This window comes from Schistocerca serialis, chromosome 6 (genome assembly GCF_023864345.2).
Source record: "Schistocerca serialis cubense isolate TAMUIC-IGC-003099 chromosome 6, iqSchSeri2.2, whole genome shotgun sequence".
NCBI lineage: Eukaryota > Metazoa > Arthropoda > Insecta > Orthoptera > Acrididae > Schistocerca > Schistocerca serialis.
The window spans coordinates 278,464,483-278,536,571 of record NC_064643.1 but is presented as its reverse complement, the minus strand read 5'-3'; positions in this window follow the sequence as shown (position 1 = coordinate 278,536,571).

The following is a 72,089-nucleotide window of genomic DNA, read 5'->3' as shown; positions in this document are numbered from 1 at the left end:
TCGGTACACAACTCGGCAGACGAGGCCGGGCCATAACTAAACTTTACTAGAGTTATTAGGAATAATACAAGGCATATAACAGTCGTTCACGTGCAGCCATTCGGATCAATCACCTGTTCGCTGCCCCAGAGAATAAATCCCTTAAAACAGCTTCTCAAAAAAATTCTGTCGTGACATAATTTTGTGCCCTTAACAGCAAAAGAAAAGGAGACAGAATTTCATTCTGCAACATCCCGTACTTACAGTGAGGTGAGAAAAATAATGGGATAACAATACGCACATATACAGATAGTGATAGTATCGCGTACACAAGGTGTGAAAGGCCTGTGTATTGGCGGAGCTGTCATTTGTAGTCAGGTGATTCGTGTGAAAAAGTTTTCGACTCAGTTATGGCCGTTCGATGGGAATTAACAAAATTTGAACGAGCGGTGGTAGTTCCAGCTTGACGCATGGGACATTCCATTTGGGAAGTCGTTAAGGAATTTAAAATTCTGCGATTCACAGTGTGAAGGTATACAGAGATTACGACATTTCAGGCATAACCTCTCACCACGGACAATTCAGTGGCCGACGGCCTTCACATAACGATCGAGAGCAAATGCGTCTGCGTAGAGCTGCCAGTGCTAACAGCAAGTACCGCTGCGTGAAATGACCGCAAGAATCAATGAGCGACATACGACGAACGTATCCACTAGGACAGAGCGACGAAATATGGCGTTAATGGGCTATGGCAACAGACGACCGACGCGAGTGCCTTTGCTAACACTACGACATTGCCTGCAGCGCTTCGCCTGGGCTCAATACCATATCGGTTGGACCCTAGGCGACTGGAAAACCGTGGCCTTGTCAGATGAACCCCGGTTTCAGCTGGTAAGAGCTGATGGTAGTGTTAGAGTTTGGCGCAAACCCCACGAAGCAATGGACTCAAGTTGTCTACAAGATATTGTGCAAACAGGTGATGGCTCCGTAATGGTGAGGGCTGTGTTTGGCTACTTAGAGATCCCTTGAAGGCCGCTCAGGGACTTCACGTTCCCAAACAACGATGAAATTTTTGTGAATGACAATGTGTAATATCACTGAGCCACAACTGTTCGCGATTGATTTGAAGAACATTCTGAACAATTCGAGCGAATTATTTGGCTGTCCAGCTCGCACGACATGAATCCCATCGACAATCTATGGGACATAATCGAGAAATCGTGAACAAAAACCTGTAACACTTCCGGAATTATGGCTGGCTGTAGAGGTAACATAACTCAACATTTCTGCTGGGGACTTAACAACTATTTGTAGAATCCATGCTACCTCGAGTTGCTCCACTATGCCGGGCAAAAGGTGGTCAGACACGATAATAGGAAGTATCCCATGACATTTGTCGCCTCATTGTTCTCGGAAATGAAGCATGGAAAATGTTGAGATCTCGCAGTTTCCTTGATTACTTGATTCCTTTGCATACAGATAAACTTTTTTTTTTGTTAAAAAGATCCTGAAGATACCGTTATCACGATCAAAGAATGCGATGTTGTAAGTAATGTTATAGTGGGCATAGTGCGCAATTCACGTCCGATGTTGGTAGAATCGGGGGCAAGGAAAAGCAGTTTCAGAGCGGGCGCGTCCTCACTTGCTGGGGAGATACGAGGAGCTCGGCGAGCACTCTTGTGACCCAGTGGGCCTCCTTTGTGTTTGCTCCGCGCCGGCTGCTGAAAGCCCCCGTTCGAACCACTTGTATCTTCTTGCGAAGGAAACAATCGGACGCCGTGAAAACACCGGCCACCGCGGGAAGCTCCAAGACACAGACGGGGTGTAGTCAGAGTTAATTCTAGGATAGAAACTTAGGTCCGCACTTTCTAGACCTAGTTTTTCATTAGTTTGTACACTCCGTCTACGTTTGTGAAGTCTCTAACAAACTGTTTTGCCTGTACCTGTTGTTACATTCGTTCTCTCTTAGTACACACTTCGACTAACGTTGATATGGATAATTTGTTTGTGGATATGAACTGAACAAGGATCGGAAGAGACAATATCGTATACTTATCACCAAGACCACCATAGCTGTCATCCATTGTAAATCCACTGTCGGTTAAACGCCTCTTTTAGATTTCCATTCACTACACTCTTCATGTGGCACCTGCAGCTGCCAACCTTCCTTTAGGTCTTCTCGGTCTTTATCGTCTCTTGGAACGATGGAAAGAAATTTCTTGGTTCATCCCACACCCAATTTCCTGATTACGTGTCCCGCTCACCTCCATTTCATTTCGTTGTACACACGATGTCTTAGCTCCATTCTGTTTCCTAATTCCCTGATCCATTGTTCCCAACAAGCAGCTTTCAACTACTCACTGAGCAACAGTCAGTTATGGAAGGCTTTTCTGTATTAGAAGTCCATTTGTGACCGCCGTAGCTCATGACTGGTAAAAGATACCGTAATTTTTCCTTGTCAGAGTTCAAGTACCCCGGCCCGGTGACTTTGAAAGTCGTCAGGTGGCATGGAAACTGGAGCTCGCTAGCTAGGCGTAGCTATTATATCAGCGAGCGCTAGCGTAGTCGGCTGAGGAGCCGGAACCATGCACCCGTCTGCTGGCCATTCCGAGCTGGCGGCCTTCTTCCAAATCCGCGCTCACATTGTCAGAGAACTCCGTGGTGCATTCGCTTTACTGTGGTCTCGTCCTTGCAACACGCCACTGATTCTTGGTCTCAGCTATCGCTACATCTCAGGTTCCCTTTGTATAGATGTAGTGCAGACGAAACAAGGATGGCATTAAAAATAGACCGGAACAGGCAAAGACAAGTCCACTTGATCAAACATGATTCTCAATCTGAGGATAAGAAGTGAAGAGGTTCTCTGCAAAACTGGTGAGGAGAGGAATGTATGGAAAACATCGAAGGTGGAAAGTGACAAGAACATGTACTGTCTCCGAACATGTACTGTAGCATCAAGGAAAACCTTAAATCGTACTTGAGGGATCTGTAGAGGGAAGAGAGAACTGGAAATATATCCAATGAAGAATTTCACATAGGAGAGGAATTCGTCGCAGGAAGCATCAAACTGATAAACAATATATAACTGATTGTGGTTTCTATGAACAGAAACGTAACAGGAGAAGGCGACTTTTGTAGCCGTTAACAATGTTGTATCTGACAAAATACGTACTCGAGATGGCGAGGTTAACATCCACGTTCGTGTATTCGGATCCACGTTTTCCTCTATTTCCTTGTTTGAGATGTTAATTTGCGCGTCACATTGGCTTGAATGTCGGTTATGTCGTCGAAGCGTTGACCTTTCCTGTGAATTTCTGCACTTTATCATTCTTTGGTAGGTTATTGCTGATAAGTCTCATCACCGGTGACGATTTTTTCCAGAAAAGGATTGTCCGTCTTTTGTGTTTCAATCAAGTCGCGACGTTCACGCGTCGTTGTTTCTGTTCCAAGGTCAAGTTTCCATACCATTTACTCTTCAAAATAGTCTCGAAAATGTCTTGAACTCTTGAAATGGAGATGTAGCTCCAGTGCGATTTGTGACACAAGTACGTTGTCACCTGCTGTTACAGGTCCATTACTCAATGCTGCCTGCACACAACAGACTGGTCGAATGCACATCTCTTGTTTATAGATATTAGTTAAAACTGTCACAGTGATTACTGCGCTGATGTCACTTTTATGCCAAGAATAATATCACTCTCTTAATTTTTGATGGAGGGTGTACAATGATTTTAAGTGTACTTCCGATGTCATATAGGTCAAGATGTTTTCCAGCAAGGACGTAACCAGATACCATAGGGATCATATTCTTGGCTACAGACTAACCGCATTGGAATGTGAAATGACATTCCAACATAGCCAAGCTCGAGAAATAAGCTGGGCAAAATTCCATCCCTATACGCGCTTCTTTTCAGGACATAAAAATGAAGATCCCAGTTTCTTTCCCTTATAAATTTTCGAACAGTTGATAAGGAGGGGAAGTGGGTTACCGTAAAAAAAAAGACAAAGGGAGCTGTTTAAGAAAAATACTGGATTTCATATTTTCGTAACGAACGAAGTTACGGACCATACGGATGTAAGGTCCGCATGTTATTTAAAATACTGTTTTTCCTTATGATTCCAACAAGTTTCAGCACCTCTGTACCATCATCAGTGGATTTTCATTATTTAAATTTGTGAAATGTGAACATATTTTTAGTCACAAGTAGCTTGCGAAAATTATATCTAGGGATATCTTTGTTTGTTTTTGTAAACTTAATACAACATTACACGGTTATGCAATAATTTTCGTGTACTACCAAGTACTTGTAGCTTGTCATCCGCAACAAATGATGTTAATGTGAATGTGGTTGACGAGTTAACACAACACTTTATGTTTTTGAACGTAATTTTTTTGTGTCAAGATATTTGGGGCATACCGTATTTACGCGAATCTACTGCGCACTTTTTTTTAACATACGAAGTACTAAATATTGGGGTGCGCATAATATTCGATAACGCATTAGATTTGAGTATAGACTTGTATCATTCACCGGTATTTTTTACCCTATGTGATCTGAAGTAGCAAAACATTTATTAAACTCTAGCAGGAAAATATAGTTACGATACCTGTGAACTAAAGAAAGGAAGACGTAAATCGGTAAGAGGTTATCGAGGTGAAAGAGCTGGTATATATTTTCAGTTCTGAATTCTGTTCGCAAGCGTCAGAAGAAATGCATTACAGCCACTAGAGAAAATTTTCTTTAGTTGTCGGTTAAAATAGAACGTGTCTTTTTTGTTTGTTTTCTTATTTCCTCGTTGAAATTTATGTGCTGTCCCGTACATTACAACGCACTGTTGTACTTCTTAACCTCGTTTCAGTATTGTTGGCCTACTACAGTACTTTGCACTGTGTTTTCATTAGGTAGTCACGAAATGGAAGACAAGCAGAGAGGAATATCGTATGAAGCTACTTTCAAGCGTAAAGTAATTCTTTATGCTGAAACATATGGTAACAGCAGGGCAGGAAGAGAGTTCATTGTAGCTGAGAGTAACGTTCGCTTATGGAAGAAACAGAAATTAGGGTTATTTGCAACTACCGCTACCAGAAAGAAATTCACTGGACCTCGCAAAGGAAGACATCCTGCCGTTGAACTAAATGGTTCTGAATTCGTCCGAGAAAAGATGAAGAATAGGCCACCTGTGACCAGTGACACCATAATAAAAAAAAAGTAGGTGGCTGCCGGCCTTACTATACCAAAGCAAGCGTTTAAGGCTTACAAGCATTGCGGGAGAGGGAGCATTGTCGTGATGAAATATCCACAAGTGGTTTTCCACAATTCTGGTCGTTTTCTTTGGATTGCTTCAAGCAAATGAGGAGTGACTTGTAGGTGGTTTTCGTTATTGGCCGTACGGCCACAAGACAGGAATTCTTAATGTACTATTCCCACTGTAATCGAAGGAGAGGAACACATGGGATCGAAGTTGTCGAATTTTCTTAGTTATTGGGTTTTCAGGCAATTTGCCAACGGCCTTGCCGCAGTGATAACGCGGGTACCTGTCTCATCACGTAAGTCAAGTGCTGTCGGACTGGGCTAGCGCTTGGAAAGGATGGCCACCCGGTCTGCCGATTGCTGTTGGCAAGAGGGGTGCACTCAGCCCTTGTGAGGAAAACTGAGGAGCTACTTGACTGAGACGTAGCGGGTCCGGTCTCGGAAACTGAAACACGGCTGGAAGAGCGGTGTGCTGATCACATGTCCCTCCATATCCGCATCTGGTGACGCCTGTAGTCTGAGGATGACACGGGGGTCGGTCGGTGCCGCTGGAACCGACAGGGTCTGTGGACAGAGTTTACGTTTTTCAAGCAATCTTCATACCCGTTTATACACTTTGCGTCACCTGTTATAACCTTTCGAAGTTCTGGATCGTTGTCGACTTCGACTGTCAACAATGAACTAAATATTCAAAACAGTCGAAAATATAAAACATACGTCAGGAACATGTGTACCAACAAGATAAAAAATAATTTGAAAATCGGATGTATAAGACAGTTTCGAAACAAACTTTGCTGCTACACGTTTCATTCCCAAAACATTCGATAAAACTGCTTAGCATGAGCCAAAGGAAATACCAACACCATCAGCAACCTCTCTGATGGTGATTCGGCGATTTTCCAGAACAATTTTCTATACCTCTACACATCGTCGTCCAGGGCGGTCGTCTTCTTCAGCGACCCTCTTTGAAACGTTTGGTCCACTTGTAAACTCATGTCCTTTAGTAGGTTGCCCAAAAGCTACAGTCAGCCTTTCGAATTCGGTGCTGCATTTTATTCCATTTTCAAGCAAATTTTTAGTGCTAATTCTTTATCCATCTTTTTCGAAAGTAAAAATTCGCCTAGCATTCGAAACACGTACAACCTTTTCGACTGTCGACAATAAAGTAAATATTCAAAACAGTCGAAAATGCAAACATACATGAGGAACATGTGTACCAACAAGATAAAACAAAATTGGATCTCGAATGTATAAGGCCTACGAAATTTAAAAAAAAATGTTCCAGTTACTTTTTTAGCTCACACAGTAAGAGTTATTTGGGGTAGACAAGATAAATGGAGCACCCCGTACAGCGGCGTGGACAGGAGCGTGCAGCAGTGCACGTGTAGAGGCCGGGCTGTACGCGGAGCGGGCAGAGTCTGGGCCTGGCATAGACAGACGGCCGGCCGGATGAGGCGGTGTTGCGGCGGCGCTGCGGTCGCGCCTTCCGCCCCCGCTTTGAAACTGCGCCGCCCCTGGACACCGCCGCCCTCGGGGTGCGCCTCACGTCTCGCTGGCTTCTGCTGCCTGCTGCGCTGCTCCCAGCACCCGCAGGATAGCAGAGGCGAGGCCGCGGACAGACGTACCAATTGCTAATTTGTAGCGCTCTGCTCTGGTGCGAATTCGTAACAACCCCGAGGCTCTGTTATTACTTGGCCGGCACGGAAGAGGCGCCTCGAAAGAGGGAATTAATCATGGCCAACACCTCTGCGCCGAATGACGTCAGCTGCGTTCGTGTTCGCTCCACATCTCAGTAAAACATGCAGTGCTCCAAAGTAACGGCCAACTTTCGCATAATGTATTCGGTACTATCGAGGCACATAACTACTGAAAACTATAAATACTTTTTTTGCTAAGCTATGAAGTTCTTTTTTTTTTTTTTTTATTGTCATCTGTGCCGGACTCATGCAGCCATCCTCATACATTTTCTTTCTTTCTTTAGCTCGTGCCTTTTTTCCCGCGGATACGCAGGGTCGGCAGGGTTAATCGGATGTGGCAATGTTAATTTAAGGGGTGGCCATATGCCTTTCCTGCCGCAACCCCGTACTCCCCGGGAAGGAATTAGCGTACCCCAACTGTCTGCTACTAGTGTAACCCGTGGAATAGTGCGAAAATGTTCAGATGTCTGCGAGCCGTGTAACTTAGGCGGGACGTGGGGACCAGCCGGGTATTCCCTAGGGGGATGTGGAAAACCGCCTAAAAACCACATCCAGGCTGGCTGGCACACCGGCCCTCGTCGTTAATCCGCCGGGCGGATTCGAACCGGGGCCGGCGCGCCTACCCGAGACCAGGAAGCAGCGCGTTATCGCTATCGGCTAACCTGGCGGGTAGCCATCGTCATACGTATAAGATTTAATACAGTGTAAGGCAATGTACATATTGGATTTTACCCTATAAATGCTAGTAATGCTTCTATGATCGTGGGTCCACTGAACCTACCTATTATTCAAATAATAACAAAAAAAAGTTTTCTATTTTGAATTTCTTAGTTAAACTTTGACTTAAACATTAAAAACGTAGTTTTTGGCAAAGTTGACGACAGGTACTGTCATTTATTTTACTCTAATTTGCACTTACATAAATCAGTCTAAACTAGGAACATGCTATCGAAAGAAATGTATAGAAACTACTGAACGAGGATAAAAAGCTACACTTTTTCTTAAATCTTAACACGTACTTCTTATAAGCATCGAAATGAAACATAGAATCTCCTTCTATAAACGTTTGAACGGTGACCAAAGTGAGCCAAGTTTACGAGGCTATGCAGAACAGTAGTGCCTCCGAATTTTTATGTGAAAATTATTAAGGCTTTTTAAATAAAAATATTCTACATCATTATTTTTCATAACTGCACATTTGCGACCCTCTGACACTACAGGGCTCCGAATTGTAGCGTGTAACATGGCAGTGTATAAGGTAACTATGTAGGAGGGTGAGAAACATCGTGCTATAATCGCGTTTTGGATTCAAAGACCTTGTCCACGGTTGAAGCACCCTATGCTCCAACATGACAGTGCCAGACGAGGACTGCACTTCGCCACGCGGGATTAGCCGAGCGGTCTTGGGCGCTGCAGTCATGGGCTGTGCGGCTGGTCCCGGCGGAGGTTCGAGTCCTCCCTCGGGCATGGGTGTGTGTGTTTGTCCCTAGGATAATATAGGTTAAGTAGTGTGTAAGCTTAGGGATTGATGACGTTAGCAGTTAAGTCCCATAAAACTTCACACACATTTGAACACAGGACTGCACTTCGACAGTGGTGAGCGGTGCAAGCAGAGTTTAGCTTGTGGTTCCGTCAACGAAGTCAGATGTTCTTCAGTGACGGTATAAACCAACAGGCCTCTCGTTGGGAGAAAAGTGTTCGTTGTGAGGGTGCCTATGTTGAGAAATACATATGTAGACATGAAGAACAAAGATGTAGAATGTTAATGATGTTTATTTTATTTAAAAAGCTTTAAAAGTTTTCGCGTAAAAAGCTCGGAGGCATTACTTTTCAGCATGGGCTCGTAAATGCAGTATTTGCACAGTGGTTTAGAACAAGTCACGCAAATAGACAGCTTGCACGTAGCGCACAAGTGTACAGTGTTTCTCTTTTATTAGGCGGACAGCATGAGCAACTGTATCTCCAGTTTCTCTTCAGTTTAAGGGTTCTTGTACTTGAACTCTGCTAGTTTTTTATTTGCCCGAAATAGTATTTTGTTCTTGATAACGCCATCGACTGCTTTAATAGGATCAAATGGCTCTCTACACGTCTTGATCGAGAAGTGGGTGAGATAGTCTGATAATAGTATGGCTCCTGATACGAGCGTATCTTCCAGGCGGTTTATAGGCCTATGAACCTGTTGGCATACAGCAAGCGATGGTGAATAGACATAGTAATGTATCTTTTAGAGAACCTAAAGAAATTTGGTTGTTACTCTCTTCTTTTCCAACCAGATCAATACGATAAGCCGGCCGCGGTGGCCGAGCGGTTCAAGGCGCTTCAGTCCGGAACCGCGCGACTGCTACGGTCGCAGGTTCGAATCCTGCCTCGGGCATAGATGTGTGTTATGTCCTTAGGTTAGTTCAAGTTCTAATTCTAGTTCTGTAGTTCTAATTTGAAGGGGACTGATGACCTCAAGTCCCATAGCGCTCAGAGCCATTTGAACCAATACGATAAATTCCTGTTAGAGCCGTGGCTGAGGGTACCGTGTTCTTGAGTCTTCTGGAGCCAGAAGCTGTTAATCAGCACCAGTTTCACTTCCACATAACCCTTGCTTTTGTATCTGGACGTATCTTGCCATTCCGAGTTCCTCTTCTCTCCGCTTATTGATTTGATAGTGTTTAATAAGTCTGTAGCTAGAATTAAATTTTCACTCTACAGCGGAGTGTGGGCTGATATGAAACTTCCTGGTAGATTAAGACTGTGTGCCGTACCGAGACCCGAACTCGAGACCTTTGCCTTTCGCGGGCAAGTGCTCTAACAACAGAGCTACCCCTAGCGCGACTCTCGCCCCCTCCAGCCAGTACCTTGCCTCCTACCTTCCAGATTTCACAGAAGTTCTCCTGCGAACCTTGCAGAACTCCACTGTACAGTGAAAATTTCATTCTAGAAACATCCTCCAGGCTGCGGCTAAGCCATGTCTCCGCAATATCCTTTCTTCCAGGAGTGCTATTTCTGAAAGGTTCGCAGGAGAGCTTCTGTAAAGATTGGAAGGTAGGAGACGAGGTACTGGCGGAATTAAAGCTTAGGTAGCTCAGTTGGTAGAGCACTTGCCCGCGATAGGCAAAGGTCCCGAGTTCGAGTCTCGGTCCGACACACAGTTTTAATCAGCCGGGAAGTTTCAAGTCTGTAGCTAGTAAACCCCCGTGTCCCCTCTCACTGTCAGAGACGGCCGTTTTGACTAGCATGTCCGCTGTTTCATTTCCAGGAATGCCACAGTAAACATACCGTACTCTTAATTTCGCTCGTCATTGTACTATTTAAATGGGATATCTTTCCTGAATAGATTTTTCTCCTCAACTTAGTACAGACAGTAATCATATCGGCCGAACTTTTCAAACGCTGTAATCGTTATCTCATCAAAAAAATTCCAGAGTGAGTCTTCACGCAGTTGCCTCACCATGTCCACCACAAGCAGACAGGGCTGTGCTGCGGTACTGCCTCCGGCGTCTGCAGTGGCGAGGCATGGCGTCATACGTTTGCCGGTCGGCAGTGAGTTGTGTACCGGCCACTTGTGTAGTGTGTGAAAACCCTCTGTTAAAGCTGCGAGGGCCACTGATTTGCTGTGCGGTGCAAACCGTTGCGTGTGAAAAGAAACTGGAGGATTACGAATAGTGCCGGGTTTGTCAGAGCTGAACACGAATTGCACGAGGGGAACGACGACTCGTCGAGTGACAAAATTTATGCGGTACTCCCTGTCACTAGCAGACCGCTCCTCTGAGAATTGAAGGAACGCGGAAACTACCGAGTCGGCGCGAACGTGTGGGAAACAGGACAGGCGAGTGATGTAACGCGTCTGCTACTCGTAGCGGGTAATAAGGAACTACTGACTTGGCCCTAGGCGTACCCAAACAGTCGCTGGGTGGTTGTTGGTGCATGCCGACATGCAGCAACACGTCTCTCCAATGCATCCCGAACGTGCTCGATGGGATTTATATCGGGGAACCGGTAGGCAAGTCCATTCGGCGTGTATCCTCTCTTTCCAAAAGCTGCAAAAACTACACAGTTCAATGCGGTACCGCATTGTCACCCGTAAAAAAAAAAGTGTGTGAAATCCTATGGGACTTAACTGCTACGGTTATCAGTCCCTAAGCTTACACACTACTTAACTTAAATTGTCCTAAAGACAAACACACACACCCATGCCCGAGGGAGGACTCGAACCTCCGCCGGGACCCATCCACAAAAATAAATTCAGGGCCGAATGTATCTCTGAAAATACGCGCTTGGGGAAGGAGTATAGTATAATATCGTTGATCGGACGAGTGTACTATGTTCAAAGATTTGGAGATCAGTAAGCCCAAGCAAGAAAATTTTGCTTGCGCCATAACACCTAGAGCACCATAACGAACATGTTCGAGAATGTTCCAGGTTGCATTTCGTACTTCCAATTCTTGCCACATCAGGGCTGGACCATGATGAATCGCGATGATTTCAGTTATTGTTTTTGAAAAAAGTGTTATTTCTATATATGTTTTTGGAGAGGGTCCGCCTTGAGCAAAACACAATTTCTATCTTTTATTTTATTTTCCAGACATGTTTCAATGAAGTTTCTGCATCATCAATGGGCTTTTTATTATCTGTTTGCTAAACAGGAAGAATATTTTTTACTACCCGTAAGTTGGAGCTCTTAAGACGGTGTTTACAAATGTTTTCCTGCCTCGGGTAGGGATGTGTGTGATGTCCTTAGGTTAGCTAGGTTTAAGTAACTCTAAGTTCTAGGGGACTGATGACCTCAGAAGTTAAGTCCTATAGTGCTCAGAGCCATTTAAACCATTTGAACAAATCTTTTTTACTACATTTGCTATTTACAAATGTTCTGTACTGCTTGTAAATTTGAGTTTTTAAGACAGTATTTACAAATTTTCCTGTTTAATAGTCACATGATAGAAAGCCCACTGATGACGCTAGAACTTCAGCGAAACATCTCTGGGAAATAAAAGAAAAGATAAAAATTGTTCTTTGGTTACGGTGGACCTCTCAAAAAACAAATTTGTTTGTAAACAAACACGGACAGAAGAGCTTCAACTTTTCAACCTAAAGGTGGTAGTGTCATTTCTGTTCGTCTCATGGCATATTCTTTTTCAGTTACCTTCTGTACTATACTGTAGCAGTTCTTTCTAAGTACAGTACGAGTATCGTGAATAGTTTTACTTGGCAGTGACATACCACACGGAAAATTACTTTCGTCCTGAAAGTTTCGGACACCAGCCAACATTACGAGGCTAATGATAACGCATACGTTTTTATGTACGGGAATGTTGTACGGAGGGCAGAAAGCATGCTGTGTAAAACACTTTCGACGTGGTTGCGGGCTTACTATTTGGCTCGGCGAGCAGGCAGGTGGATTCCGGCCGGCACCCTTGTGCGAGCCTTTCAGCGCGGGCGACAGCAGCGTCAGGGGCGGCGCCCCGCCACTGGAAGCTCAGCTCCTGTTCTGTTCCGCTGTGTCGACGCCCACGCTGGTGGCAGCCCGACGACGGCGACGCAACCGCCGCGATGCCGCGGGCGCCGCGGCGCCCGCTGGATAATGGAGCATGAATATTTAAACCTTCCTGGCGCGGAAGACGGCGCGCAAGAAAGGCGTGATGCACAGGCGGCGGGATGAGTCACGGCACTGCCGCCAGGGGCGCTGCTGTTGCCGCTCCTGTCTTATTTACGAGCCGAGTTTCCCGGCAACTCACGATTTTGGTGTTTACGTTCTTTTTTCCCCTTTACGTTCCTCTTTCGGCATACCAAAAGAGACTCGATAAATTTTAGGACGTGCCCTGAATGATATTCACGTTTATTTTCGTCTTACAAACAATCTCATGGCGTTGTTGTTTACATCGTACAAGAAGATCTGCGTTCTGTTTGTCATGTCGCTGTCAACAGCCGGAGAAAAAGCCTTTCACTGCAGAAAAAAAAGGCTGCTGCATTTTTTTGCGTTGTTAAGCTGGAAAAATGGTGAGACGGAGTGCAGGACTACAAATCGACACCAACAATGGCTAAAGAGCTATCACCGTGCGTGACTGAGTTTTGGTTATGCCAGTTGAGTCATAGTCGTTGCTGCGATCAAAACTCAGTTAAGACCTCGCGGATTTCGGTCTCCTGTGGCGTTCAGGACCACTAAAGGTACAGTGAGAGTAGAAAATAATTCCATCCCTAACGTTGAGTGGGCTCATGAACCATCTGGTCTGTAGGTCGTTGAGACATTCAGCTCTAATCACCTTTCCCTTGTAAGTAAATATCTGCGAAATAATTTCCGCATGAGGTTCCAGTATTCTTTACGTAATAGATTTTTGTCTAGTTGTACAGAGTGTACTTACAGGGAAAAAACTTTCCTAGGAGTATATTTGATGCGTAAATTAATGGAATGGAAAAAATCTTAATGTTTTACATTTCTTTAACCTGAGTTGATCAGGGCCATCAGGCCATCTCCTGTATCGGACCAGAGTTTCACACATATAGGAGGGCTGTCCAGAAAGTAAGTTACGATCGGTCACGAAACGGAAACCACTGGGAAAATCCGGTAAAGCTTCGCACAGATGTGTTGGTCAGTGTCTCTAGTATGCCCGTCAATAGTGTCGCGACGCTCTTTTCAGTTTTGAGTGAACAGTGAGCACGTAAAGATGCGTAGGGAATAGCGTCTCCCGCCAAGCATGAGGGCCCGGTTAGAGATTTCGCCTGTGTCATGCAGCCCACATAACACAACTGTCGAGCCAATCCTCGGCCGCACACTGCAGGGGCAATGAAGACGCTCCTTCAGCGTTTCCGATGAGAAGTGTTTGATCACCCACAATTCAGTCCACAATTGGCCCCCTGAGTCTCATTTCTGCTCACAAAAACCGCTGGCCATGAAGACAAAATTTTTCGACAGACAACGAGCTGCAGACCCGGCCGAAAGCACAGGCGGCTGCTTTCTATGAGGAGGATATTGGAAAGTTGATACAACACAACAACAAAACTCGAAGTTGGGGCGGCGACTATGTAGAGAAGTAGGTGGAAGGTGTACCTAACTGTTGCAAATAAAATGTTTCTGCTTTTCACTGTGGTTTCCGTTTCGCAACCGATCGTAACTTAAATTCTGGACAGCACTCATTTATCTTTTTTATCTCGTAGTTATCTAACAAGGGGAATTCCCCATCGAACCCCCTTCAGGTTTAGTGGTAAGATGGCACAGGGGATAGTACGTCAAAAACTAAACAAAGATCAAGCAAGGAAATAGGGAGAAGGTGAAAGAAAAAGCAAAATAAAAACAGTGAACGGTCCAAGCTTAACAACATCGAGAGAACTTCAAGAGCCGTGGGGTCGTTGTTAAATGTTCACGGTGTTGGACTTCAACACGGACGAGCCGTGTTCAAAACTCACTGGTGCCGTTTATATTGTTACTCTTTTACGAAATTATGAGCTGTCCGTCTAGAGTCAAAACTTCAAGAGTCAAAACTTCCAAAACAGAAGGGAACTTCAAATATGTTTAAAACATATGTTTTGACAGGGCACAGAGAAACTGTGTGATTGTGAAACTGTTGCGTTCATTTCTTGCTGCTTATGTGTCAAATCACTATGTTTTCATAATTTCCTTGAGAGTGATCACAATCACATTCTACGAACTCCTAAATCCGGCGAGGAGGCATATCTCATTCACTTATCAGGCGTACAAAGTAGGTGCGTTGTTAAGTGATTCTTGTCGTACGACATACGTATTGTCACAATTGCCATATATGACACACCAGACGTGTTTTCCGGTGGAGGATCCGGTGTGTTCTAAATACATTGACAACCAGCCACAATGCGTTTCCGGAGTTCGTCGATACTGTCATCAGCCATTAACAGCGTTTCAACATTGACATGACTGCACTTGTGCATATGTCGTAATGGGGAAACCATTGGTTTTCAGATCTGTTCTTTACAACAGATATCGTTGTCTCTTTGTAATCTATGTTCCCTATCTGTTCTATCCTCTGTACACCCGGTGTACACGGCAGTTTCAGGTAAACATAGAGCCTTTAGGTAAATTACTCAATGGCTATTTCGTATCGGAGCTAGTCAAATTTCATGAAGATAACGATTATAAGTTTTCAGATAGTGAGGAGATCGTATGGGTGACATACATGCACGAGGCATTAGCAGCGTAGAAACTTAGAGCTTATACAATACAAGGCTTTCATACTTCATTGAGGCTTGACCCTATTGGATGCGTTTGACATTTTCACTCTAAACCATTCTTAATACAACATATATATGCAAACTGAACCGAGGAATGAAAATTTGTGCCAAGGCTGGGATTAGAACCCGGGTCTCCTGCTTACTAGGCAGACACACTAACCACCATTTCACCTGCCACAGCGGCTTAACACATCCACACGAACTACCCTATCGCCTACCTCCTTAATTCAAATTCGAATTTACGCGTATTCCTCTTAAACTCGAACAGCGTTGCAAAGGCTATCCAACTGCACACTGATGTACCAAAACATTGTGATTACATGCTTAATAGTTTGTTTGTCCGTCTTTGGAACGAAATACATCACTGATTCTGCATATGAGGAATCCGACAGCTTGTTGGAAGGTTTGTGGATGTATGTGGCATTAGATGTCTACGCACAGGTCTTGTTGGTTGGTTGATTTTGGGTAGGAGACCAAAGAGCAAATTCATCAATCCCATCGGATTAGGGAACGATGGGGAAGGAAGTCGGCCGTGCCCTTTCAAAGGAACCATCCCGGTATTTGCCTGAAGCGATTTAGGGAAATTACGTAAAATCTAAATCCGGATGGCAGGACGTAGGTTTGAACCATCGTTCTCTCGAATGCGAGTCCAGTATGCTAACCACTGCGCCACCTCGCTCCGTAAAGTTCTTGTAATTCGCATAAAGAATGGGCCGCTGGTTTGTGATGGCGTCGGATAACGAACCAGACGGGTTCCTTGGAATTTACGTCAATCAATTTGGTCACCGAGATATAAACGTGAGTTCACTATAATGCTCCTCAAACCACAGTAGCACGGTTGTGGCTCCGAGGCACGGACTATTATACTGCTGATAGATGACATCGCCAAGTGGGAAGAAATCAAGCATGAAGGGATGCAGGAGGTTCGCAGCTCTCAGCATGTCTTTGATTACTACCACAGGTCCCACGCAAGCGCAGGAGAATGTCACCCGTAGCGTAATACTGGTTCTACCAGCCTACGTCCGTGGCGCGCTGCATGTTTCGAGCTGCTGTTCACCTCGACAAAGGCGTTTGTGGAGATGACCAGCGACCTAGTGTAGCAAAAAGAGCCGACACGTTTCCATTGATCGACGTCGAATCCTGATGGTCCCGTACCCGCAACAATCGTCTTTGGGTCAACATCTGGACACGTAGCGGTAGTCTGCTACGAACCTCCATATTCAACAATGTACGATGTACAATGTGCCCCGAAACGGTGTACTCTTTCGGTACAGGTCCCACAGTTCTGTCCTACTTTACAGAGCAGACAAGTCTCTGAACTCCACGTTCCGTGAAAAGTCGTGGACGTCCAACCACTTAGTGGCAGTTTCACTATCCTTCTGTCTCTTTCCGTAGAGGCTCATGACAGTAGCCCGTGAACATTCGACCAGCTTCGCTCTTTTCGAGGTACCCGTTCACAGGCTCTGCTTTATGATAATCTGCCCCGTCCGCGTCTGCCCCGCTTACAGACTTTTGTTACCGCGTCACGTGCGCGCAACGCCACCTGCTGACGTCTAACTTCATGGTGGGCAGTGGCCACAATGTTTTGGATCTTCATTGGAATGGGAGCTTAGCATCAAACAACACAGGGATCCTGCCTGAAACCAAGGCAGCTGAAATCATATGGTATCAGAGACCTTTTCAAGTGTCGAACATCTATGACATACATGCAGACTGAAGCCACGGTTGCATATTTGTACCGACCGCGGTGGCCGAGCGGTTCTAGGCACTACAGTCTGGAACCGCGCGACCGCTACGGTCGCAGGTTCGAATTCTGTCTCGGGCATGGATGTGTGTGATGTCCTTAGGTTAGTTAGGTTTAAGTAGTTCTAAGTTCTAGGGGACTGATGACCTCAGAAGTTAAGTCCCGTAGTGCTCAGATCCATTTGAACCATTTATTGAATATTTGTATAAAGGCCTGGATTCGAACCAGGGTCTCCTGATCACTAGGCAGATGCGCTAACCGTTACCCTACTCTGGCATAATGGCTCTGCACGACTGCACGGACTACCCTGGCACGCCTTCCTCCTCAGTCCAAATTCTCATTCACACTTCAGCCCATCTGGTTCAAATGGCCCTAAGCACTATGAGACTTAACATCTGAGGTCATCAGTCCCCTAGACTTAGAACTACTTTAACCTAACTACCCTAAGGACGACACACACATCCATGCCCGAGGCAGGATTCGAACCCGCGACCGTAGCAGCAGCGCGGTTCCGGACTGAAGCTCCTAGAACCGCTCGGCCACAGCTGCCGGCAGCCCACCCGTTATTCACCCGAAACTCGAACAGCATTGCAGAGTCTCTCCGATCTAATCTCACTCTATCAATTCCGTTCAACTGCTCTTCCAAGTCCCTTCCCCATTTATGACAGAATTGGGGCAAACAACGCTTTTATTTCTTCTCCCTGAATTTTAATTCTCTTTCCAAGTTTCTCCTTGATTTGCCTTTACTGCGTGCTGAGAGTACAGACTGATTAACAATCCTGTATCACTGCCTCCTCACCTATTGCTTTACTTTTACACCCTTCATCCCTAAGGTTCCTTTATTCCATTTGGAGATTGTCCCTTCGACTATTCAATCAACAACACTCATAAGCAATAGCTGCACCAATGAGAGTGCATTTTCTGATAGTGGACGTGATATAATGTTCCTCCTCAAAATAGAAACTATGTGGTTCATTTCTTATTACTAAGTGGGAAGAGTTTCACCCTGATAAATTCAATGACGGCCCTTTTCTGTTGAATCGATGGAGTCCTCCAGCCCTTCCGGGAGTCCTTACACTCCCGATCGAATTTTAGCGCAGCCCCTTAAATTGCATTTAAGCGGCGTCCGCCTTGACTCCACGAGGGCAGATTGAAAATGTTTTGTATAGCTGCCGGGGGCTGATTGAGCGAGTAATTGAACCATTATCGGTGTTTACTCTGGCAAGAGGACGACGCACATTGGCTTCGCAACAAGGGGCAGCCCTTTCCTGCAGGGCAACCCTTTCTCTGTCCATTTCTGCTGAGGCTCGGCAGTCACTTGTCTGCGTCACTTGCTACGAGATAAAGAGCAAACTCCACCTCTTTAGCCAGAGTATCCTGTAATTTTCTCCATGTTGTCGTTTCTTAATAGAGGTGGAATATTTGGAAGACCGTGTCTCATTGTAACTCGAATCTGCTATATGAGCAGTGCGCGAGCACACCCACAGTCGTGGGATTGATTGTTGTTACATCATCAGCTGTATAAATAAAAAAACGTTCATCTCCGAGATGATAGCTGCCAACACCATGATCTGAATTTACTTATTATAGACACAAACAGTCTCGCAATAGACTTCAGATAGTGAATCAAGTGAACGAATGTTTCCTAGACATGCTGGTCGTGGGCACGCTTGTAACAAGCTTTTCGGAGTACTCTCCGTCAGGTTCGTCAGTGAGGACGCTGTAGCAATTTTTCACAATAATCAGCAGACCGTGCCACGGTGGAAGCTTTGTATAAACACTTGCACCTATTACCTTTTCTTTTAATCGCTATAATTTTTAGGACGTAAAACCATTTCGGTTGCTTAAAGATTCCAAATAAGTGTTTGTTTATTTCATCTGCCATTTGTGATAGCATTGGAGTAGTAATGGTAGATGAAAGCACCACAGATTCCGCTACTCTGCCGGCCGCTGTGGCCGTGCGGTTCTAGGCGCTTCAGTCGGGAACCCTGCGACTGCTACGGTCGCAGGTTCGAATCCTGTCTCGGGCATGGCTGTGTATGATGTCCTTAGGTTAGTTAGGTTTAAGTAGTTCTCAGTTATAAGGGACATCTAAGTCCCATAGTGCTCAGAGCCATCTGAACCATCCACTACTCTGCCTGGCAAAGAAAACAAACAAAAAAAAAACACCTATCATTTCTCGCAGCTATGATAACGTTACTTGTAGTTGTGTTGGATATTTTATGAGAAAACTGATAATGGCCACTTGTGGAAGTCAGCAGATAATGTGCAAGTGAATGATGAATGAAGAAACAATCATTTTAAAAGTTACAAATAGCCGAAAAAGTCAAGTCTGAGTTGTTTTAAACCTTAAAATGCTTATTTGGGCTGCAGAATAATAAAGAGGGGAAGAAATAGGATCACTTTTCCTTCGTTGTATTTCGTTGTATTCGTAACGATCAAATGAGTTTCCCTCCTAAAGTACGCACTAGTATAGTAATACGAATAGAGCAAGACTCATAATTGGCTTTCTTTGGTGCACAATGAGTTCTCTGGGAAAATATGAAGCACTCTGGGTCACTTGCTGTGTTCGAAATAGATTATCGTTTTCTATCCATGCTACAAGTTAGTTTCATATCCAAGAAACTGATAGAAGAAATTCTACCACTCTAAAGATAGCTTGTATTATAGATCCAACCGGTGATCCGAATAAAAGATAGAAAGTGATGTAGACGGTACCCTTTTTCATTGTTCTTACAGTGGTCGTTGTTCACAGAGACATCATGTTTTCACTAATGGACGAGAGGTTTGGTAAGATGCATACTACAAGACGCATACAGTATTGTGCAATGCAACAACAACAAAAAAGTGTTCGTAAAATTTAATTCAGGTCATTAGCAGCTGGACACATGGCTAAGCAAATGCAGATGCAAATACAAACATACACGCCACCATATGTTAAACATGCATGGATACCAGAAAGTCGTTAGCCTAATTTTCCCCAAATGGTGTCAAGGTTAGTTCGACGATCATTCGCTGTGTATCGTTTCATTAACATTAAAATGTAATGTGGCTTGAATCATTTGGTTGCACGAGCAATGGTTGCCCGTAGCAGTAACATGTGCGTTTGTGCTCTGTTTCTCTCTCCCTCCCTCCCTCTCGCCCTCTCTCTCTTCCTCTGTGTGTTTGTGTGTGTGTGTGTGTGTGTGTGTGTGTGTTCTGGAACTAGCAGTCGACGAAGCCCCAAAGCAACAATTTGTAGCGGCTCTGTCTGGCGTCTGTTTAGCTTTATGCAGCTACAATTATAGTCAGTAGATTTGTACTTCGTACTGGGTTGATCGGGTAAAATAACGAATGCAGAACTGGCTACCGAACTTTGTAAACTAAAACAGACACAGATTTTACACGCGAACAAGTCTCTGTGGAAGCAAGATGTACTAGATGCACGTTACAGCATAATATCTAGAATGAAAGCCACTAAATAAAGAGAGCACGCTGGAATCCGACGTAGCGGTGTTGAATCAGAGGGCATAAACAATTTCGATTATGCTACCAATCTCAGTCACAACTTTTGTTCTCCGTCATTGACGTTCGTCCCCCATGCTCGAAAGGAAAGATTCTCCACACGATATTCATAGAATTTAGCATACTGACAGGCCTTGCACATCAGTTTTTGGGCTTCTTACTGTTCCAATCTTTGTCATAGTTTTCCTACATTCACTACTGATATGAAACCTGTTCTAGAGGGGTGTGTGGCCAGCAAACCAAAAGAAAGAAAAGTTCTCAGGTAATTTTCTGCACCTTACGGAACGGATAGAATAATTTTCGTGTGACAAACAGCTGAGAAGGTTCAGTCTCTCAATATGATATTTGTTGTTTCAAGTACAGCAAAAACCATGAATTTCTTCATGCCGACGACAAACGGGATATGTATTTTCCTCAACATATTCTTAGAAGTTTTGAATCAACCCGGTTCCCAGAACTCCTAAAGATAGACATTGACGGTGGATATTGTATCAAAGACACAGTCCCTTTGACTGTTCAGAGATGCCACTAAACTCGCCCAATTATTTAAACAACAATGTATGAACAGCGCCTATTAGACGGTGGGGGTTCGACAGCCCATCAGTTCCAGCCATTCCACCAGGAAGGAGGTACACGGCTCGTGTTGTCTGTAGTTCAACCATGCCTAGGCTGTCAATACCGCGGTTCGATCGCGTCTACATTGTTACTTTGTGCCAGGAAGGGCTCTCAACAAGGGAAGTGTTTAGGCGTCTCTGGGTGAACCAAAGCGTAGTGGTTCCGACATGGAGCAGATACAGAGAGACAAGAACTGTCGATGACATTCATTGATCAGGTCACCCAAGGGCTACTACTGCAGTGGATGACCTCTACCTATGGATTATGGCTCGCAGGAACCCTGACAGCAACGCCACCATGTTGAATAATGCTTTTCGTGCAGCCACAGGGCGTCGTGTTACGACTGACACTGTGCGCAATAGGCTGCATGATGCGAAACTTTACTCCCGACGTCCATGGCGAGGTCCATCTTTTCATCCAGGACACAATCCAGCGCGGTATAGATGGGCCCAACAACATACCGAATAGACCGCTCAGGGTTGGCGTTACGTTCTCTTCACCGATGAGTGATACTTATGCCATCAACCTGACAATCGTCGGAGACGTGTTTGGAGGCAACCTGGTCAGGGTGAACGCCTTAGACACACTGTCCAGCGGGTGTAGCACGGTGGAGGTCCCCTGCTGTTTAGGGGTGGCATTATGTGGTGCCGATGTACGCCGCTGGTGGATATCGAAGGCGCCGTAACGGCTGTACGATACGTGAACGCCATCCTCCGACCAATAGTGGAACCGTGTTGGCAGCATATTGGCGAGGCATTCGTCTTCATGGACGACAATTCGTGGACCCATCGTGCACATCTTGTGAATGACGTCCTTCAGGATAACGACATCGCTCGACTAGAATGGCCGTCATATTCGCCAGACGTGAGCCCTATCGAACATGCCTGGGATAGACTGAAAAGGGCTACTTATGGACAACGTGACCCACCAACAACTCTGTGACATCTACGGCGAATGATGTAGGACAATCTGGACCAACCGTAGCTTGATGAACTTGTGGATGATATGCCACGACGAATACGACCTGCTACTAGGTATGAGAGGTACCGGTGTGTTCAGCAATTTGGACCACCACCTCTGAAAGTCTCGCTGTATGATGGTAACATGCAATGTGTGATTTTAATGAGCAATAAAAAGGGCGGAAATGATGTTTATTTTGATCTCAAAAAAATGGTTCACATGGCTCTGAGCACTATGGGACTCAACTGCTGAGGTCATTAGTCCCCTAGAACTTAGAACTAGTTAAGCCTAACTAACCTAAGGACATCACACACATCCATGCCCGAGGCAGGATTCGAACCTGCGACCGTAGCGATCTCGCGGTTCCAGATTGCAGCGCCAGAACCGCGCGGCCACTTCGGCCGGCCTTTTGATCTCAATTCCAATTTTCTGTACAGGTTCCGGGACTCTCAGAGCAGAGGTGATGCAAGACTTTTTTTTATGTGTGGATAACGTGTTTTTTATATATATGTAGTTAACACATAAAAGACAAAGAGGAAAGGTCGATGTTGTGCGACCTGTCAATGGTACTACTGGCAGAGGACATATTCACATTGAACAAATATGGTGAAGGGAATCGACTGTGTACTAAGTTTGGCAAACATGGTGACAGTCACCTAAAGTAAGTTACGAAAATCTCATGGAAAGTAATGTTGTGGCTTCTGGGCCCTGGTTCACTCGAATATCAGTCCAGTGTCTTAACCACTAAGCAAACTTCCAGGAACTGACACTAAAATGTAAGAAGATAGGATATTTTCATTATAACAATAAAATCTTCTCGGTGTGATTGTGTTGTATGCAGAGAAGTTGCAACTCTAGGAAAGTAGCGAAATGCAGGAAGACCAGCGGAAGATCGACGCCTGGTGTAGGGATTTGCAGTTGTTTCTCAACCTAAAGAAACGTTAGCTGCTGTGCATAAATCAGCAGAGCAAGGCAAATTATTTTATGTTTTCACTATTACAGAACAGGCACTGAAAGCGGCCGTATCGAGTAGATATTTAAAGTGGAATGACCATTTAAAATTAATCGCAAGTAAGGCAGAGACCAGTCCGATATTCATTAGAAGAAACCTCAGGAAATGTAATCTGCCAACAAAGGAGACAGCTTGCAAAACACTCTGACCAATAATTGAATATTGTTTGCCGATCTGGTATCCATATCAGACTGCACTGATAGCAGAAATACGGAAAATTCAAAGAAGGCAGTCTGTTAAGAGTTTGTTTAGAAAGCACGAGAGCTGTAGCAACACACGTTACAAGAGAGGTGTTCTAGATCACCGTGTGATTTGGTTGAAATTTCGAGAACGTGTCTCTCAAGAAGAATCGACCAGTATACTGTTCCTATATCGCGCTAGTAGGCCATGAAGGTAAGAATTAGAGAGATTCAGTGTCACGCGGAGGCCCAACACATCTTCCCACGCACTATTCGCGACTGTTATCGGAAAGTGGGGATGTGATAAGTACCCTCCACCACACAACTACACCTAGCTTGGGAGTACATACCAAAGTCTTGACGTTCAGCATCAAATAAGCCGCCGCCCCTTTCCCCCAGAAAACACGTAACTAGAAGTTCGGATAGCACGTTCAGGATAATTATCAGTTTATGGAACCTACAATAAGCCCGAATCTGTACGGCCGGATGGGTTTCTTTCTTCCCGAGTGAGAGTCTGTGACGTCTCGTTTCGTCTCGGCTCGTTGGTGATTACTGCCCCAGTCGAGATGACGTGGAACGGCGTCCGTCGATCTCGACAACGCCAATCTGTAACCATTATAAAAACAAACTCCTCGCGGGGGTTGGTTATTTCTCAATACTGTCTTTCAAAACTGATCACATCTCGATGAAGCAGCACGCCGGAGTGTGTGCGCCGCCCTTGCTTGTAATTAAAGCAATGGTGTTCGATGCCTGTCGATCTTCTCCACGTATAAATATAGCTACTGTACCACTCGATAACGCGATGACTCCCTTGATCTGAAATGATAAACAAAAGTCCTTTCAGTGTTCGCGACAAACTTTACAGTTTATGCAAACTTGTAGACTGTAGTTATTGCACCCGGTTTGAGAATGGGTATTCCAACGTTGAAAATATGTCCTGAATCATCACCCAAGCCGATGCCACATTATGATTTTGGAATGATATTGAGTTGGTAATTATTATGCCGTCGTCAAGGCGTCGCTACGTCGCGTATTCAACAACTACACGAAGTAATTCCAAAGATAACAAACCCTTGGGCAATGTTCAGAATGCGTCGGATTTCGGTGTAACCTATTGTTGTTCACAGTTAAATTGTCACTAAATCGCTTTTCAAATGATTCAAATGGCTCTGAGCACTATGGGACTTAACTTCTGTGGTCATCAGTCCCCTAGAACTTAGAACTACTTAAACCTAACTAACCTAAGGACATCACACACATCCATACCCGAGGCAGGATTCGAACCTGCGACCGTAGCAGTCGCGCGGTTCCGGACTGAGCGCCTTAAGCGCGAGACCACCGCGGCCGGCTAAATCACTTTTCACTTTTATGTTATCCGAATAATCAGTTAATTCCACAAACACACATTAAATGCCCATTAAATGATGTAGGCGACACTAAGAATTAGAGCTGAAGTAAAGTTTATTGTTCTTCGTAATTATTTGTCCCTACACTGAGCACACACACCGATATATCATTCGGGGGATTGCGTCTGTTAACATCAGAAATTCGAACTTGACAATAGCTTCTGACAATACGGTGCAGTTGCAATTTCTTCGTGCTTGCGTTTATCTGTTGCCTAATCAAGTTCAAATGCTCAAATGGCTCTGAGCACTATGGGACTTAACATCTGAGGTCATCAGTCCCCTAGAACTTAGAACTACTTAAACCTAACTAACCTAAGGACATCACACACATCCATGCCCGAGGCAGGATTCGAACCTACGACCGTAGCCGTCGCGCGGTTCCGGACTGAAGCGCCTACAACCACAAGGCCACCGCTGCCGGCCCCTATCGAATATAACACAGCTCTACAAAATAAATTTTATTTTTTCGTTGCCAGGGAAGTTTGAACGAAAATGGGATATTGTTATGATACTCATTCCGAGTATATTTGTACTTTTTCCAAATTGGCTCTGGTTTTTGAGATATAGGTTATTTGTGGAAATGAGAGTTTCATGTGGATAATATCGACTGCAGGGTCCATATATGGTGTAATGTATTTGCTACCTGTTTTTTAATTAGTGATATTGTACTATCTTTATTAAACAATTGTGCTCAGGGAGTGCATCTGTGTGGTGGAGGATTACATCATGCAATCATCACACTGTCAGCATGTGTTCAGTCCTGTTGTGCGGTGCGTGTGTTGAAGATATTGAGGGTTGTGCAGATTTGAATTCGGCGGTACTCGACATTCATTTGTTGGCCGAGGTAATCCCCGCAACAGCCGATAGGTAGCGTTCAGTGTAAACAAGAAAAATGGCGATGGTCGAAAGTCACACACATGTGCAGTGCAGCTTCAAGGAGATAGAACCTTTTCATCGTGACGTAGCAAATAAGAGGTGAGTATTCATTTCACACAAAACAATTAATGATGTTTGTTGGATGTGATTGACATGCAAATACAAGAAAGTTCTGCATAATATGTAGTATTTGTGCAATTTTGTTTTAGGAAAACATGAGTTCTTCACGCCGTCTTTGCGTGAACCATCCAGATGAGTTCTGCTACATTTGTGGTGAATACGTTCTTCAAAAGAACAGGAAGAATATCACTCCTTTTGTGAAGGAAGCGTATCTGGCATATTTCGGAATTAAACTTGGAGATCAAGACAAGGCGTGGGCACCCTATAAAGTTTGTAAATGCTGTGGGGAGTGCTTACGGCAGTGGACAAAACGAAAAAGGAAAAGCTTAAACTTCGGAGTGCCTATGGTATGGCGAGAGCAGAAGAACCATACAGATGATTGCTATTTTTGCATTGTTAATGTGAAAGGTTTTAATAGGTTCAAAAAACGAAAGTGGGAATATCCCGATTTGGAGTCAGCAAGAAGACCGGTGGTGCACAGCAACTATGTTCCTGTACCAACCTTCACAACATTACCCACGCTGACACCATCAGATGACGATGTGCACGGCGAGAAATGTACAAGTAGTGGTTCGGAATACGAAGGACGTGAGACACAACCCCAGCAGTTCGACCAGAAGGAGCTCAGTGACTTGATACGAGAACTCAATCTTTCAAAGCAAGCATCAGAACTCTTAGCATCCAGGCTTAAGGAAAAGAACTGTCTTCATCCAAGTGTTAAAATAACAACTTACCGGACGAGAGAAGAAAACCTTCCTCCATACTTCAACCAAGAAGAGGTTATAGTGTATTGCAGCAATATACCTGGACTTTTACTTGAATTGGGGCTGCCGGAATATAGACCAGAGGACTGGCGTCTCTTCATAGACAGTTCCACTAGAAGTTTAAAATGTGTTCTCCTACAGAATGGCAATCGTTACGCATCTATTCCAATTGCCCACTCAACAAAACTTTGTGAAGCATATGCTAACATCAAGATGGTTCTGCAGAAAATTCAGTATATGCAGCACCAGTGGTTGATTTGTGTTGATTTGAAAATGGTGAACTTCTTGCTTGGACAACAAAGTGGATACACAAAGCACCCATGTTTCGTCTGTATGTGGGATAGTAGGGCAAAGCACGAACATTGGAAGCAGAAAACATGGCCTCCAAGGGAACATATGGCTGTTGGTGAAGCAAACATCATTAATGAACCTCTGGTTAGTAGGGACAAGATTGTTCTTCCACCATTACATATTAAGTTAGGACTAATGAAGCAATTCACCAAAGCTTTAGACAGAAATGGTAATTGCTTCACATACATCTGCAATACGTTCCCTGGACTCAGTAGTGAAAAACTTAAGGCAGGAATATTTGATGGTCCTCAAATTCGCAGGCTCATCAACGATACCAATTTTACAAGTGTCATGACTGTCACTGAAGCATCGGCCTGGAACAGTTTTGTCGCTGTTGTAAAATGTTTTTTGGGCAATCATAAAGCTCCCAATTACGAGGAACTGGTCAAAAACATGCTCACTAACTTTCAAAACTTAGGAACTAACATGAGCATAAAATTGCACTTCCTTCACAGCCACTTGGATCGATTTCCTCGTAATCTAGGTGATTTCAGTGAGGAACAAGGAGAGCGGTTCCATCAAGATATGAAAGGAATAGAGGAAAGGTATAAAGGAAGATGGGACAGGCATATGATGGCAGATTATTGCTGGAATCTGCAACGTGACTGTTCTGAAGAGACCTATAAAAGGAAAGCGTGCAGGAAGCGGTTCGTCATGGACGGAAAATGATATACTTATAGAGAAACTTTTCAATTATGTTTTATACGTGGACAAATGCCTATCAGGTTTTCATAGAAGCTATTTATAAAGATTATTTTCTTTTTTCATTGTAGTTTGTAGCGCTCGAGTTCAGTATTAGCAATTTTTTCTAATTTTTTGAATAAATCATGCATTATCTCAAAAACTAGAGCCAAACTGCATAAATGGTTGCTATATTCGTCCTCAGCACCACTAACCCATCCTAAAGCCACTCAAATATCCTTGGCAAGAAAATGAGTGTTGACCAGTGTAATAAATGAGATTATGTCAGCGATCAGTCTCTTTCTGTGTCCTTTGATGTTCGTAACTATTAAGTATCACGAATCAGTAATCACACGAGTTATTTTTCTTTCATATCAACTATCCCGTTGTCTGTCTAAACGGTAAAGATGATTTTACTTCAGTGCGACTTCTGACTAATTCTTCCAGTCGTAAAACTTTTAAACTTGAGATCGGTTTCAAACCAATCTGGTAGTGCTTAACATGCGTACTACTACTGCAAGAGTACAAGAGAAAAGTCAAGTTAACATCTCCATTGACGAGTTATATTGTAGTCACAGCGAACTTACAGCTCGATGCGGCTACAACTCTCTTCTAAGATAAATGTTACCTTTGGTCAATTTATAGTCTGAGCCTTAACCTTCGTAAATAAGAATTTTTGAATTCTTTGTAAAAATTTCTGTTTGTATCACATGGTATTCTTTCATGCAGTCCTTTCTTTATGAGAAGCGTTAGTATTTACATAGCATTCTTGTTAATCAAACAGTCAAGAGTGGAAATTTTGTTGTCAGTAGCTGTCATCACTGTCAGGATGACTGATTTTTCTATTCCTTTCTGCAACAAAATGGTGTTTATTAAGGGTTCTCTAACTGGGATGTTAGAAGTCCAGTGAATCGCTAATGGCTACCTTACTCCGAATCAACGTTATATGTATACAAGAAAAGAACTACAGTAAATCTTGTGGGTTACGTGCAAAGTGTATTCGCTTTTGTGATAAACAAATAAAAGTCAGTAAGAAATATTTTGTCAAAACTCAACAAGGAGACATAAATGTTCTAAATAGAAGACGAGAAAATCGGATGCTCCTCCTTAGTAACGGTTGTCAAAGTAAAGAAAAGGATTTACAACTTTCATTATTGTTTCGAAACACCAGACTGACAATTTATACGATAAATACATTGTTTGATGTCTATTGGTAAAGCTATAAGATTAAGATTCGATGTAGAAGAAAATCGATAACAACAACAAATTCGTTTGCCTTAAATCAGAAGCTTACTCTACTACCTGTAAAGAGAATTGACTGAGTGCTGATGAAGATGACCTAATTTTTGTTGAAAGTCGTGACAGATTGCGGTTGTGTGCTGCACCCGGGCTCGAACGTAGATCTTCTACACTGGATTTTAAACACAAATTATCAGTGCGTCAGGAAACATTCCGCTACAGAGTAACATCTCTTCTACGCTCTTTCTTTATGGTCCATAGTAAATCAATCTCTTAAAAATCATGTGCAGCACTAAAAAAAAAAAAAAAAACACATACGTTGAACCACAGCATTGGCTAAAAAGATCGTCTAAGACTTACCTATCACTAGAAATAAACTTTTCGACAAAATCGAACGGATTGTTTTAGAACTTTAGCTGGCATCTATTGCCTTCCTTCATGTAACATGTCTTGGCAACATGGGGGTTATAGGACGGCGTGCTGAAAAGTATTTCCTCCGAATTCTTTACTTGGAAAACTCTTAAATTTTGTTTGTTTTTTTTTTTTTTGGGGGGGGGGGGGGGGGGGGGGAAGGAGACCAGACAGCGAGGTCATCGGTCTCATCGGATTAGGGAAGGACAGGGAAGAAAGTCGGCCGTGCCCTTTGAAAGGAACCATCCCGGCATTTGCCTGGAGCGATTTAGGGAAATCACGGAAAACCTAAATCAGGATGGCCGGACGCGGGATTGAACCGTCGTCCTCCCGAATGCGAGTCCAGTGTGCTAACCACTGCGCCACCTCGCTCAGTTTAAATCTTTTAAATAAAACGAACGTTTTTAGCATTCTACATCTTTATGCTTCATGTCCAGGTATTTGCAGCCATCTGCCACTACAGGGCTCCGAATTGTAGCGTGTAACGTGGAGGTGTGTAACGTAACTATCTCGGTGCCTGAGAAACAGCGTGCTGTAATCGAGTTTAGAACCAGAAGAGTTCGTCCACACATGAAGCACTTTCTCCTTCAGTGTGACATTTCCAGACCACACACGAGCGCTACGACATCTGCAACAATCTGACACCTTGGGTTCACGCTATCGATCAGTCTCCATACCGTCCCGACTTGGCCCCATCCGATTTTCGTCTGTTTCCAAAACTTAAAGTCACCTTCGCGGATTTCACTTTGATAGTGATGAAGCGGTGGAAGCAGAAGTGATGTCGTGGCTCCGTCAGCGAAGTCAAACATTCTACTGTAGCAGTGTCAACGATCTGGGGTCTCTTTGGGAAAAATGTATTCGTCTCCAAGGTTGAGAAATACGAGGTGCGGGTAGAAAAAAACCGAACTGATGCTGAAAAAAACATTTATTTACAATTATTTAGAATTTCATGTTATCTCCTTCAATGTACTCTCCTCCTCGGTCTCTACACCGCTCCATACGAATTTTCCACTGTTCATAGCAATGCTGCAGATCATTTTCGGTAAGTCCATACATTACTTCCGTCGCTTTTTCTTTTACTGCTTCAACAGTCTCAAATCTAGTTCCTTTCAAAGCTGACTTGACTTTAGGGAAAAAGAAAAAGTCACAGGGGGCCAAATCAGGTGAGTAGGGTGGATGATCTAAGATGGGAATGTTGTGTTTTGCCAAAAACGTCTTTACTGACAACGCACTGTGAGCTGGGGCATTGTCTTGGTGAAGGATCCATGACTTTTTTCTCCACAAATCGTTCCGTTTTCTCCGTACTCGCTCACGTAGGGTAGCCAGGACGCTTGCTGATTCACTGTTTGTCCCTCTGGTACCCAATCAATGTGCACAATCCCTTTGATGTCAAAAAAACAATCATCATTGCCTTGAATTTCGATTTTGACATTCGTGCTTTTTTTTGTCGTGGAGAACCAGGAGTTTTCCAATGCATCGATTGGCGTTTAGTTTCGGGATTGTAAGTAAAAAACCACGATTCATCGCAAGTGATAACATTTTGTAAGAAGGTGGGATCACTTTCAATGTTTTCCAGGATGTCAGAACAAATCATTCTTCGGCGTTCCTTCTGTTCAATTGTGAGACACTTTGGAACCATTTTTGAACACACTTTGTTCATGTTGAAACTTTCAGGAAGAATCTGCCTAACACTTTCCTTGTCAACTCCCGTTAACTCAGACACTGCTCTGATTGTTAAACGGCGATCTTGTCGAACAACTTTACCGATTTTTTCAATGTTTGCATCAGTTTTTGCTGACAATGGTCTGCCAGTGCGAGTGTCATCACTGGTGTCTTCGCGGCCATCTTTAAATCGTTTAAACCACTCAAACACTTGTGTTCGCGATAAAAAATCATCGCCGTACACTTGTTGTAACATTACAAACGTTTCACTTGCAGATTTTCCTAGTTTGAAACAAAATTTGATGTTAACACGCTGTTCTTTCTGTACACTCAACATTTTCCGACGCACAGACAAAACGTCAACTACTTAAAACACACGCCACGGGCAGACTGAGTGCAGGAGGCAGATGAAACTCGAGCAGGAGGCGGAGCGAGAGTCACGTGACAGGCCACGCGACTTTCAGCCTTATTGCATTCGTTTTATTGTTTCACCAGTACTAGTCCGGTTTTTTTTCTAGCCACACCTCGTATATGTGTAGACACCAAGAATAAGGATGCAGAATGTTAACAACACTTGTTTTCTTTAAAAACCTTTAAGAGTTTTCACATAAAAATTGGGACGCATTACTTTTCAGCACGTCCCCGTAGAAAGATACCAACGTACGTGAAAAACGAGGCAAAAACTCTCATTACCTACCAACGTGTTTTGTCTTAGCTATTCACCCCTCATCGCTCCCATCTTCTTCTCCACCCGTTCTTCTGTCCCCGCAAACGAAAACAATTTAGAAAAAAAAGCTAAATTTTAACATAATCGCCTTTCAGTTAGGAAAAAAGAAAGAGAAAAGTCATGTGCATCGCTCTTAAATAGGTTTTTGTTCTGCCGTATGATGATTACTTCCGTAAAACTGATATTCTACTGTTTTGTACTTTCATATATGAAGCGTGAATGGCGTGGCAATCTGTGGAAACGGTTGACCTCCACACAAAATTGCTATCGCAGTCACTGCAGTATATTTATTCGTCATTTCTCTTTCATTTCGTTAGATGTGAAATAACTGAATGGCAAATCGTTTTTCAGTGACTGGCATATGTTTTTGATGCGCATTATTTAATTTCATATTAAATTTTCGTTCTTTTAGAGATGGAATGTGTTTCCGATGCATTCACATAGCTGCTGTTGCAGTATAGGATGTAGGGAACGCCGTACGATACTTTCCCTCTGTTGGTCACTCGTGCATAGGCTCTCTCCTAGTGCAGCACGAACATATAAATCCAACTTACGCTCTATGCGTCACATCTTCCATGGTTCATCTTATTCCCTGTTTTGTCATAGCTTGCTAGATTTATACATCTCGACATTATGTACACACTTCCGCCATGATCACACTGAGGAACCTTGAAGATGTTTAGAAGTAATACTTGTGATACATACCATTATTTCGATTCTGTCTGTGTGTATGTGTGTGTGTGTGTGTGTGTGTGTGTGTGTGTGTGTGTGTGAGTGAGTGTGTAAACACAATGAATTAAATTATCGATATGAGAGACTGTAATATTGCCACCAAATCATCAGCTGCTGCACTTCTCTAGATAAATTAGGAACGAGAAACGTCTACGTTAAAAATTGCTGACATTTTTAGCAACAAAATGACGTGTAAGAAATCTGTCTTCAAACGTAGGTTTCGCCTGTCTGCTTGTATATGCAAAAGGAATAGCTTTATAGGTGCCTCAGTCATCCACAAATTGTAGCAGAAAATCCTTCGAAGAGTAAACACATAGTTTGTTAATAATCTCCTTTATAGCGCTTTACGACCACAACCACACGTTTGAACTCGCACGGTCGTCTTGATAGATATCTGTCTGAATGCTTGTGCAATTTAAACATGAATCAGTTTAATAGCGCATAAACCACTTGCATGCGATTATGCTACCGAGTGGGTTAAAAGAGGCTGCTTCCGGTTGTAAAGCGCAATAAACAATATTAGCAACAGAGAAAGTTCTCTTTCTCAGGATTTAGTGCAATAACGATTCAGTTACTTCGATCACAGGCCACCGAAGGTTCTTACATACCGAACTTACGCAAAACTTGCCTGCTTTCTAATTTTTTTATTCAGTTACAGAGTCTGAATTTACGTGGCGATAAACTTCACCAGAGAATCAGGGAAGCACGGTCTTTAAAATAACGACGGTTTCTGCCTGAAGCTAGGAGTTTACTGTCACACATTCCGTTGTTGGGAGTACTGATTTTCTTTCTTGTGGAATGTACATAGAAAAGTTAGATACAGCAGTGTTCGGCAAAATACGTGATAGTCTTGTCACGAATGGTAGGACAGCGTATCGAGTGGAGCCTTCCGAGAGGAGATTAAAGAAATGTCTGTACGGCAGGTCGCGTAACTTAACTCATGTTATTTATTGAGGAACGGTGTGCTGAAGCACTCGCCAAAAGAATATGTGAAACTACTAACCAGCCTCAGATGGGATTCCTTATTCACTTCCCCGTAGGGAGCGGCTGGAAACAAAAGTATTCGTGATGTATTGTTTCGTAAAAGTAAAGCAAAAGAAAAGAAAGCCAATGGGACTGTGGAAACAGAGGAGGCTGCCCTTTCAACGCGCTGGTGCAAGAGAGCGCGTGCAATCTCAACCTGTTGCCTGCGGCAAATTCCAATCGTCATCACTTGGCTAACAGAGAATCTTTCTGATTGGCTGCTTTTAACGAAGCCTGAGATGTACTAACACATAGCTAAGTATGATGAATAACTAGGTGTTGTTCTGCTGTGTATAACACAGACACGTTTACCAGGCTGAAACGCACTTCAGGCGTGTTCAGAGTTAAAGTACGAAAATTTCTTACTGGTCAGAAATTAGGAATGTCTGCATTATATGTACAGTGGATCGACACATTATTAGTACTTAAACAGAGTTGTTGTTGGTGGTCGGAGGTAAGCAGGGGAAAAGTAATTGTAACCCACAGAGACGATGCACTGTTAGGACAGGTCTGGAGAAGGGTGATTTATAAACTCGGCTGGCCAATGGTATTCTGATTTTTCGTATTTTCGTTGAGGTACTTGAGAGGGATTTTAGAGTTGTCGTGGGGTTTCCGACCTTGGACTCTGCGAACCTTGACGTTAACGTGGTGTTTCCGGCCGCAGATACTTTCGCCATGGGTTTTGCAAACGTCCAAGGAAGCCGCGACAGTAGGGGAGGCTCTGCCGACGGTTTTGCAATAAGAATATCATATTTTGTTCAGGCCTAGGACTGGTTATGCACATGCTACATAGGCATATCTGAAAGCTTTTTTTTATTTCTTTATTTTTATCTTTTCATTTGTTTTTCTTTCTTTCTTTCTGCAACATCAGCAAATGTATAAACATCGTGCTTTATTTTATGAATATTAACTTCTTACTCAATTTTTTGTGAGAAACCCAGAAATGTTAAACATCATAAATCCCACGAGTCGTTATATGATCTTTTAAACTTTTATCAGGACCTATGTCTCTTTTTCATCTTTTTCGAAGTGGCAGGTCAGTGGATTTTTTTTGTTTTGCTTTTTAATGATATAGTATATAATGCTCTTCCATTCAGTTTGTTTATCAGAAAGTACACCTATGGAAGTTTTTGATTTATTGAGGAGCTCAGTTTCGCATCCCAGGCTTCGACTGTATTCCACATTTCAAATGGTATACTAGTATTTAGTGACCATATAGTCAAAGAATTTCACGACATATTCTTCATTTGGCATTACCTCCATTATTACCATCCACGCATCATCAACACTGTTTAGTAGAAGATGCGCCGCTGCAGCACCCTTGCGGCAAACCAATCGGACTTCTTCTCTATGCCCGTACTCGTCCATTAATCCTATTGACACTGATTGAAATGAAAGCTGCAACTGGAAAAGGATGTTTCGGGAACGGGGAGGGGGGGCGGCGGCATTGTTTTCATAGTTTTAATTGTAGCCATTTCAAAGTCTAGCGCTGCAGTTTCCGGTGACCACCCAAACATCTAATTTTTCGATCCAGAAAAAACTTTCATATTGACTTTAGTATGGGACCAAAACAAATAAGAAATACCTTCGTGTCTTTTTCCGTGCTTCCGATGTCAACGTGTGTGGTGTACAGATGCGTGAATTCATTCGACCAGCTGTCAAATGTCCCGTCCTTAAGAACAGTTTCATTTTCAGACGGGTCAAGACCAACGTATTCCACGGTTTTTCACAGCTGATCACCAGGTTTCTTTCGTCAGGAACACACGCATCAACTAGTTTCAAGAGAGTATTATCTCCAGTTAATTTCAAGATGCCCTCTCTCAGATGAATGTCCAAATTTGTACCAGGATTCAGGGTCGACCCAGTAGTTTTCCTTCTTGCTTTACGCAATGCAATCTTGAAGTTCTCATAAATTGGCATAAGCCGGCCATGGTGGCCGAGCGGTTCTAGGCGCTTCAGTCTGGAACCGCGCGACTGTTACGGTCGCAGGTTCGAATCCTGCTTCGGGCATGGATGTGTGTAATGTCCTTAGGTTAATTAGGTTTAAGTAGTTCTAAGTTCTAGGGGACTTATGACCTCAGCTGTTGAGTCCCATAGTGCTCAGAGCCATTTGAACCTTTTTTTTTTTTTTTAATTGGCATATTTGCGATGAAATATGAACCTTAATCTCTCAAATCTTGAAATTCCTGTTAAAAAAGTTGGAAAAGACGCACTGTATTCTCTTCGTGGACGCTTTTCTGGCAGTTGCACATTAGTTTCTTAATCTGCATATCTACTTCGTCAGGTGGGCAAGAAGATTGCTTCAGGTGGGAAATAATAATGGTGTTCAGTCATGATTCTGCCATTTGCACTTTTTAAACGGACTCTTCACTTGCTCTCTTTGGAGTTCACGCACAACCAGTTCGTACATCCGTCACATTTTTTGTGCACCCCGTAACGATGACCATCCACGATAAGAGACGGCTCCCCTTTCGTTGTCGTAATCTTTTCCGTTATTCATACTGTACAGAAGTCATGCAGCTTAGACCTTCGACATTGGCGCTGACTGACTGACAGTGAGAACACATCCGCTGTTGCTAACGACTGGCGTAAGTCAGCTGAGGGGGGGGGGGGGGGGGAGGGGGCTCTGAGGGGAAAGCCCACGGTGTGAAACTATCTGGTCGGTTGTCACACGGTACCTGTGGCACCTACAAAAGGATAAAAAGCACCACTGTCGTAAAGTCCACGCACCCATTTGAGAACAGGTTTCCCTATAATGAACGAGCACTGTAGTGTTTTGACCCTGTTGTTGAATAGACTTTAAACTACAGATTTTCATGCGCAATAATTCCTGCACATGAAAGTTCCTGCCAGATTAAAACTGTGTCCCGAACCGGGACTCGAAATCGGGACCTTTGCCTTTCGAGGGCAAGTGCTCTACCGACTAAGCTACCCAGGCGCGGCTCTCGACCCTCCCTCACAGATTTAATTCTGCCTTTACCTTGTCTCTTACCTTCTAAACTTCACAGAAGCTCTCCAGCGAACTAGCACTCTGGAAAAAGGAGTGAACGTTTCAGAAACTGTTGCTTTGTTATGAACAGATGTACAGCTACACTCAATTAAGCACTGCAGACGGCACAGTAGGGGATACTTCCCGTTGTGCCACAATCTAGGATTCATTGTCGTTCTATATGGAGCCCCAGAAGAACGATTTCGTAAATATCTCCGTGCGTGCGATAATTAATATTGTTCACATGAATGCATGGTGTCTGCTCTTTCGGACATAGCTATCATCCATTCCGGGTGGCGCAGTGGTTAAAGCAGGAGACCTCGGGTCCGAATATAGGTGCGGCACACTTTTCACTCGTCGCTGCTGATTCCACATAAAGAGCTGATGCAGCTGACAACAGTAGTCTCTTCCCTTTCCTTTAATTTCTCCTCCCTGCATCTTAATATTGTATTCACTTCCCCTAAGAGTGCGATAGGTAGAGGGATGTTAAATGTTTCTAGGTTCTTTGCGAAACAGTGGTTATGGGCTCATAGGCGGGCTTTCACGGAATAATTAGCGTGTATCTTCAGGTATCTGCCAGTTCAGGTTTCTATCATTTTCATGACACAAACCTGTGACAAATTGTGCTGCTTTCTTTCCGTACGTTTACTATCCCCTGTCAGTCCAATCTGCAACGAGTCTCACACACATGCACAGCATTCTACGATGAATTTCACAAGAGTTTTGTAATATATATACACTCCTGGCCATTAAAATTGCTACACCACGAAGATGACGTGCTACAGACGCGAAATTTTACCGACAGGCTGTGATATGCAAATGATTAGCTTTTCAGAGAATTCACACAAGGTTGGCGCTGGTGGCGACACTTACAACGTGCTGACATCAGGAAAGTTTCCAACCGATAGCTCGTACACAAACAGCAGTTGACCGGCGAAACGTTGTTGTGATGCCTCGTGTAAGGAGGAGAAAAGCGTACCATCACGTTTCCGACTTTGATAAACGTCAGATGGTAGGCTATCGCGATTGCGATTTATCGTATCGCGACATTGCTGCTCGCGTTGGTCAAGATCCAATGACTGTTAGCAGAATATGGAATAGGTGAGTTCAGGAGGGTGATACGGAACGCCGTGCTGGATCCCAACGCCCTCGTTTCACTAGCAGTCGAGATGACAGGCATCTTATCCGCATGGCTGTAACGGATCGTGCAGCCACGTCTCGATCCCCGAGTCAACAGATGGGGACGTTTGCAAGACAACAACCATCTGCACGAACAGTTCGACGACATTTGCAGCAGCATGGGCTATCAGCTCGGAAACCGTGGCTGCGGTTACCCTTGACGCTGCATCACACACAGGAGCGCCTGCGATTGTGCACTCAACGACGAACCGGGGTGCACGGATGGCAAAACGTCATTTTGTGGGATGAATCCAGGTTCTGTTTACAGCATCATGATGGTCGCATCCGCGTTTGGCGACATCACGGTGAACGCACATTGGAAGCGTGTATTCGTCATCCCCATAGTGGCGTATCACCCGGCGTGATGGTATGGGGTGCCATTGGTTACACGTCTCGGTCACCTCTTGTTCGCATTGACGGCACTTTGAACAGTGGACGCTACATTTCAGATGTGTTACGACCCGTGGGTCTACCCTTCATTATGTCCCTGCGAAACCCTACATTTCAGCAGGATAATTAACGACCGCATGATGCAGGTCCTGGAAGGGCCTTTCTGGATACAGAAATTGTTCGACTGCTGCCCTGGCCAGCACATTCTCCAGATTTCTCACCAATTGAAAACGTCTGGTCAATGGCGGCCGAGCAACTGACTCGTCACAATACGCCAGTCACTGCTCTTGATTCTTGATGAACTGTGGTATCTTGTTGAGGCCGCATGGGCAGCTGTACCTGTACACGCCATCCAAGCTCTGTCTGACTCAATGCCCAGGCGTATCAAGGCCGTTATTACGGTCAGGTGGTTGTTCTGGGTACTGGGTGCTGATTACTCAGGATCTATGCACCCAAATTGCGTGAAAATGTAATCACATGTCAGTTCTAGTATAATATATTTGTCCAATGTATACGCGTTTATCATCTGCATTTCTTCTTAGTGTAGCAATTTTAATGGCCAGTAGTGTATAATCCAATGCTGTCCTCGGTCTATCGACCTGTAGCGGCGAAGAGCCTTAAACTGAATGTTAGGGGATACCAGTGTCTGCGGGCGCCGTCCGAAATCTGGAGCAGGTGCTCCTGGTGGTTGTTGCGGCTTCGCGAACAGATACCGTCGCTACGTTTGGCTCGCAGCCCGACATGTCCCTGGCACGATTAAGACAGCGACAACAGCCAGGGTGGGCGCCGCCAGATATGTAAATTGTAGTGTATTACTCAGTGAGTAACTGCCGGTATTGGCCTTCATCAGGTCTCATACACTGAACGTATCAAGGGAGTCAGTGTCTAAGCGTTGTAGTTATACATCGCGCGAATTGTCGTGCTCCCACTGTGACTGGAACTTCAGTCGCTACTCTGTAACACCGAAAGTACTGGTAAATCTTAATGGCGGTAGTAGGACTTCTCTAGTTACAATTACACATCTGCTATACCGGTGCTCTATATCCTTACACCAACTAGTCACATTAAGACGACCACTTGTCAAAAGCCTGAATAGCCACCTTTTGTTCAGGAAGGAGTCAATGAGGTTCGGGAAGATTCCATCAGTAATGTGAAACCATACAGACCGCAGTTCCATGGGTTGCTGAGCTAGGTTTCTTCCTTGAGGATCCATGACGCAAACAGCCCTATCGGTGTGATCCCACAGAATCTCGACAGGGTTTATTTCTGGTGAACTGGTTGCCGGGGGAGTACGGCAAACTCATCCTGGTGCTCTTCGAGCTATGCATGAACACTGTGAGCTGGGTGAGACATTGCATTGTTCTGCTGGCAGTTCTTATCGTGCCGAGGAAACACAAATTGCAAGTATGGGAAGGCGTGGTCCCGAAGAACAGATGCAGTATTTTGTTGATCTATTGCCTTCCAGAATGATGAGATCTCCCAGAGAGTGCCACGAAAACATTCCAAGGACTATAACACTCATTCCTCCGACCTAGACCCTTCCGACGATAGTAGCTTGAAGTTTAGTTTCAGATATTTCACGCCGTGCACGACAACGTCTGTCCGATGGAGAATAAAATGTGAATCATATGAAAAGGCCACCTGTTGGGGTATTGGCGTGCAAATAGCAGCCTCCGACACCGGTGAACGTCAGCAAGGGTGCATCAGACAGGCGCCTGCTGCGGTCACCCATAAGCAGCAACATTTGCTGAATGGCCGTTGAATATACAGTGTTAGTTGGCCCTCGTTTCACCTGGACAATCATTTGTTTAACATTTTCACGTCTATTCGTTGGTGCACATCTCCGAAGCTGGTTTTCACCCCTGAAATCTATGGTCTGTGGTGAACCACAGTTGCCTCTGCCCCGGTTTTGGATAGCTCCATTTTGTCATGCACAGTATACTTTAACCGCTGCGGCAGGCGAACAGTTTACACAGTCGGCTCGAAAATGCTTCCACCCTTGGCGCGAAAGCAAATGATCGTGCCCGTTTGGACGTCAGATAAATCACTCCGTTTCCGATAACGACTGCCCTGTTGTCCGCATACCCCACTCATGCTTTTTATACACTCCACAACGAGTACTGCCATCAGCCTTTGGTGAGTGTCAATAGAACACAGGAGGCAGCCACATCGATGATAATGGAGCGTGTATAAAGAGGGATTGCTTAACTGACTTGCTACTCTCGCCAAATCGCTTCAGCCGCTCTACAGACATTATAATATGTATGCTCTTCCAGCACTGTTGACACTTCAGTAACACCATCTGTTTCGATGTTTTGAAGAGACCACCATACATTAACAGATAAAATGCTTTCTGACACACCTGTATACACCAAAGAGTCAAAGAAACCGATACACCTGCCCAATATCATGTAGGGCCCCCGCGAGTAGCACGACGTAACATGGCCTCGACTAACGTCTGAGGTAGTGCTGGGGGGAACTGACACCATGAATCCTGCAGGGCTGTCCATAAATCCGTAAGAGTACGAGGGGGTGGAGATCGCTTCTGAACAGCACGTTGCAAGGCGTCCCAGATACGCTCAATGATGTTCATGTCTGGGGAGATAGGTGGCCAGCGGAAGTATTTGAAGTGTGTTCCTGGAGCCTTTCTGTAGCAGTTCTGGACGTGTAGGGTGTCGCATTATCCCGCTGGAACTGCCCAGGTCCGTCGGAATGCACGATGTACATGAATGGATGCAGATGATCAGACAGGATGCTTACGAACATGTCACCTGTCAGAAAAAACCTATCTAGACGTATCAGGAGTCTCTCATCACTATAACTGCACACGACACATACCATTACAGAGGGTCCACCAGCTTGAGAAGTCCCCTGCATACAGGGTCCATGGATTCATGTGGTTGTCTCCATACACGTGGACGTCCATCCGCTCGATACTATTTGAAACGAGATTTGTCTGACCAGGCAATATGTTTACGGTTATCAACCGTCCAGTGTCGGTGTTGACGGGTACAGGCGAGGCGTAGAGCTCTGTCGTGCAGTCATCAAGTGTACACGAGTGGGCCTTCGGATCCAAAAGCCCATATCAGTGATGTTTCGTTGAATGGTTCGCACGCTGACGCTTGTTGATGGCCATTGAAATCTGCGGAAGCACTGCACTTCTGACACTTGAACGATTCTCTTCAGTCGGCATCGGTCCCGTTCTTGCAGGATCTTTTTTCGGCCGCTGCGATGTCGGAGATTTGATGTCTTACCGGATTCGTGATAATCACAGTACACTCATGAAATGGTCGTACGGGAAAATCCCCACTTCGTCGATACCTCGGAAATAATGTGTCCCATCGCTGGTGGGCGGACTACAACACCACGTTCAAACTCACTTACATCTTGATAACCTACCATTGTAGCAGCAGTAAACGATCTAGCAACAGCGCCAGACACTTGTCTTATATAGGCGTTATCGACAGCAAACCCGCATTCTGGTTGTTTACATATCTCTGTATTTGAGTACGCATGCCTGTACCAGTTTCTCCGGCGCTTCAGTGTAATTCGCAGCTGACCACCAGATGTTACAAGAGGCAGAACACCGGTATAAATGGAGGCTGGGAGCATTGTGTTGTCAGCAGAGAAGTTGTAACAGTAGAATGGATCGGTCAGAAGACTCCAGTGGCCTTGGACGTGGACTAGTCGTATAATATCACCTGAATATCAGATACATCGCGGACATTTCAAACTCTTTGAAATTCCCCAATTCCACTGTTGGTGACCTGGTTATGAAGTGGAAATGCGAAGGAACGAGCACAGCTGATTTATACACTCCTGGAAATGGAAAAAAGAACACATTGACACCGGTGTGTCAGACCCACCATACTTGCTCCGGACACTGCGAGAGGGCTGTACAAGCAATGATCACACGCACGGCACAGCGGACACACCAGGAACCGCGGTGTTGGCCGTCGAATGGCGCTAGCTACGCAGCATTTGTGCACCGCCGCCGTCAGTGTCAGCCAGTTTGCCGTGGCATACGGAGCTCCATCGCAGTCTTTAACACTGGTAGCATGCCGCGACAGCGTGGACGTGAACCGTATGTGCAGTTGACGGACTTTGAGTGAGGGCGTATAGTGGGCATGCGGGAGGCCGGGTGGACGTACCGACGAATTGCTCAACATGTGGGGCGTGAGGTCTCCACAGTACATCGATGTTGTCGCCAGTGGTCGGCGGAAGGTGCACGTGCCCGTCGACCTGGGACCGGACCGCAGCGACGCACGGATGCACGCCAAGACCGTAGGATCCTACGCAGTGCCGTAGGGGACCGCACCGCCACTTCCCAGCAAATTAGGGACACTGTTGCTCCTGGGGTATCGGCGAGGACCATTCGCAACCGTCTCCATGAAGCTGGGCTACGGTCCCGCACACCGTTAGGCCGTCTTCCGCTCACGCCCCAACATCGTGCAGCCCGCCTCCAGTGGTGTGGCGACAGGCGTGAATGGAGGGACGAATGGAGACGTGTCGTCTTCAGCGATGAGAGTCGCTTCTGCCTTGGTGCCAATGATGGTCGTATGCGTGTTTGGCGCCGTGCAGGTGAGCGCCACAATCAGGACTGCATACGACCGAGGCACACAGGGCCAACACCCGGCATCATGGTGTGGGGAGCGATCTCCTACACTGGCCGTACACCACTGGTGATCCTCGAGGGGACACTGAATAGTGCACGGTACATCCAAACCGTCATCGAACCCATCGTTCTACCATTCCTAGACAGGCAAGCGAACTTGCTGTTCCAACAGGACAATGCACGTCCGCATGTATCCCGTGCCACCCAACGTGCTCTAGAAGGTGTAAGTCAACTACCCTGGCCAGCAAGATCTCCGGATCTGTCCCCCATTGAGCATGTTTGGGACTGGATGAAGCGTCGCCTCACGCGGTCTGCACGTCCAGCACGAACGCTGGTCCAACTGAGGCGCCAGGTGGAAATGGCATGGCAAGCCGTTCCACAGGACTACATCCAGCATCTCTACGATCGTCTCCATGGGAGAATAGCAGCCTGCATTGCTGCGAAAGGTGGATACACACTGTACTAGTGCCGACATTGTGCATGCTCTGTTGCCTGTGTCTATGTGCCTGTGGTTCTGTCAGTGTGATCATGTGATGTATCTGACCCCAGGAATGTGTCAATAAAGTTTCCCCTTCCTGGGACAATGAATTCACGGTGTTCTTATTTCAATTTCCAGGAGTGTAGTTTCGGCGCAGCAGTCAGCCATTTTCAGGTTAATTACAAAAAGAATGCACTGTCTGATCATTAGATGAAGACACATTGTCATCAGTGTCATCCACTCTTCTGATTAACACTGCAATCATTCCGTTAATGAAGAGGGCCGATTGCTCAGGTGAAGCTAATATTCAATGATGATCAAAATATTGGGGTCTGGGCGACTGAAAAGTTTTTTATCGAAAACTTTAACGTTTAACATTTTGATAGATCGCTGGTTTCCGCTCTCAGCTTTTCAGGAAATAAAAGAACCACAGCTAAACTAAGACCAAGCAGCCACATGTATTGACGTACGGGATCTGACGAGTATTGCGGAAGATCGTTGTATAAAATCGCATGAAATCAGCTGAAGCAATCACTCGTGAGTTCCAAAGTGCTATCAGCAGGCCAGTTAGCACAGTGACAATGCATATAGAGTTAAGAAGTGAAAAAGAATGGTGTTCAATGAACAAGCAACCCCTTATAAGCGCCGGCCGGAGTGGCCGAGCGGTTCTAGGCGCTACAGTCTTGAACCGGGCTACCGCTACAGTCGCAAGTTCGAATCCTGCCTCAGGCATGGATGAGTGTGATGTCCTTAGGTTAGTTAGGTTTAAGTAGTTCTAAGTTCTAGGGGACTGATGACCACAGCAGTTAAGTCCAATAGTGCTCAGAGCCATTTGAAACCCTCATAAGCCAGCGATTCTGTAGTGAGTAGTAAGCAACGCTTGAAGCTGTGTAAAGTGTGACGCCACTGGGTGAGTGGAAAAAAGAGTGGATTGTAATAGTGGATCGCGCTACCCTTGAGATAAACCAATGGAATCTTTGGAGCACGTTACCTGCGATCATGTGTACTGCCTGCAGTTAGGTATGGAAGAGGTAGTGTTGTGGTATAAGAGTGTATGTACTTCGTTGTTGCGGTGTGGTCCTTGTTTTGCGCTTAATAATACGGTAAATGCACAGTACAACACTGTGTTCGGCTTACGGCAGAGGAACAATTTGGAGTCCATGTTTGTAGCATCTAGACAGTGCACCCTGTCATATAGCAGGATCTTTGAGGCAATGATTTGTTGACAGTAACATTCCTGATACTGAGTGCCTTGTCCAGATACTCGACCTGAACACAGTGGAACAGCTTTCGGATGAGGTAGAACGTCGACAACGCTCAAAACCCTAGCGTTCAGTATTACTATATTCTCTGGTTTCGGCTTTTGTTGAAGAACGGGCTGTCATTCCTTCTTAGACATTCAGACAGCTCATTGCGTCAGTAAGTAGTAATCTAAAAAAGACTTCTAGAAGGACCCTAGTAGGGATGCACACTCCTAATGCATACTGCCGCAGCCATCGGCTAAGGAATGACATAGGCCATTGAGAATGACGTAAATTTCGAAACCAGTATAACCAGCAAATACTATATATTTTAGCCACTTTAAACAAATTTAATGTGCTCACTAATGCTCTGTGCCTACTATGACCGATTTAAACAAGTTTTCTCGGTAATTCGTATTGGAATACCGTAATTTCAGTATGTATTGTTCTGTTTTGTGACGTCTCGACAAGAATTGTACACTCTTACCAGCTTCACACTCACAAAAATGGTTCAAATGGCTCTGAGCACTCTGGGACTTAACATCTGAGGTCATCAGTCCCCTAGACTTAGAACTACTTAAATCTAACTAATTTAAGGACATCACACACATCCATGCCCGAGGCAGGATTCGAACCAGCGACTGTAGCGGTCACGTGGCTCCAGACTGAAGCGCCTAGAACCGCACGGCCACATCTGCCGGCGCTCTCCCACTGTTCATAGAAACTGCCTGATGAGGATCTCTGTAACAAAATCATTTCGTAGCTTAGGAAGAGTTTTCGCAAAGAAATTGTGCTAGAAGCATAACTGATCAACGACAGCAAATTATGGTGACGACGTCGCTATACAGTAGATAAACAGTAGTGGTAGGAGTTGTTTTATTCATCCATAGATCACTTCGTACCACAACAAGACGTTTTGCTCAGAAGTTGTGATAGAATTTTAAACGATCAACGGCAGAAAATTATGGTGGCCAAATCACTGTGCTATATATTGTTATTAGTAGTAACGTTATTCATCCGTAGATCATTTTTACAAATGTTTTGGGGACCTGACTTGGGATTACAGTTTAACAACAACAAAAATGACGTAATTCGTATTACAGACATGTACACAGTTACAGGTGTAGTTTGACCAGGATAGGACACATAGTCGGCCGTGGCCTAGAAGTAGGAATCGTACAAAAATTTGCCAGAAGTAATTAAGCGAAAACACGGAAAACCTAAACCAGGAGTAAAGGTAGTAGGAGTAATCCAGTAAATTTTAGGTCCATATCATTAACTTCGATATGCAGCAGGAATTTCGAGCATATATTGTGTTCGAACCTTATGAATTACCTCGAAGTGAACGGTCTGTTGACACACAGTTGTGAAACGCAACTAACTCTTTACACACACGAAGTGATGAGTGCTATTGACAAGGGATCTCAAGGAGTCCGTAATTCTAGGTTTGGAGAAGGCTTTAGTCACTGAACCACACAAGCGGCTTGTAGTGAAATTGCGTGCTTATGGAATCGTCTCACTTATATGACTGGATACATGATTTCCTGTCAGAGAGGTCACAGTTCGTAGTAATTCACAGAATGTCATCGAGAAAAACATAAGTGATTTTTGGCGCGCCCAGGGTAGTGTTATAGACCTTCTGCTGTTCCTTATCTATACAAATGATTTAGGAGACAATCTGGGCGGCCGTCTTACGTTGTTTGTAGCTGTTTGCTTGATTCGGGGGAAGGGACCAAAGAGCGAGGTCATCGATCCCTTCCTATTAGGAAATGGTGGGGAAAGAAGTCGGTCGTGCCCTTTCGAAGGAACCTTCCCGGCATTTGCCTGAAGAGATTTAGGGTAATCACAGAAAACATAAATCTGGATGGCGAGTCCAGCGTGCTAACCACTGCGCCACCTCGCTCTGTTTGTTTGGAGATGTAGCTGTCGTTGATCGTCTAGTAACAAAACAAATTGGAAATTGATTTAGGAAAGATGTCTGTATGGTGCGAAGATTGGTAATTGAGCCTAAGTAATGACAAGTGCGAGGTCATCCAAAGGAGTGGTAAAAGGAAACGGTTAAACTCCCGTTACACGATAAATCAATCAAATTTAAAGGGCTTAAATTCAACTTAATACCTACGAATTACAATTACGAACAACTTAAATTGGAGAGAATACACAGAAAATGTTGTGGGTAAGCCAAACTAAAGTCTGCGGTTTATTAACAGAACATTCAGAAAATGTAACAGAACTACTAAAGAGACTGTCTAAACTACGTTTGTTCGTCTTCTCTTGCAGTACTGTTGCGGGGCTGGGATCTTTATCAGATAGAATTAACGGAGTACATTGAGAAAGTTCAAAGAAGATCAGTGCGTTTTCTATTATAGCGAAGTGGAAGCGAGAGTATCACTGACATGATACAGGATTTGGCGTGCACATTGTTAAAACAAAGGCGTTTTTCCGTTGCTGCCATATCTTCCCACGAAATTTCAATCTCTAACTTTGTCCTCCGAATCCGATTTTTTTTTCTTTTTTTGTTGACGCTGACCTCCATCGTTGTAATAAAATAAGGGAAATCATTATTCGCACGAAAAGATATAGGCATTTGTTTTTTCCGCGCGCTGTGCGATATTGGGATATTAGAGAGTTATTGTGAAGGCAGTTGGACGAACAAGCTGCGAGACACTTAAGTGTGATCCGCGGAGTATCCATGAAGATGTAGATGTAAAGATGTAGATAAGGAGGCTCCACCGTCCCGAATACAAAGTCAGTCGGATTAAAACATTTCTACCTCAATTGGTTTATCCCTAGTTCACAATACAGTTTTGCAAAGAGGTTAATTAACCATCGCCGAAGTGGCGTCAAATCGAAAGACTTGCACCCGGCAAACGGCCTACCCAACGGGAGGCCCTAGCCACACGACATTCACATTCATCATGTGAAGGGTAGTGCTACACTGTTCATTCATTTCTCACTGCCAGTCGCTGCACACACTATACACGTTGTATTCACATTAATTTAATGATGCAACACTGCACGCAGTAGCAGCTGGTGTGAAGACCATAGTGACGATGATTGATTTCCACTTTGTGTACGGCGACGTCCCATTTGCTAGACCGAAATACTGAGTCAGCATCCTTCGATAATGAGTGAGATGCTGAACTCAGAATGAGGGTATGGTATTAGTGAAACAGACTGTACAGCTCTGGAAGCAATTTCTCCCACAAAATAAATAAATAAAGAAAGAAAACAAAACAGGAAGTACATTAAAGTGCTTTGTGAAGGGAAAGGTTTTATTATCGTCATCATTGTTACTTCTTTGTGCTACATTGCTTGTCAAATTGTTACTGTGTGTTATCTGCGTAAACCTTTTCTGTACACAATATGCTCCATAATAGATTCTTTTTAACTACCTTCTTAAATAAATGTGTTGCAGTAACGTCTTTAAAGTCCCTGAGCAATTTATTGTACAGTGTTATTCTTTGGCGGAAAATTCAGTTTTTAATTCTATACCATAGTTTGTAGTATCGAGAGGTAAAAACTAAAATATAAATAAAAGTACCGGCCTGAGACATTTCATTTATGATTCGCATTCACTTCACAGCTATTCAATTGCTGAGAAAATATAAAAAGGATTCTGACTGCCCCTCTTGTTACTTCCCAACTTTTAAATGGGTGAGTTCTCTCTAGGGTCGTTTGAGAACTACGAACTGGTTTAAAAAATTAACAACAAACGAAATAGTAAGGGACATTGGAGGCTTGGCGAATGTTGTAATCTTGCAAGCAGAATATAAACGAATGAAGATGAAGGTCTAGTACCAAAGACAGAAAACAATAGTTGTTAATATACGAAAGAAAATAATTGTATGTGGCAAAAGCTCACGATTGATGCTTGCACGTATTTGACAACATTTCAGTATTTCCCAGGAATTCTTTCCATTTTTAGATATTACTTTATTGCGGTTCACATACATAATTGTCTATTTTTTTGTACAGACAATTTTAATAAAAGTATAATTACATGTACTCACCATTGATTTAAATTCTGTGGTACACGTGCCAACTTTCTCATCAGTAATTTATGAAAACATTTGAATTTTAATAGTTTCATATTTAATAATTGATGCTATGTCCTATGAACAACGAACTCTTTTAATATAACAATTGCTGTGTGGAGCACAACATTTTACTACCCACTACAGGTTTCAATGTACGGTGCAGAAGGTCCGATAATGTGCTTAAATTGAGGAACAAACGTATAATTTCATGTCTAAATTTCCCAGAATCGGTTATACTACTGTGAAGATTTTGAATACGACATGTCACTAGCTCTGAACTTGACATATTTATAGTCTATAGTATCCGACGTCACTGTTTATATTTAAATGTCATTTCATACAAATCTTTCAAGTGGCATACCATACGTTTCTGTTTCCTGCGTCAAATACGCGATATCTTAAAAAAGCTATAAGACAAAACCCTACACTAGACGGCTGTTAGTTTGAATGGTGATTAAGTGGATGACATGTTGTAGACACTGTCAATGATTCCCATATTAGTCATAGATAATGTGAATTTACGTACAGTATCTTCTAGAGAAGACGATTTTAAAACCGGCGAAATCATGGTCGAAGTTTAATAAATCTGTATTTTGCAAATGATTGCTATTATTTCTCGTCAATTGAAGCTCTTATTCATCTGTCTTCAACTTCAATAACAATGGGGCTTGGGCCTGAGTGCTGTGTTGTGATGTATTTTCTGAAGCTGCCGAAGATGACATGCAGCGTATATTGAAACCAGTATTCGACAATAAAAAGTTGCGATCTCGATGGTGTTTATTTAATATTTCGTATTTCAGACAATATATGCTCGTCACTAGCTCAAATTTGTGTGAAATTAATATGAATTATGTTATAATTTTCAGTTTATACAAAAATAGCATTTTTTAACTTCTTATAATATATACAATGGACAGCTAATTTACGAATAATACAAAATATGAAATAAAAAAATAATGAAGCATTTTTTAATAGATGACTGCCTTTACTGTACTCAAAATACCGTTTATTAGCCCTACATGTTCCCGCATTCTAAATAAGAAAACATTATTACAATTAGTGTTCAGTGAACGTACAGTCCTCAAAGACGAGAATTTTTATATTCTCTTCGTTAACGTACTTTGTACTCAAACAAGTGTGCATTTTGCTAGGGTTTCCATTAGTTTACTGTCAACTCCGACAAGTGGACGACATGCTTTACACCGGATACCTGGGCTGTGTGCTAGTACTCTAGAGTCAACGTTAGTTTTGTGTTACATGTAGAGTAACGTCATGTTTACCTGAGTAGTACATTGTGATACGTTTTCAAACAGGTCTTGAGGAGAGGAAATGGATTAGCGAATAAAAAAATATAGGATGCATTTAAAAAAAAAGACGTACTGCTTTTTACATATTTGTAACAAACAGAGTTACAAGAATGACACTGACGCTGGTTTATGTTTCCCTGGTAGATAAACAACATCCCGCTTCATTCACTTCTTTATTTGCATCTGGAAGAAAGTTATTTCTGGTTCTCAGGATAATGGGACAGCTAATATATAAAACATAGTGAAAGTCATGGTACATTAGGAGGAGTCAACTGAAAACCGAACACTTGCCGCTGCGGAACCATGGAATGGCTCCATTCAAAAGTAATTATCATACACTTCAGGATGTTTAATCACACAGACAAGACGATTAGTTCCTGTTTCGTAGAACGCGGTCGGCCGTTGTCTTGCATTTGCCCGTCCGACCCAAACCAACGTTCACGCATGTCCTTCTTCAGGTAGCCAAAAATGCGAAAACCACACGGTGAAGGTGGACTGTACAGAGGACGCTGCGGTTTTTCCCAGCCAAATCGATGAAGTGTAGTTTTCGTCCGATTGGCAGTTTGGGGTAGACGTTATCGTGCAATAGGATGATTTCATCGGATAGCGTTCCTGGACGTTTTGACTTGATCGCACGTCACTGTTATGTCAAGTGTCTTTAAAGCGCAGTGCGTTGATTGTGATTCAACACTCGACGAACCCGACGAGCAGAGGGCCCCTGCAATCGAAGAAGAAGGTTATCAAGACGTTACCCGGACTTGTGTAAGTAGCTTTGGATTTCGTTGGCGGGGGTGATTAGGGATGTTTCCACTGTACGATTTGCCGCTTGCCCTCGGGCTGTTGGAATGCTGTCGGACGAAATCAACATGTTGCACGATAACGGCCGCCCCCATACTGCCAATCGGACGAAGGCTATGATTCAGTGATATCTTTGGGAAACACTACAAAAATCTTCCATACTACCCGGGCCTTTCAGTGTGTGATTTTTCACAGCTTTGGCGATCTGAAGAAAGACTTAAGCCGGCCGGTGTGGCCGTGCGGTTTTAGGCGCTTCAGTCCGGAACCGCGTGACCGCTACGGTCGCAGGTTCGAATCCTGCTTCGGGCATGGATGTGTGTGATGTCCTTAGGTTAGTTAGGTTTAAGTAGTTCTAAGTTCTAGGAGACTGATGACCTCAAATGTTAAGTCCCACAGTGCTCAGAGCCATTTTTGACGAAAGACATACGTGGACATTGTTTCCAGGCGAACGACGAAGTGCAAAGGTGCGTGCAGTCGCGTAGCCGTCAGCGGCCGGTTTCATTGTTCGAAACAAAGAACTGATCGTCTGGTCTTGATGCTTTTGATCATTTCTTTTGAAGGGAACCATTCGATGGTCCCGTTGTGACTAGTGTTCGGTTTTCACTTGACTACCCCGCACTCAAGCATTTGCAAATGCAGTGTCTCTATTAATACCTGATGTAAGTGAAAGGTGCCATAGTATTCACAAACTTGAAATACATAATCATAGCGCAGGTTACCTGCAAGCAACCGTAATCTAATTCATTCAAATAGTTTTCAACAGCAAAATAAACCAAACACCAATTCAAGTTTCATTACAATCGCGTGAAGAATCTCTTGTTCGAGTTTATAATTTGGGTGTACACATGTACACACATCATCAGCATGCCTTAATGTGCACCTAATGGCCATAAGCCGGCACGCGACAATTTAATTAAGCAGTCGACTCATTAGCTGCTCACTTTCAGCATTAGCTGTAACACGCTGATTCTCTGTACGCTGCGAACAACTCCTACATCGAAATAGCCCTTTACTTCCCCCATTGCAGATTACAACTTATGAATAACATTTCACTGAAGTAAGTACACTTCGCGTTGGTATTATCCTAGGTCATAACTTTGCAGGGGGGGGGGGGGCGGGGTCGGGGGACACAGGGGTAGGAATCAGGTGGTACTCATGCGCTCGAAAATAAAAGACCCTAACAAAGGATCACTAAAACTGGGTATCAGTGGCACGGGCTGTGTAAATAACTAGCTGATCAAACAGCTCGGGATGTGGGCGCCGTGGGCTAAGTACCGAACACGGCAGCGCGTAATTAAGAGGCAGAAGGGCCAAAGCCTTGTTTGTGCGTCCGGTTTGCGCAGGCAATTGCGAGGGCGGCACACGTTGCGCGCCGCGCCTGCCAGGCAACCTCTGCGCAGCGGAACTAATCAAAGCAGGCGCGGCTCCAGCTGGTGCCGGTAGCAGCAGCAGCGGCAGGAGGCTGGCAAACGAAGCGGCCCCAAAACAAGCGCGGCGCCTAGCAGGCGGCGGCGACGCGTCTCTTTGAGTCATTAGCACTAAGTGTGGTACCCCGATACAAGAGGAATTCCCCGCCGGAGTTAATGAGACGACTTCGCGTCAGTTGTCCAAACCCCCAGCAGCCGAAACCGCTGCACGCGAATGTAAACTCAGCTTTGTTTCTTCTCCTTTTCCTCTCTTTTTTTAAAAATCTTCCCCAATTTGCTTGTTTCGGTTCGTATTTTTGAAAGACGATGGCCTTTACCTAAGTTATAAATGGGGAAAAAAACTTTTTAATTGCCGTGCACCCTTACGTAAAGAACGTAAAGAGGAGGAACTTTAATTGTGTTGAAATGGCACAATTTCCTAAACGCGCGGAGGAGAAATTCGGGATATAAAAATATTCAGCTGTATATAACCGTGAGAAAATGCTAAATCGACATAATTCCAAGTCCTGGACTGTACGTACTAGTGAGTACGATGCAAAGGATAGAATTTAGCCAGCCGGTGATTTCGGGTTTGAGCGTATACGGAACTCTTGTGGTGTGGAGGAAGTATGTGCGCCATTAATGGAACATTTTTATACTCGTCTGCAATAAAAAAAATGTTCAAATGTGTGTGAAATCTTATGGGACTTAACTGCTAAGGTCATCAGTCCCTAAGCTTACACACTACTTAACCTAAATTATCCTAAGGACAAACACACACACTCCCATGCGCGAGGGAGGACTCGAACCTCCGCTCGCATCTCGTGGTCGTGCGGTAGCGTTCTCGCTTCCCACGCCCGGGTTCCCGGGTTCGATTCCCGGCGGGGTCAGGGATTTTCTCTGCCTCGTGATGGCTGGGTGTTGTGTGCTGTCCTTAGGTTAGTTAGGTTTAAGTAGTTCTAAGTTCTAGGGGACTGATGACCATAGATGTTAAGTCCCATAGTGCTCAGAGCCATTTGAACCATTTTTCGAACCTCCGCCGGGACCAGCCGCACAGTCCATGACTGCAGCGCCTCAGACCTCTCGGCTAATCCTGCGCGGCTCGTCTGTAATAAGGACGGTCTACGGGCCACCATTTATACTTACAGCACCAAGTCGTCCGATCTGCTAATTGGTCTTCTTCATTTTAACAGGTGAAATTTCACATCATATTCTTCCTCTCTGACAGAATGGTTTAAACGCCCATCTAAATAACCGTATTTGCGTTTACTTGCGACTGTAACATTATCTACGTAAGAAGGGACTCAGGTGCGCCTACCGATTGCTTTTTGTGCAGCCCACAAGCCCTTCAAAAGCCACACCCAATATTTTCGTATTCTCTCGCTCGCTAAATGCAAACTATTAGTTCTGCAGAAAAGAAAAATAAACTGGATCTTTCTGTAGGAAATTTCATGTAGTTAAATTTTTCACCACAACATATTTTCACTGGAGGCCACTCTTTGCGAGTTATTCAAGAAAAAAATACAGAAGCGACCTTCAAATACATCTTCACGCCCACACTCATCCCTCACAAGTCAGGATTTCTAGTAGGTCGCTCATGGCACTCTTTCCTACCACTGTACAAAAATTCCCAACTACACGAGCTATTCCCCATATCGATCTTGTTTGGTCTTTGTTAATTGGGCTATTATGCCGACAGCTTAGTAGCGTATTTCGTTCACCTTATTAATTAAAATGTGGCCGTGAGGATAATGAAAGAAAAACATCTTTTGTAAACTTTATGCTAAAAGTTATTATACGTATACAATTCGATGCTAACTTAACCCCTATAAGGACAGTTTTTCACAGGCGCAAGATCTGAGAAATACAATGACATAAATGTTTATTTCATGCTGTTAAAATTCGCAAACTTGTCAGGTGAAACTTACACAAACATCAATTTTACAATTTTTAACTGTTCCACTAAGCTGGTGGCGTAATATGGCCAGTCAATGAAGACCAATAAACGTAGAATGTGGGAAATAATTCGTGCAGTTATAAATTTTGGTTCAGGGGTAGGAGGAAGTGCCACGAACAACATACAAGAAATCCTGACCGTTGGGTCTAAGTGCGAGAGTGGTGGTGTGTACAAAGGTCACTTTCGTACGTTTTTCTTGAATAACTCGAAAATTACGGCCTCTAGCGAAAACGTATAACAGTACAAAACTTATCTACATTACATTTCCTACAAAAAGGTGATGTTAATTTTTTTTCTGTAGGACTAACAGCGCATAGTTTATGAAGGGCAGATATAACACTGGGGATTGCATAAAACGACAGAAGTAGGGGCAGCTGACTAATCCTGTATAACTTATAGATTACTTCAGTTAGCTGTTTTTCATATATGGTGCTCCTAGACATCATATTTTAGATTTAGGAACTATGTACGGTGTGTAACAATAAATAACGAAAACAACCTTTGTCGAAACAATGTGGTATATATGTGTCTGCAAACGAGTCAGTTGCGTGAAAATGAAGAACATTACGAGCCACAACTGGCTAGTAGAAATATGGTCCTAGTTTTACAAATGTATTTGAAACACAAACTTTTCGATTAAGTCCCTATTATTCACATATCCATATTGGACCATATAGACGCGTTAGATGTCATCTTGCACCAGCAACGAAAGTTTCCCTTACCCCATAATGTGCATACCACATTCCCGTGACCATGGGCCATGGGAGAAACTTGGGTCCTCTTAGCTGTGGGCGTTTTAGGTAAGCTTACATTTCAGCGAAATTTGTATTTTTTTCTCTTTGAGTCATCAGACTGGTTTGATGACGCCTGATAAGAATTTCTCTTCCGTGCAAACCTTTCTGTTTCAAAGTAGCACTTGCACCCAACATCATCAATTATTTGCTGTATTCCAATACCTGTCTTCCAAAGATTTTGCCGTCTACAGCTTGCTGTAGTACCATGAAATTCAATGATGTATTAAGAGATGTCTTATCACCCAGTCCCTTCTTTTTGTGTTTTCCATGTGTTCCTTTCATCAAATCTGCGTGTATCCTCCTCATTCCTTACCTTAAAAGTTCATTTAATTTTCAACACCATAGCACCATATCTCAAATATTTCGATTCTCTTCTTTTCCGGTTTTCCCACAGTCCATGTTTCACTACCATACAATGCTATGCTCCAAATGTACACTCTCAGAAACTTCTTCCTCAAATTAAGACCTATGTTTTGGACATTATATATGATGTTATAATCAGTTCCGGCACTTTCTGCTAATCTGTGATGTGGTGGTAGCATACTTTCTACTTAAATATTTCGTAGATACTGATCTAAATGTGTTTCTTTACCTGTTTTACAAGTATTCTTCTCTTCTCCTTTTTTTCTGCCATGCGAAATTTCCTTTTCACAGCATCAGGAAATGAACGTTTGCTTACTTGTCACTGTGTTTCGGAGTTGATGCTGCCATCTGTTAAATGTTATTACCTACCGTTTAATGTGTTGGTGACATCAGTGATCCAGCACAGTGTGTGTGTGTGTGTGTGTGTGTGTGTGTGTGTGTGTGTGTGTGCGATTATGTTAGTATTTTATTTTCTTATTAATTTTTGTATTTTATTATTTATCCCTTGCGTGTGTGTGAGCGTATTTGCTTGAAGGTGGTTGTTTGTATTAATTTTAAAAGGTTGTCTGTTGAAATGGGTTTTTGACCTTTAATTACTTTCTTATGTTTTTTATTAACTTTAGCAGAGAGTTTTCATCGATGTGTGTCTATTCGTTTATCACCTGTTTGTTCACTGTTATGGCTCTTTGGATAACATAGTGTTCCTTCATCGGTATAAGGCATTTGTTGTGGTTGTTTGTCTAATGATTTTCATATCTTGTTCTATGTTAATAAGAGGATGTCTATTGTGGTTTAACTGTTCCGCAAATGTGGAATGATTCGTCTTTGAATGTGACGTTTGTACCGGCATCACATTCAAGTTTGTATGTTCCTGATCCATGAAATTTGTCCCTCCCCGATTGTTTGTTGGCTTAGGTTTGTGTGGAGAGTTTGTACAGGTTTATATGCTACAGGAGGCCAACAATCAAATGGCTCTGAGCACTATGGGACTTAACATCTGTGGTCATGAGTCCCCAAGAACTTAGAACTACTTAAACCTAACTAACCTAAGGACATCACACACATCCATGCCCGAGGCAGGATTCGAACCTGCGACCGTAGCAGTCGCGCGGTTCCGGACTGAGCGCCTAGAACCGCTAGACCACCGCGGCCGGCTGGCCAACAATCCATGCAATTATTTATGTGTTAAGTCATAGTGTACTATGTGCTTTGTATCTGTGTGGTGTTGTCATCGTGTATTTGTGTTGTGCGTATTTGTGGGTTTCAGGCGTGTGAGTTTTCCAGCATTATCGATTTGTTCGATATGCTGTGTATGTTTCGAATTAGTGGTTTAATGTTTTGATTGAGTCTGTGTACTACACTTGTGTCACGCCCATTAGCCGTCCGGAGTGGGCGTGCGGTTCTTGGCGCTACAGTCTGGAACCGCGAGACCGCTACGGTCGGAGGTTCCAATCCTGCCTCGGCCATGGATGTGTGTGATGTCCTTAGGTTAGTTCGGTTTAAGTAGTTCGAAGTACTAGGGGACTGATGACCTCAGCAGTTAAGTCCCATAGTGCTCAGAGCCATTTGAACCATTTTTTGTCATGTCCATTGCTCCTTGCTATTTGTATGACTGATTAGACGTATCTGTAGTAATAATTGTCACCATAATATTAACTGAGGACGACAGGACAACAAATAGTCAACGATGTTAACTGTAGTTGCTGTTAACATATTTCACTTTATAAATAAAATAAGCAGCAAAATATCTTATCATTGTTACTGAGAATGTACGAAATGTTCAGAGTGTCCAGACAAAAGGGCTAAAGTTTAAAGCAATAAACTGATTTGAACTAAAACTGATTATAATTATAAACGACCTACAGGTATTCCTATACTAGCTCTGACAGCTGCAGGAGAAGGCTCTCCCGCCATTTCACAGAAATGATATGTGTAACGGAATTGTCATTTTGGTTTCCAAAGGATTCACGATGCCTGCATACTGCATATCGGGATACCAGGAACTTAATGTCACCTCCTGAAGTTCTAGAGCAGGTCTGCCGACACACGAAGTGCAGTACTTCGATGCGCCACAGGTTTTCGTGGAAGCTGAGTTTAGTACTTAAGACGCTCCTGCGTCCCTACAGGTAAACAGAGAAATCTCTGTGATCTCCACTAAGACGACGCATAGTGGGGAACCCATACAGGAAGGAACAAACGAAAGATAGAAAGAAACGAAAGACAAGATCTCGAAGGTAACTGCATAAAAGCTACGGATCTGGGTCACTCTAATAAGTGTCAGAAGATTTTACGTTCCTTCCACATTCACAACAAAAGGAACACGGACCATATTCAGCATACGAGCACCAGTATAAGCAGAATCACGACGGCAAAGCAGCGTGTAGCTGAATACACTGCAGCACACCCTCCACGAGAGCAGGACGACCCGAACGATAGAAGCGAATGTTAAAATACGAGTAGAAAGAAATTATAATAAATGCGCCAATACGTTACCTCTGACTCGGAAGTATTTCACAGGAAGGTCAACTGAACTCAGGGAACGCGTACTGGGTCACAGAAGAATAATGGATATAAAAAATGTTATACACAGCAGGAGCTATGAGACTTCCTTCTTTCCCTCTTCTTACGCTTTCCTGAATTTTATTGCTGTCTGTAGATAAAATCTATTTTATTTGTAAGTGTTGTAGTTGGTGGTACCTAAATGACTCCAAATTGTAATTTATCTAAAGACGGAAAATTAATTAACTGTCAATAATAGTCGCATTGGTTTCCAGGAATTTGTTAAATAAATTCATAAAATAGCTTCCTATTTCACTGTCACATCTGCGCAACAAGAATTATCATGATAGCGTTTTACATGTCTGTCAATGAACGCTGCTTCTAACTCACATCGCAGGTATAGCGAATGACAAGAACTTATGTACCAGAACTGTAATCTTAGCTATGTACATTCGAGGGGAAATATTTTTAAGCAGTCTGCTGAGAGAAGTACTCGTGACATTCGCTGGGTCGCAACAACTAAACATCCGTTTCATCTCTCATATCACCTTTTTCTGGAGTCAAGTTTTCCTAAATCTCTTCCTCTCTACTTAACAAAGCGTGACTTACAGTTGTGTCATATTTATTCTGTATTTTTCCCTATCGTCCCCGTACATATATTAGCTTTAGATGCGTGCGTCGACTGATTTGGCTTGTCAGATAAGTGAATATCTCGAGCAAAGTTGTGAGGGATGGAAGAGACCCACTGTGCTTCGACAACTGTGTTATGGAGATGCTACGAAAGCCAAGAGAGCTGTACTGCAAATTTAATCGTAGAAAAAGCCTCACAGGTATACAAAGAATAAACGAAGGCAAAATCAGCGTATGGAAGACTATGCACGAAGCGTTCAACGAATGCGAAAGTAAAACTCTAGCTATCTACGTGACAGAAAATTCTAAGAAGTTCTGGTCTTATATTAAATCAGTAGACTGATTGAAGCAATATGTCCAGACGTTCTGTAACGATAATGGCACTGAAACAGAGAATGACATAGAAAAGCTCGAAATACTAAAAGTCTTTTTCCAAAAGTGTTCCACAGAGAATGATCACACTGTAGTGTTTACTGTAAATAATCCCATGAAGGACAAAATGACAGATATCGAAATAAGTGACCAAGGGATAGAAAGCAATTGAAATCGCTCAACAGGACCTACAGGGTACAAAAAAATAAAATAAAATAAAAAATGGTTCAAATGGCTCTGAGAACGATGGGACTTAACTTCTGAGGTCATCAGTCCCCTAGAACTTAGACCTACCTAAACCTAACTAACCTAAGGACGTCACACACATACATGCCCGAGGCAGGATTCGAACCTGCGACCGTAGCGGTTGCCCCTAGAACCGCTCGGCCAAACCGGTCGGCCACAGGATACCAGTTCGATTCTATACAGAGTATGAGAAAACACTTTCCCGTCTTCTAGTGGCAGTGTGCTGTAGGACTTTTGAGGAGCAAAGCATTCTTATTCATTGCAAAAAAAAAAAAAAAAAAAAAAAAAATTCTTCGTTGCACATTTTTGGTATGGTTTACTTATCTTCGGAAATGCCATTTTTGACTATGTTACGGTGGGTTTTGGCACGAAACTAGTTATCGAGTGAAAAAAATAGTATTTGCAACTATGGACAGTTTTTTCATTGTACTGATTAACATACGTTGCTGACCCACAGCTACTGCAGCATGCTAGAAGTTCACACTCATAGACGGCCGGTGGGCCCACTAGTATTGCACGGTATACAAAACGCATTGGGGTGACGCCGGAAAAATTTAACTCGTTGTCGTAATGCGGAAAGGGATCAATTTATCCGACGTCCAGAAGGGCACGATTCTTGGCTTTCGGTACAAGGGTGAGAACATTTTCGAAACGGCTAAGCTTGTAAAGTGTTCGCTTGCTACGGTGGTTAGCGTACACAGTGCTTGGCAAAACCGCTCTATCGAAAACTGCTGCTGAGGCTACTGTGATTCACCACGGGCCAAGGATGACAGCTCTGAACGACGATTGCGGAGATTTGTACAGACGAATAGATGATGTTGAACAGCTGACCGTCCAGATGAACCAGGCGGCTACCAACAGTATCTCCTCAACGACCGTTCAGCCAACGGATCTGCTTATGGTCCTCCGCAGCGGGCGCTTCATTCATGCGCCCATGCTGACAACTGCTTTATCGGCAACAAAGATTCGAATTCTCTCCTCTGTACTGCAACTAGACGTCCGCTGAGTCATGACAGGAGGATTTCTCGGATGGTTCTCGTTTTATGCTCCATCGGATAGATGGTCGTTGCCGTGTACAGCCTGAGACGGCTGAGAGCCAACACCCTGCAACAATCGTCGGGTCCAGGCCGGATCGAGTTGTGCTGGGAAGACTGTTGCCACCTGTTGTTGCCATTTTGTTTATGGAACACTTCGAGGAACGTGCCTTGCAGTCTGGGGCTTGTGAACCTGCGTGTTGTTTACCGATATGCGGATGATACTTTTGTTGTTTGGCTTTATGGTAGTGGTAATTTAAACAGCTTTTTAGAACATCTGAAATCAGTCCACCAGAATATTCGCTTCACGATGGAGGTGACAAAAGGAAGGCTGCCTTTTCTTCCTTGCCGGCCGCTGTGGCCGAGCGGCCGCACGGAGTGGCCACTCGGGTAGATGCGCCATGTCTCTAATCGTGCGGCCCCTCCAGCCTGAGGTTCGAGTTCTCCCTCGGGCATGAATGTGAGTGTTGTCCTTAGCGTTAAATTAGTTTAAGTAGTCTGTAAGTATAGGGACCGACGACCCCAGCAGCTTGGTCCCTTAGGAATTCACACACATTTGATCATTTTGTGGCCGAACGGTTCTAGGCGCTTCAGTCTGGAACCACGCTGCTGCTACGGTCGCAGGTTCGAATTCTGCCTCAGGAATGGCTGTCTGTGATGTCCTTAAGTTAGTTATGTTTAAGTAGTTCTAAGTCTAGGGAACTGATTAATTCAAATGTTGAGTCCCACAGTGCTTAGAGCCATTTAAACCATTTTTTCCCTTCCTTCATCTAATGGTCAGGAGGAACGTAGATGGCACTTCCTACCTTGGTTCACATGGCCCACGTTGTCTTAGACCATGAAACTTTATCAGCTGAGATGGCTCTTCCCGAAGCCACAGTATGTCAGAACGGTAATAGTGAAAGACAGATAAAAAATGGTTCAAATGGCTCTGAGCACTATGGGACTTAATATCTGAGGTCATCAGTCCCCTAGAACTTTAGTTAGGTTTAAGTAGTTCTAAGGACAGCACACACATCCATGCCCGAGGCAGAATTCGAACCTGCGACCGTAGTGGTCGCGCGGTTCCAGACTGTAGCGCCTAGAACCGCTCGGCCACACCGGCCGGCAAAGACAGATCAGACGTGCATTGTGCACCGAGTAGGATAGCGCAGCGTTTCGCACATTGGACTCGCATTCGGGACGACGACGGTTGAAAGTAGCCTACGGCCATCCTGTTGTAGGTTTCCCGTGATTTCCCTAAATCGCTTAAGGCAAATGCCGGGATGGTTTCTTCGAAAGGGCACGGCCGCTTTCCTTCTCCATCCATCCTTCCTGAATCTGAGCTTGTTCTCTGTCTCTAATGACCTCGTTGTCGACGGGATGTTACACAATAATCTCCTCCTCTTCTTTCTTCTCTTCCTTAGGTGCGTTGCACTGTTGGCCAGTCATGCATTGGGTGGGTCACGATCATAACGGGGTGCCACCAAAGCGTATGGCCGCTTTGACTCGCACAGGCAGCAGTTACAAGGATCCTGCTCGTCTTTTGTGGAAATTTCAGGTGAAATGTGCTTGTCGACCTTCATCTAATATTAGGGCAAAGGCGGATGTTTACCGTATTCCTTGCAGTTGTGGTATGTCATACTTTGCTCAAATCATCAGTACCATAGAGGACCGGTGTGCTAAGCGTCACACACGCTTACAACATTCGAGCAAATATGCTACTGTAGAACATTGACATGGCACTGGTTATCATATGGAAGCGCTTCCAACAGTGCTATTAAGAAAGCATTTGAAATTAAATTAGCACGTAACCTTACAACTAGGAATGGAGGCTTTTGCTTAAATTTTACGTGGAATCCTGCTCGCGCTTGTGTCAAAAATCAGAAAGACAGAGTTTATGTTACTTGACTCGTTGGTTATTGACATTCACTATCGATAACTTCTGATATCGGTCATCTTTGGTTTGTTTTGATGGCACAAGTGTTTATAGTGAGTGTGTCCGTGCGTGCCTTCGTGCGTGCGCGGGCACTTGTGTGTGTGTCTGTGTGTGTGGTTCAAATGGCTCTAAGCATTATGGGACCTAACATCTGAGGTCATCAGCCCCCTAGTTTGTTTGTGTGTGTGCTCTTTTTCGGGATGCGCTTTACATACTGAAGATTTAAATTCCCTTACAAGTGCTTCATTGCTGCATTTATGCCTTGAAAATGTCAGGACATGCACCTGTCATAATATCGGCGGTTGTCGAGGAATTCACCCGGCTGCATTCCCGTAAGTAATTTTGCGTCTGGAGAAATTCACGTTGAAATCTATTTGTCAATCAGTTTCGCCAACTTAACAAAAACTAATACTAAAATACACCGATACTGCTAAAATGAATAGATGTATTTAGAGATAAGTCGTTTTATAATGTCTAAACCCGGCACAAAATATGAGTTCGGTATTACCTTTGAAAAACCTCGAGACAAACCTACGAAAATCGCGACTGTCCCGAAAAAAAAAAGAAAAGAACCGGGAATGACAGTAATCTCATTTGACTATCGATGTGTTGATCCTAGTATTTCCTCTCAATTGCAGTGGCTTCTGCACCATTTGTTGTAGCATCTCTGATGTTGGCCGGCGAAATATTTTAAGAGTCAGAGAGGATGTGACAATTTAATGGTGATAACGGCAGTGTAAGAGTAATGTCAATGAAGTACAGAAGTGTTGCTTCGAGATCACAGATTGATACGTATTCTTAAGCTCTTCATTTGTGTGGCCATATATTTTCCGTAGTTGCTTCACAATTCCTAAGGGTATTTTCGTTCCGTCGTTACAGCTACAAGAAAATGCATGTTTTTCTCACCAGACGCGTTTCGCTTTATTGAGTTAAAGCACCATCAGTGGTCTCTAATTAAAGACATTTAAGATCGAAAAACAGTTCACTAACAATCTGTTCGTTTTTACTTACGGTGATTTCTGCTTTGTTTCTCGCCTACTTAAGGAAATTTCACATGCACAGAGTATTAACACAAAATAAACAGTTGATCAGTGACCAAATAAATACAGGAAACTAGACTCTATATACAATAATTGAAACAATCACATGAAAAGGAAAAGTGTCTTTTGCTTTAGCATCCTTCACCCTCTTCCAACCAAACGCCCCCCCCCCCCCCCCCCCCCCACTCATCACCAACACCAATTTTATTTCACTTATCACCCCTCACCTTTTCCTGTAACTCATTCTCCATCACACTAATTTGCACTTCTATCTACTCATCTTTGTGTCTCCAAGTCACTCCATCCCACCTATTTTTTCTTTTTTAAAAAGATATAGATGAAAGACAAACTACTGGCATTGTTATGTTGGCAATATTACAAAGCACAATACAATCTTAGAAATATAAAAATAAAAACCAATCAGTGTTACACGAGAAGGTGTGCTGTGTACAACATACATAGACTGCAAGTATGAGTGTCTAACGAAGAAAGACACTAAATACGTGCTAGCAGATGGCATTTCCTGATTTAGGCGAGAAACTAAGCGGAAATCACAGTAAGTAAAATCCATCTCATCGTTAACGTACTGTTTACGATCTTAAAAACAAAACAAAATGTAAATATCTTTAATTACATACCACTGGTGATGCTTTACCTCAATAAAGCGAAACGCGTCTAGTGAGAATAACAGGCAAATTCTTGTAACTGTAAAGACATGGCGGAAAAACGCGCAATATTCTTTATCGTTACTTATCTTCTATTTTAACAGTACTGAGTTATCAATACGGCCCTATGCAATCTTACAATACACGGTGGTCCACTGATCGTGACCGAGCCAAATATTTCACGAAATAAGTGTCAAACGAAAAAACTACAAAGAACGAAACTTGTCTAGCTTGAAGGGGGAAAACAGATGGCGCTATGGTTGGTCCGCTAGATGGCGCTGCCGTAGGTCAAACGGATATCAACTGCGTTTTTTTAAAAATACGAACCCCCTTTTTTATTACATATTCGTGTAGTACGTAAAGAAATGTGAATGTTTTAGTTGGACCACTTTTTAAGCTTTGTAATAAATGGCGCTGTAAAAGTCACAAACATATGGCTCACAATTTTAGACGAACAGTTGGTAACAGGTAGATTTTTTGAATTAAAATACAGAACGTAGGTACGTTTGAACATTTTATTTAGGTTGTTCCAATGTGATACATCTACTTTTGTGAACTTATCATTTCTGAGAAAGCATGGTGTTACAGCCTGATTACCTGTAAATACTACATTAATTGAATAAATGCCCAAAATGATGTCTGTCAACCTCAATGCATTTGGCAATACGTGTAACGACATTCCTCTCAACAGCGAGTAGTTCGCCTTCCGTAATGTTCGCACATGCATTGACAATGCGCTGACGTATGTTGTCAGGCGTTGTCGGTGGATCACGATAGCAAATATCCTTCAACTTTCCCCACAGAAAGAAATCCGGGGACGTCAGATCCATTGTATGGTGCTTCGACGACCAATCCACCTGTCATGAAATATGCTATTCAATACCGCACGCGGGCTATGTGCCGGACATCCATCATGTTGGAAGTAAATCGCCATTCTGTCATTCAGTGAAACATCTTGTAGTAACATCGGTAGAACATTACGTAGGATATCAGCATACATCGCACCATTTAGATTGCCATTGATAAAATTGGGGCCAATTATCCTTCCTCCCATAATGCCGCACCATACATTAACCCGCCAAGGTCGCTGATGTTCCACTTGTCGCAGCCATAGTGGATTTTCCGTTGCCCAATAGTGCATATTATGCCGGTTTACGTTACCGCTATGGGTGAATGACGCTTCGTCGCTAAATAGAACGCGTGCAAAAAATCTGTCATCGTTCCGTAATTTCTCTTGTGCCCAGTGGCACAACTGTTCACGACGTTCAGAGTCGTCGCCATGCAATTCCTGGTGCATAGAAATATGGTATGGGTGCAATCGATGTTGATGTAGCATTCTCAACGCCGACGCTTTTGTGATTCCCGATTCTCGCGCAATTTTCCTGCTACTGATGTACGGATTAGCTGCGACAGCAGCTAAAACACCTGTTTGGGCATCATCATTTGTTGCAGTTCGTGGTTGACGTTTCACATGTGGCTGAACACTTCATGTTTCCTTAAATAACGTAACTATCCGGCGAACGGTCTGGACACTTGGATGATGTCATCCAGGATACCGAGCAGCATACATAGCACACGCCCGTTGGGAATTTTGATCGCAATAGCCATACATCAACACGATATCGACATTTTCCGCAATTGGTATACGATCCATTTTAACATGGGTAATGTATCACGAAGCAAATAGCGTCCGTACTGGCGGAATGTTACGTGATACTACGTACTTATACGTTTGTGACTATTACAGCGCCATCTACCACAAAGCGATAAATGTGGTGCAACTATAACACACATATTTCTTTACGTACTACACGAGTATGTTTTTGTGTTGGCAGAAGAGCCAATACCGTGTTACGAGTGGGGGCCGAAATGCACGCGTTTTAGCTCACGCAGGCTGGCGTGTGGAAGGAAGAACTATATCGACGTGAGGTCTGGAACATGACAAGGAATGAGAATTCAGAAAGCGGACGTAATTAGTTTCATACTTAACTTTAATCCATTAATGATGAACGTCGCTCTTGACGGTACATGATTCACAATATTATCTGTTCAGAATACATTTTTGAAGTAATTACAGTAACTGAATATGGCGCCTTGCTAGGTCATAGCAAATGACGTAGCTGAAGGCTATACTAAACTGTTGTCTCTGCAATTGAGAGCGTATGTGGACAGTGAACCATCGGTAGCACAGTCGGCTGTGCAACTGGGGCGAGTGCTAGGAAGTCTCTCTAGACTAGACCTGGCGTGTGGCGGCGCTCTGTCTGCGATCACTGATAGTGGCGACACGCTGGTCCGGCGTATACTAACGGACCGCGACCGATTTAAAGGCTACCACCTAGGAAGTGTGGTGTCTGGCAGTGACACCACATATGTGATTAAAAAAGGGGTTCCTATTTTTAAAAAAACGCAGTTTATATCCGTTTGACCTATGGCAGCGCCATCTATCGAGATAACCATAGCGCCATCTGGTTTCCCCCTTCAAGCTAGACGAGTTTCGTTCTATGTAGTTTTTTCGTTTGATGCTTATTTCGAGAGATATTTGGCCCGTTCACTATCAATGGACCACACTGTAAAGTCCAAAGCTTTATGTGGGTTAATAAATACGACTGAGTTTTATTTTTTATTTTTTGTTAAGTTATAGCGTAGCAAGAGAAAAAAATCATTCGACGCTTGATGTAGCAATCGTTTCTTTTTATGGCTGCGTATTACTGAAAAAAAAGACAACCTTGTTTATTCCGTTTTGACACAGCCATCCGCACCGGGCTGCCGACGCTGCGTTGGCAGAACTCACGATGCAATTACGGCAGGAGGTCTGGAGAAATAAGCGAAGCCCGAGAGCGCAGTTAAAACGGGTCTGGGAGGACCAGGGACGCAGTGAGAGTTTGCCACGAGGACGCTGGGAGGCCAGAACGCCGTGTCGGGACACGGGCGCGCGCAGGAACAACGGCCGGCGGTTAAGGAGACGACAATGCCGTGTCACAGCCCACGACCGCGGGACCAATTCCGCTAACGGATGAAAGAGATAATGGTGCAGTGTGCGCCGCGGCCTTTAAAGCGGATGTCCTCGTAAATAATACCCGCGCCATCCCTGTAGCTGGGATGGTTCTGCTGTCTCAGCATGCCCTCCCTCCCCCCCCCCCCCACCCCACCCCATCTCTCTCTCTTCCTGCACCTCTCCCACCTCACTCCCAAAAACGGTGTCCTGTCCTCTCAGTGTCACCGGGGCGCACAAACACTGGAGCGCGCGGCCACGCACACACAAAAAATTGTCATTCTGGATTTCACGGACTGAATGCCGTGGGTCCCCGGAGCTCTTTATGTCGTCGGAGCGTTTATCCGGAGCGCTCTCAATAGAGCGATCTGCTTTAGGCCGTTCGCTGAGTGAGTGGTGGGACGGGTGGACGACACACGTGTCGTGCGGTGCCACACACTCACACACACACACACACACACACACACACACACACACACACAAGAGGCAGATGGTGCTGGACGCGTAGAAATGCTGGTCTCTGCTCGTCGCAGAACCAGTGTGTGGTAAGCTCTATCTGCTCATTTGTTTCGCAAGGAGTAAAACGTGAAGGGATTTCAATTGTAAGATTCGCTGCTTTCATAACTGACCGTAGTCAAGATAAGGAATAATTACAAGTACTGTTGAATGTCTAATGAGCGCAGAATATGGACTGAAAAAGAAATCAAAGAAAGAAAAAAATGTAATAACGAAGAACAGATTAGCGATAAGCAAAACATAAAAGGGTAATATCGCAGTAGATGAAGGAATCATCCTATGTTTGAGGACGATATGAAGAGCAGACTAGAAAAAAAAAGCATTCCTCAATAATCGAGTTCAGTTGTCTGATTCAAACCACGTAAACTACTATCAGGGGACATTAATACACGATGTGTCCACCCTTCATCCTTATAATGGCGTGAACTATGCTGGGGACGCATTCAGTGAAGTGTCTTAATGTTTTTGGAGGAATGACATTCTTTTTGCGGTATAGATAGCGACGGTGCCACGGCGTAGGTGCAAGTTCATAGGTTCGCACTACGACACCGACACCGACGACAGCGCCCTCTAGCAGGCGCTTTCAGCTCTACGAGCGCCGCTGCAGATTCTACCCTTTTGATCAAGAGTAGACGGCCGAGACAATTCGCTTCATATAGAGACTTTATTCTACTTACGACGGGCTTAAGGTTTCGCACCTACGTGCTCATCTGTACAAAGTTATGTATGTCTCCGTATATATTCATGCACCAGTAAACCACTTTTACTTACTTGCAGTACCGACGTGTTTTACCTCACCTGCTCCTATTCGCTTCCTTCATTCGGCCTACCTTTCAGTTTTCAGGAGCAGACCCACGCGCCGCCTTGGAGGTGGGATACAAAACGTTTTGAAGAGCTTCAACCAGAGATTTTGAACGCAGGAGTCTGGAGTGAAGTCGATGGTCTAACTTATCCCATTGGTGCACTATTGTGTTCAGATCGGGACTCCGGGCAGGCCAGTCCTTTTCATTTCACGAATATTATTACCCACAAGCCACTGCCATACATATGCTGCTTTATAACAGTGTGCATTATCATGTTGGTAGAATCATCATATGTGAGCTGAACCTCTACTGTACACAGTACACAATTCTGTAAAATGTCTTCATATCCTTCGCCATTTACCGTTTTCAAAGGCTCAATAAGGAGACCGTGCACTGATGCCGTAATACCACTTACTGCATACTTCACTGTTAGCACTACACAAGATGACAGTTAACATTCTTCAGGCATTTGCCAGACCCAAACACTTCCATTGGATTGCCACGGGGTATAGCGTAATTCATTAAAGAAATCACTCGTTTCCAATCACCCATTGTCCGGCGGCATCGCTGTTTACACCACCTGAAGCGTTGCTTAGCATCAGCTATGGAAATGTGTGGCTTAGGAGGAGCTGCTCAACTATTGTACCCCAACGCACAGTCATTGCGGTGGCTGCAGTGCTGGTAGCGCCTTGAAACTCATGAGTGACTTCCTCCGGTTGACTTCAAGCGATTTTTTACAACCACCCTCCACAGTAATCGAGGAGACCTGTCCTTTAGTAAATGAGGTGTACCTGGTCTCGATTTAGCTGTGATTGTTTCTGTGCGTTTCCACTTCATATTCACACAATCAACAGTAGACTTGGGCAGCTTTATTTCAAGCGAAATTGAAGTGTCCCTGAGCATTGCGCGGCCATCTTTATTTAACATCTTGTTTTTACCGTGCGGCCGCCACGTCATTTTAATTTCAATTTCTGGTTTCACTGACTTGCTATCTTGCCTGCCCGTGAGCAGCAGCAGCAGCAGCGCGTATCGACAAGTGGACTGTCGTACTATCTCTGGGCGACTGATAGTATTTCCGGGTCGTCGTGTGTCTGACAGCTGGAGAAGGACCAGCAGCAGCAGTCGGGGACAGAGCTCTAGGGAAGCACGGACAGCCAGTACTTGCTGACCGCTCGAGACACAGGATGAACTGCTGACGGACGGACATGGCAGCGGGATCGACCGTTGGTCGGTCTTTCAGTTAGTCGCCTCTTTCGGCGACTTATATTTGGTCTTTCGACCGTTTCTGGGCCTCGTCACTAGGCCATCTTGCTGGACGCGGCTCGGTTCCATCTTGTACAGAGACGTCGTGGCCAATGGGCAAGAGTTAGCTCTGCACGATTGGGTCCGAGCCAGTGTGCCCGGATCACCGTGTCTCCCAGTTCCGGAAGGACATCGTGTTGAGTCGGGTTGGAGCTGCAGTGAGCTCCGGATAGTCAAGACTCGGCCGACCGTTGCTAACACATATGGTTTGAGTGGCAACGGCCTTGGTTGGTTGTTGGTCGGTCGTCTGGTCAGACGACGTGTGTTTCGTTTTGTGCGTGTGTCCGCCTGTGATTTATTCTAATTGTTCATCAGTGATTCTTCTTACGAGTGTTCGAGTTTCTTGTGACAGTGTTTCGTGCAACACTGTGTACCCTGTGTCAGTTTGACTGAGCAAGGCTTTAAATGCTGCAATGCTGTCTGTATATTGCAGTAGCCAGTTGGTCGGTTGCGACAGAGCAGCGAGTGAGCGTTCTCTTACCGTGTTGATTCTGTACGCCGGGGTGTGTACTTCCACAGCCGTTGCGATGTTCATGTATATCAGTAGTTATTGTGTCCGCCTCCCGGTGGCTGAGTGGTCAGCGCGATAGAATGTCAACCCTAAGAGCCCGGGTTCGATTTACTCCTGGGTCGGAGATTTTCTCCTCTCAGGGATTGGGTGTTGTGTTGTCCTAATCATCATCATTTCATCCCCATCGACGCGCAAGTCGCCGAAGTGGCGTCAAATCGAAAGACTTACACCCTGAGAGAGGTCTAGCCGGCCGGAGAGACCGAGCGGTTCTAGACGCTTCTGTCTGGAACCGTCAGACCGCTACGGTCGGTGGTTCGAATCCTGCCTCGGGCATTGATGTGTGTGTCGTCTTTAGGTTAGTTAGGTTTAAGTAGTTCTAAGTTCTATGGGACTCATGACCTCAGATGTTAAGTCCCATTGTGCTCAGAGCCATTTGAACCATTTTTTGAGAACGGTCTACCGGAAGGCAGACCCTAGTCACACGACATTGATTGAATTGTTATTGTGCCTTGGTTCATTAACAAACCAATATTTGAAGGCTAGTGCTACTGGTCTCTTCGCCTCACAAGCAGTTTGATTGCAGTGTTTTTGGTCTGGTAGGTCAGGTAGTTGGTTGGTTCATCGGCTGTCTGTCGGTTGGGTAGCCCTCCGATTTAGAGATTGTTGGTCAGGCTGCCTGTCTCACCTAACCGGGCGTTAGTGTTACAGTCCCAGGCCGACCCTTGGAAACGTCTGAGCGCCGTTCCGTGTCTGCTACATAGTATCTTTCCTGTTTGAGTTTTAGTTATTTGGCTGACGTCTGGCCTTCAGCCGAGTTGTCCTGAATTAATGTTCCTGTCTTGCCCTTTAGACATAAGATTGTTATTCCTTATATGGGGCTTTCAGCCGAATTTTACATAAAACATTTTAAGACCTTAAGCCGTTAAATTATTGTGCTGATGTGTGGTCTTAAGCCGAGTATTAATATCTCTTAAATTAATGTCCTTGTCTTGCCCTTCAGGCATGAGATTGTTATTCCTTATTTCATATGAAATGTTTTAAGATAATGCCTTCTCTCTTTTGATTGAAACTCCTCTCATTGCTTAATGTGCGACCTTCAGTCTAGTTCCATTAAAATTAAATTGCTAAGTCCTTCAGCCGATTAGATTGAAGATTTAGAAAATATTCTTGGATGAAACCTCCAGAAGAATATTGTATTTCAATTTAGCTTAGGCCTTATGTCTTGGATTTTGAATGTGGCCTTCAGGCGTTCTAAAGTTAATCAAGGGAGGTCGATTAAAGTTTTTGTAAACTGTTTGTGGGTAAATAGAGTTTGTATGTTGAGCACAACTGACAGGAACTCATTTTGGCCCCTTTCCACAACCTAACCCGCTCTGGCCTGCTTGCCCAGGCATTTCAGTCCCTGATGGATTTGTCACTCATGTGACATTTAGTGAACAGTCCACGTCCGAAGTCTCTGAGGTTTCCTAAAAGACCCATTCTGTTGCTACGACTTCAACACAGAACTCCCCAAACCCTTTCATACTGGCAGGTCCGCCACTCATGATCTTTCGCGGTCAGTTTAAAGAACGTAGAGGTCCTCCGGCCGTGATCTAGGGGTAGCATCTTCGACTAGCAGTGTGTCCCGTGTTAGATCCTCGTGACTGCTTAAAATTGAGGCAAGATTTTGATGGAGTTGTTGAATATACTAAAATATTTAACAAATCGCCAAAATGAAAACTAGCTATGTTTGGGAGCTATCGTGGATTTCTGTGCTGTTATACCCACGGTGTTTTCAATACACCGCGTCATCCGTCGACAACATCTAGTTACTAAAAATTTGAGTGGTTGATTGCATCAGTCTCTTCGATATGTCCTTAATGCAGTAAACAAAATTCGAAGCAACACTATGAACTCTAGGTTACTTGCGCAGTTATGCGAAGAACATGAAGATAATTTTGAATGGTTACTCCTTCATACTGAAGTATGCTGGCTGTCAAAAGCCTTCTCACTTCCCACTTTTTGACACCGTTTTGGAGTTTTTATACTGAAGACTCAATTTTAAACGAAAATTTAAGCAAATGGAACCCAAACATCACTTATTTAGCGCATTTCATTATTAAATTTAATGAGGTTAACTTTCGGTCACGAGGTGATACTCTACATCTGAGAAAAAGAAGGTTCAGCAATTCAGCTTTTCGCGCCGGAATTAATCGAAGAAAACAATGAACTTCGTGAAGTTTCTGTTTCCCAATTAGTCGCAGACAGTCTGCCAAGATGACAGTACAACTTAAGTTCAACATTGAAATGCCCTTCACACAGATATTGAATCTATGTTTGACGCTACTTTAATCCACTCAGGGATTGAGTGTTGTGTTGTCCTAATCATCATCATTTCATCCCCATCGACGCACAAGTCACCGAAGTGGCGTCATATCGAAAGACTTGCACCCTGAGAACGGTCTAGCCGGCCGATGTGACCGAGCGGTTCTAGGCAGTTCATTCTGGAACCGCGCGACCGCTACGGTCGCAGGTTCGAATCCTGCCTCGGGCATGGATGTGTGCGATGTCCTTAGGTTGGTTAGGTTTAAGTAGTTCTAAGTTCTAGGGGATTGATGACCTACAATGTTAAGTCTCATAGTGCTCAGAGCCATTTGAACCATTTAGAACTGCAAAGGGGCTCAGTTGCCAATTATCTCAGAATAAATAAATGAACATTCTGGATATCACTGATCGAGGAGATTAAAGATTCAGCCTAATATAACTCAAGCCAAATATTGAAAAATTGATAGTAAAATTTCAGGCTGATTTCTTTCATTAAAAACATTTATGCATTAATGTTATTATGTTTACATTCCGTGTCCTTGAAGTTAATAAATGCGTAAAAATCAATACTTTTTAAAC